This window comes from Aquarana catesbeiana, linkage group LG12, assembly GCF_042186555.1.
Source record: "Aquarana catesbeiana isolate 2022-GZ linkage group LG12, ASM4218655v1, whole genome shotgun sequence".
Classification (NCBI taxonomy): Eukaryota; Metazoa; Chordata; class Amphibia; order Anura; family Ranidae; genus Aquarana; species Aquarana catesbeiana.
This window is the reverse complement of record NC_133335.1, coordinates 66,456,303-66,528,391: the sequence shown is the minus strand read 5'-3', so window position 1 is coordinate 66,528,391 and position 72,089 is coordinate 66,456,303. Positions and strand designations below refer to the sequence as shown.

At 45.5% G+C, this 72,089-nt stretch overlaps 2 protein-coding genes across 2 annotated transcripts; one reads left to right on the top strand and one right to left on the bottom strand.

Moving 5' to 3' along the window:
* The first annotated feature begins 14,368 nt into the window (after positions 1–14,368).
* LOC141113791 (uncharacterized) lies at positions 14,369–53,487 on the top strand. Its single transcript, XM_073607078.1, has 2 exons — positions 14,369–14,517; positions 51,974–53,487. The coding sequence occupies exon 2, from the start codon at positions 52,223–52,225 to the stop codon at positions 52,790–52,792; it is 570 nt and encodes a 189-aa protein (XP_073463179.1). The 5' UTR covers positions 14,369–14,517; positions 51,974–52,222; the 3' UTR covers positions 52,793–53,487.
* On the bottom strand, positions 25,587–27,005 carry LOC141114351 (uncharacterized). The gene has a single exon (XM_073607978.1). It carries the CDS (start codon positions 26,833–26,835, stop codon positions 26,320–26,322), a length of 516 nt encoding a protein of 171 aa, XP_073464079.1. The 5' UTR covers positions 26,836–27,005; the 3' UTR covers positions 25,587–26,319.
* Positions 53,488–72,089: the final 18,602 nt, after the last annotated feature.

Here is a 72,089-nt window from a genome sequence, read left to right as displayed (position 1 = left end):
CGAGAAGATCCCAGGGGAGGACCCGTCATGGAAGGATCATTCAGAGTGCTGGTCTGGAGAGGGGCCTGGTCACTCAGTTGGAGGACGTATCCTAAAGTAGTTCTACAGCATAGTACTGCCGGGTTGGCTTAGAGGTCCAAGTACTGTGTCTGACATTCACTGCAAAAATTAATACATCCTGTGGCAGAGGATCGTACGGGTTTATTTCAAGCAAGTCTGTGGCAGAGACTTTTGTTCGTGCTACGTAGTGACTGCTAGGCTAGTGAGAGAGGTCTATCCAGGCGAACAAAGATTGTGTCCCACAAGGGGATTGCATCCGATTACAATATTCAACTTTAGAGGATGTTCTCAAGAATGCTAAAGAAAGGTATTTGAGCTTCCCTGCAGCTTCCCTCCTGCCTCTTTCCTGCTACTTCCTTCATTACTTGGTTCAATAAAGCATTGAAAACGTACTCAAGTGTTGGTGCTTATATCGTCCAGAGGTAAACTCAACAGAACCCTAGACCCGGGGCCGGTGAAACAGGGGTGTCGAGAGTGAAGGTAACAAGCCCGCTTAAACCAGCAGCTTCACTGAGAGTTATTGCTACATGTGGGGGCGTCGTCCGGGATTTGTTGACCATCGGTTCTCGCAGCCCAGAGAGGTGTTTCACCGGGAGTTTACGGTGAGAGCTGGACTTTGTCAAATTTTTCAGGAAGAGAAGAGGTTAAAAGTTGCAGGACTTTATTTCTGAATGCGTAGGCGGCGGGCGCCAGTGCAAGCCCGGGAGCTACGTGATCAGAACAAGTGGGAGGAGCCTACCCTACTTGATACCGCGTGGGACGCGCGTGTGTGTTTGGCGCCAGAGAAGAAGAGAGGCCTCGTGATCGTGCTGAGAAGATCAGAGTATGGCCATGTCTTTTTCGGCGATGCAGCCAATTTTGGGACCAAGAATGTTCCCTGCAAACACCGTGTTGAATACTGTGCTGACCAGAGCCCTGCTTACGGATACTGGTGTTCGTCTGAAGCCACAGGGGAGGTTTGTTCTGTATACCTCAGGAGATATTGAGGGACTGGGCATGATTTGCCATAAATGTGAAGGACTGGCCGTACATCTCCGTCCATTTGGTCGATGTCCGCAGTGTGGAGAGTATTTGTTTGTGGTGGAGCAACCTACCATGTCGCCCCGTGCTTATTGGATGGATTGGGCCACAGTAGAAGCTACTATTACTACGGAGAGAGCGGCAGGCCGTCACTTTGCCTGTTGTTGCCGAAAATGTTTTCCGGAGAGAGACACTGCTGTTGCCGTCTCATCAGCGGACATTGCTTTGAATTCTGAATCCACCACGCCTGTCTCTGTTGTACCTGTACAGAGGAAGGTGGGATATGTGAAGGCTTCCTGCAGCTTCCCGAGGCTACCCCAACCGGTTCCAGTAAAGTCCACGACAGGAACGAGTAAGCAGCTGGTGGGGAATGTATCTGGGACTGTAAATAAGTATCTGCCAGCGGAAGAGTTGGGAGATTCGGAAATAGAATCCATGTTGGATCTTTCCGGTAATGATGACTTGTTTGAGACTATGTCACAAGAGCTGTTATGGTCACAAGGCGAAGACTTAGCCTCTGCTATGACTTTCCCTGAATGGACAGCCCTGAGTTCTGGGAAGACGTCACCCTGTCTGGACCCACACAGCACTGTAAATGAGACTTTGTCAAAAGTTGTTAGTTCACTACAGACACCGGCTGGGTCTATAGTGAGCAAATCCTTGGACTCCTGTGTGCCTCCTGGCATGGGAAAAGAACAGATCCTTGCCCAAACTTGCACGTTTGCAGATAATGTTAACCAAGCGTGCAGCTACGGAGTATGGCTTGGAGTTTCCCTATGTCCCTCAGGACGTAATGCAAGTGATTGAAGTTAACCGGGCACTTTGGTACAGTGAAGCTGTTTGGGACTACTTGTCTGTGCCTAAGCCTTTCCGAAAGACTGGATGTTCTGTTAAAATGGATAAACGTTTTAGTGTATGTTTTATGCACTGGAACTTCGGTTGGCACATCTATGCTGACAAAGTGGTCATCTGCAGGCCCGGAAAAGATGACGCTGTATATTTCATTACCACAGTGGATAAACTGGGAAAGACACCGACCTTGCCAGATCCCCAGTTTTATTGGTAACTATGGACAAAAGAGCTTTGAAGTTAGTAAGTTAGTTAGTGTCAGTATAAAGAGATCTTCGTGGTCAAGGTCTGGATATTCATCTCAGTGTTTTGAATCCAAGGACTTCTTTTTGCTAGCTGGATTTCTTTCATATGAAAAAAAAATTTTATACAGGGATGGACTCCTAAAGATTATTTTTGATAATAGATTATGGGAAGAGAGTCTCATTTTTAAATGAGGCTTTGCTCCTGAAATTGTACAGGATATGTGTGTGTTTAACATGTTTTCCTTTTCAGGAACCATTTGATCTCCTATCAAGCTGTGAGGCTTTTCAGCTAGATAGATAGTGAGGTTGTGTACAGTCATAGGATGTTTTTGTTTACGGACGTGAACATATTGTTTTATAGATGTGAATCTCATAATGTCTTTCCACTGTCTTTCCTTCTTCTCTATCTAATCCAAGTTTTAAGCTCAAATACCTACTCCCAGGCTTGGGAGTTATTATTATTATTTTTTGGACAGACGTTGGGGACAACGTCTATTGTAGTGGGGGGAGTATGTAGCGCTGGTAGATTTATGATCTACCATCTGATAGGTAAATTTAGTGAATTGCTCGTTAGGGGAGTTAGATTTGCCTCTGTTCCAGCTTGGCTGGGGTTGCGTGTGGTTCCACACTGAGCCAGTGGGTGTCGCTGTTACCATTGGCTGGTGTTGGAAGGGCAACGTCTCGGAGTGTATGGATGCTCCTCTGTCCCGGAGACAACTCGGTGGAGGTGGTCCTCCGAGTTGCATTCTGAGAGAGGGTATTTATGGGACAGACGCCATGTTTTGGGGTTCGTTTTACAGCCACCTGCTGGCCCTCCTGGTGTTAGAGTGCTACCTCGTGGTCCTCTGTTCCGGAGGCCCGCGTCGCTGGGGCACGTGGGTGGGCCCAGAAGCATGTCTGGGGCCTACCACAGCAGCCGAGGAATGGTCCTGAGCTGCCTATCCAGAGTGAAGAAGCTGGACAACCGAGAAGATCCCAGGGGAGGACCCGTCATGGAAGGATCATGCAGAGTGCTGGTCTGGAGAGGGGCCTGGTGACTCGGTTGGAGGACGTATCCTAAAGTAGTTCTACAGCATAGTACTGCCAGGTTGGCTTAGAGGTCCAAGTACTGTGTCTGACATTCACTGCAAAAATTAATATATCCTGTGGCAGAGGATCGGACGGGTTTATTTCAAGCAAGTCTGTGGCAGAGACTTTTGTTTGTGCTACGTACTGGTTGCTAGGCTAGTGAGAGAAGCCTAGCCAGGCGAGCAAAGATTGTGTCCCACAAGGGGATTGCATCCGGTTACAATATTCAACTTTAGAGGACGTTCTCAAGAATCCTAAAGAAAGGTATTTGAGCTTCCCTGCAGCTTCCCTCCTGCCTCTTTCCTGCTACTTCCTTCCTTACTTGGTTCAATAAAGCATTGAAAACGTACTCAAGTGTTGGTGCTTATATCGTCCAGAGGTAAACTCAACGGAACCCTAGACCCGGTGCCGGTGAAACAGGGGTGTCGAGAGTGAAGGTAATGTGAAGGAATGTGATGTAGATAATAATAATAGTAATCTGAAAATGTCTATTTTCTTATGTGCATACATATTTTTCTCCTTACTCATTATATAAGTATACAGGTTTGCTCTGTTCCTATATTTTCTCAAGATGGCGTGTACCCCCTGCATCCCACACATCAGAAGAACGCGGAACTGGAGATAAAACCAAAGAGAGCCAAACCTCGTTATGAAAATTCTCCATCTTCTTTATCTTCTTAACCAATGAGATGTACCTATTAGACTAACATAGCAATGACGTATTTGTGTGTATAAAACATTAGCACCACCTTGAATAAATCAGAAAGTGTAATGAGTAGCAATGCTGAGCGTGTCTCAGAGTGTTTACTTTTATATGCATGCATATCCACACTTTTCAAATTAGAGACAGCAGCAGATAACCTTGGGCTCGATTGGAGCTCTTAATCATTTCCATAACAGATGGTGCCGAAACCCGGGACCTCAGGCTACAGTCGAAGTTATACCGCGACAAGCATTCGGGCGTTAACTGATTAATGAGAGTGGGGTTTGCGCAGCCCTAACAGTACCGGTGAGTTGATTTATATTCTTACCACTGTACGACTCTCTTATCTTTCGGTTGACGGCTGGATTCTGTCGGTATGCTGAGACTGTCTTAGAGGCAGGTATTTCCTCGCCTGAGGTTGTTTTAACGAACCTGCCAATGGGTTTCTGCTGACTGTATTTGTTCACTGTCTGCCATTCTTTGGGCTGCGAAACTCAGCAGTCTAAGGGTGCTACATGCGTGAATGTGTGGTCTCATCTCCAGATGAGCTGTCGGCCTCTGGAATGAGATTGTTTCCCGTGTGGCAAACGTTATGGACGGGTGTACTCTGGGTTCGATGAACCTTTGAGGGTTGTCTCAGCTGCTGGCTTTGCAGTCTGAGAGTGTTACAGAAGTCTCACCCCAAGACAAGTTGTCGGCCTCTTGGTGTAGAGCGGGTAACAGTAAAAAAAAAAAAACGTCTATAAACGGGTTTATTTTTGCAGGGTGGTCTGCCCTTGTGGTTATTTTAGCCTGCTGAAATTTTGCAGTTCGAAGAGTGGCAGGTGTAATGTCCTGTCGTGATTGTATTTGTGGTTTATTGTTTGCTATATACACGAGAGGGGGTGGGGACTGGTTAAGGTCGGAGGGGGGCTGCCCGGGGGATCTGTTGGGTCGCGGGCCGTTGCTCCTCACTACCCCTGATGTGTTTGTTCTTGTTCTGAGATTAACCGTACATTAGTCTTATGAGCTCCCACCGAAGGAATTTGCTGATAAGAACGCTGAGAAAAATATTAACCCCTTGGTCGTACGAGAGAAAGTGATATTGTAATGAAAGTGATATTGCAAAGAAGATGTTGAAATAGTTAACAAAGTTGAAAGAAGTGGCGAAAGTTATGTTGCTGAAGAAAACAGGGAGAAAAATCCTGTGTGATAAAGAAAATTGGATAAAGGAAGTTAAGAAAGATGGCGATTGTATTATGTATGTGTATCACAGAGCTGATGATATGTTGGAACTTGAAACAAAGGAGGGGAGGGACAGCACTGCCCTCCGTCTAACAACCACTCCTTTCTCACCACCCAAGCACAACCCACTGTGACAACTCAGCCCGGCGGCCATCTTAGTGCACCCATGCCTTCACTTTCTACCCAGTCCAGTGCACTTCCTGCCGGCGGCCATCTTGGTACACCCAGTAAGCTTAAACAGCCTGTACCAAGCCCTCCCTGTTTTAAACCAAGATGGTTCATACCACACACCTGTCTTCCCCAATACGGGAGCATCACATTCCCAAGCCGGATATGTTAATGATGAAGAAGCATCTGAGTGGGAAGCCCGACAGCAGGCAGCAAGGCCACCCACTGATTTAACCCCCAATCCGGCTCCAGACTCTCAGTTCCGAGAGGATCTCAAACACATGCTGGCAACCGTAAAGAACAGTGCCCCTTGCCAGCCCCTGCCCCAACAACAGTCTCGGTTACCAGAAGGGGCACCAGTGATGTATGTCGCTTTTACTCTATCACAAACAGCGGCCTTAGTGACAAGTCTGCCTGACCCAGAGAAGCAGCCAATTCCCTTCTACCACAGGATAGTGCAGATACAAGAAACTTACTCAGCTGCCTGGAGAGACTTGATCAGCCTATGCCAAATCAAAGCAGGATATGTCTTTTGGCCAGTCATGCAGATGGCCTTCAATGATGCCTGCCTGACAAGTGCCACTTCCTACACCTCAGGCGTGGAGTTCTGTGCACAACTCCACGACTGGGCAAAGGAGAAGTTGACGGATCAGAAGACCACAATCCAAGATATTACCCAAGATAAAGGGGAGTCTGTGAAGAAGTATCATGCTAGACTCATAAAGGCACACACACACATGTTATCAACTGCTTTTGTTTCAGGGCTCAGAGAGGATAACAGAAAAGGCCTGATGGTGGCCCGCCCTGAATACCATTCAATGAAAATGTCTGATTTGTTGTTGGTGACCAGAGGTATAGAAAATCAAAAAGGTAAAAAACCAACGCCCCTCATGGTAACCCATGATGAAGATCCCGCCTACACTAGTCCACCACCACTGCTCAATACCAGGGAAAGGATCACCTGTTACAACTGTGGGAAACGGGGTCACTTCAAAAAAGAATGCAGAGCCCCAAGATGTCCCAGACGAAAAACCTACCACTTTCCTCATTGACAGGGGTGCAGCCAAAAGTGTGTTGAGGGCGGTGAACCTGCCTAATAATTCTTTCCTTTCCACTTCCTGATTTGCTTGCCAGATTTATGGTGTCCTCTACATGTCCCTTGAATCTACTAGGAGCTGATGTGTTGTCCAGACTACAGGCCTCAATCAGGACACGCCTGAAGGGGGGATGAAGTTACATACTCCCCTATCTTTAGAAGACTCATCTGCTTTGTGTTCTCTGCCTCTCCTGATGACACTTAATGAAGCAAAAACTTCAAGTTCAATACTGCAGGAAGTACTTGACAGAATCCCTGCGTGCCTATGGTCCACAGGACCGGAAGACAACGGTAACTTAAAGGTGCCACCAGTTTCAGTCAAGCTAAAAGAGGGCGCTTCATTGCCCCGGAAACCACAATAACCCCAAGAAGAGAATCCTAAAAAGAGAACCAGGTACCTACTGTGGATGCCTTTGACTGCAAAATACCTCACAGAGGTGGACCTTACAAAAGTTTTCTTCAGTGTCCACCCTCACCCCTCCTGCTGGTACCTTTTTGCATTCATCCACGGAAAGAAACGGCAACATACCTAAACAGTTGTGCCACAAGGGGCACAGAACTTTCCAAGCCAGTTTGCAAAAGCTATGGCTATCATCCTTGACACATGACAAGAGGAACACCCGGAAGTGATTCTCTTCCAACATGTTGATGACCTTATCCTTTGTGCAGCTGACTTACCCCCTGTTGAAGTCACCTCAGAAAGCCTGTTGTGCTATCTTGCCAACCAGGGCTGCAGAACCACAAAGCCCAAAATGCAGTGGTGCTCAACACCTGTCATTTTCCTTGGACTAATTTCCTAGTGCAGAGCATGGATTCCAGAAGCCTTCCTACTGATGCTCTGCAATCAGACCCCTTCCAGATGTCTCCTGAAGAAATATCTAAGTTTGAGGCCCTCAAGTGTGCCATCTCAGGCGCTAGGGCTCCCAGACTACGACAAAACGCTCAAGCTCTTTGTATCCGAACGTCTGGGACATGCTGCAGGTGTACTCACCCAATCACACGGCATCAGCCTACGCCCCATAGGATATTATTCCTGTCGGCTGGATGCGGTAGCAAGAGGAGGCCTATTGTGTCTGCGAGCTGGATTTGCTACACAAGCCTTGCTTGACAAAACTTTGAACTTGGTCCTCGGACACTGCCTCGTTCTGCTTGTTCCCCATGACGTTGTTGCCATATTCAACCAAGATCCAGCCGAAACACTTGTCCACTACCAGACACTTGAGACTCCTGTGTTCCCTCCTACTGGACAGCATTACTCTATTAAGTTGTCAAACACTGAACCCTACCACCCTTCTTCCACTTCTCGAGGGGGGAAAGGAGGAGGAGGAGTAGAGTCTTGACTTGTCACCCCATGACCACACAGGACACGCGGTCACCACTGAAAACACTGTTCTACAAGCTGAAGCCTTAACACCAGTGATTTCTACACAGGAGGCAGAGCTATAAGCACTTACTACAGCACGTAAATGGGCAGAGGGAAAAAGAGCCAACATTCATGGACTCAAGATATGCTTTCAGCATTGCCCATGATTATGGTGTTATCTAGGACAGAGGATTCCTGATGGCTGCAGGAACACCTGTGAAAACTTGATTGATGCCTTGCTTCTCCCAACCCAAGTGACTATTCTGAGTAAAAGCACACGACAAAATGAACTCAAAGGAAGCTTAAGGCAATCATCGAGCCAATACAGCTGCCAAACAGACAGCTGGTGGTCCGCGGGAAGTGGACAGCAGGGTGGTAGAAGAAGACCACCCCGTGCTTACCTTACAGACTTTCCCAGTGGACAGAGTTTATCTAAAAGAACTACAGGAAACAACAAGTCCGGATAAGAAGGAAAACTGGAAACGGAGAGGAGCAACTCTCAGAAATGGACTATTCGAGTGCAACAAGAAGCCTTGTCTACCCAGGAGTATGTACCCAGCTGTGGTGCAATGGGCACATGGAGCTGCCCACTTGACAAAGACTTTTATGAACTCTCTTATCAACAAGTGTTGCACCAAGAGTTACTCCACTGACCGACAGCTTCTGCAGATCATGCATTATCTGCACCAAATGTAACCCAGGATGCACAGAAGAAGCACCTGGCAAAAGCCCTATACCCCATTCCAGAGGATGCAAATTGATCATTCTCAAGTGCCAAGAAGTGGCAGATTCGAATACGCCCTAGTGGAAGTGGTCATGACTGCCAGGACCACAGCTAAGAAACTACTGAGTGAGATAGTATGTAAATTTGGGGTCCCAGAGGTGATATTGAGAGATCAGGGACCAGCCCTAACAACAACCCTTACTAAAGAGATTTGGGCAGCACTGGGGGTTCAGTTGGCACTACACATCCCATACCACCCTCAAAGTAGCGGGAAGGTAGAAAGGATGAATGGGACACTAAAAACAGGATGTTAAAGATGGCCCAAGAGACTAACATGAGTTGGCCAGACAGTTAGCCCATTGCCCTGTTCAGTGTCAGACACACCCCCAGGGGAAACATGCCCTATACCCTTATGAAATTTTGTTTGGTTCAGCTCCCAGACTTGGTTGTTACTTTCCACAACAGTTACAGTTACAGTCTGATGTGTTGACTAATTATGTAACCACATTATCACGAGAATTAACCTGTCCAGGTGTTTTCTTCCATTCCAGATCCTGAATTAGATACAGGAACACACCAACTACTGTCTGGAGATCCTTGAGCCAAGTTATGATGGTCCATTCCAAGTTTTGGTGACCACAGCCACCTCAGTCAAGTTGGCCAGGAAGAACACCTGAATGCACGCTTATCACTGCAGGAGAGCGTGTTTTCGGGTGCTGCATATCCTTTTTCTGTTTGATCTAGGGGGAGGGGCCCAGGAGGTGGCCATCACAAAAATGATAACATAATTACATTTTGGTGTAACTCTTCAGGTACACATGTGACCACCTTTACATTAGATTACTGTGACATAGTACCTTGTCCGTTTGACCCTTCATGGTGATGCCATTGGTACAGTGATATCCCTTACGGTAAGGACATATATGTATGCCACACAGACAGTTACTGGGGACAGAGTTGTGGTTTCTGTGGGGGCCAGTGGGTTGGAACCCAGGGCCAGACTGGGCAACCACAGAGTGCATTAGACAAAAAAGATGAAAATAGAAAGCCCCATATCCTAACCAAAGATACCCCTGATACATACACTGACCCAGCACACAGTCAGAGGAGGAAGCGAACAGCTCTCTCCGGAAGCTTTGATCCTCATGTATACATACATGTCATAGGGGTTACAAGGGGGGTCCCTGATGAGTTTAAAGCCAGGGATCAGGTAAAAGCTGTTTTTGAGTCTTTGATCCCCATAACAACTGTCAGCAAGAATGTAGATTGGATTAACTACATGTCATGGTTATGCAATAGAGTTTTTCGATCAGCATACCTGTCTCCATGTGTTCATCTCTAGAGACCAGCTGACCCTCACCAGACTGCTTTTGTAACCTCCCCTATAAGCATGGCCCCACCCCAGGCCCTATCAGGGAACCCTATATTAACCTGTGCACTGCAAGCCAGCAGTGCTGATCAACCACTGTGTGTTAGCCTCTGTGTGTACTTGCTATGTTTCCTACATCTGATTTCTGTTACCGACTTTAGCCTGTTCCCGGCCATCCCTGTTTGCCTGTGACCCTGATGTTCCAGACAGCTCCCTCCTTCCTCTTCTCCTGTAGTCTACCGTGAGCGTGAGCTGTGAGACCCTGGGGGCCGCGACCTGGAGCCAGACTGCAGCGCAGTCCATCCTCACCACTAGAGGCTCTGGTGAACACCTGCTGGCTCTTAGACTCCGCGCCCTGGGGAATCTATGCTCTAGCTCCCAGTGGGATCTGTGTCAGTGATCCAGTAGACCTGATTCCTGAACCTCCCAGGGTACAATCCGCAGCAGTCAGCCATAGGGACCACTACCTTGCGGTGCATTCCTGATCCCAACGGTGTGCATCTGTCACCCAGCCTCTAGGTGACCTGACACTACACATATTATAACCAACAGAGATTTGTAAATTACACTAAAGATGCCCTCCAGGGAATTGCTGACCAGTTAGCCCGTACCCTTCCTACATGACATTCCAGGACCTGATAGCCTTAGACATGGTGCTATCTGGGAAAGGAGGTGTTTTGTAAAATCATAGGAAAAAACGGGAACCTGTTGTACATACATTCCTGATAATACTGGCCCAAATGGTAAGGTTACTCTAGCTATAAAGAAATTAGAAGATCTGTCACTGGAGTTGAAGAACTCAGGTATCACAGACCCATGGGATCAATACTTTAGCTGGATGAGTGGGTGGCAGAAGGTGCTCGCCCAGATACGGGTAACGGTATTAATAATCCTGGTTCTTTTAGCCCTGATTGTATGCTGTATTCTACCTTTTGTAAAAAGTTAATGAGCAGGGCTGTAGACAATAGCACACCTACATTTCTCCACCAAGAAGAAGAGGACCTCCTTATGATGGAAGATGACAAACCCTTCACTCCCCTACAGTCACTCCCTGTCCATAACCTCACAATCCTATAGGGTTTTAGGGATAGATAGCGCCTGACTGCACCTCTCCAGCTGTATCGAGGAGGGAAGTGAACAGTTACTGCCCAATTCTATATACAGCCTAAAAGAGTTGCTGAGGAGAAGGGCCAGGCCAAAGTGGGACCTTTAGTATTAGGGACAGAAAAGAGAAAATAGTCATTTTAGGGGGGATTGTGAAGTAATGTGATGTAGATAATAATAATAGTAATCTGAAAATGTCTATTTTCTTATGTGCATACATATTTTTCTCCTTACTCATTATATAAGTATACAGGTTTGCTCTGTTCCTATATTTTCTCAAGATGGCGTGTACCCCCTGCATCCCACACATCAGAAGAACGCGGAACTGGAGATAAAACCAAAGAGAGCCAAACCTCGTTATGAAAATTCTCCATCTTCTTTATCTTCTTAACCAATGAGATGTACCTATTAGACTAACATAGCAATGACGTATTTGTGTGTATAAAACATTAGCACCGCCTTGAATAAATCAGAAAGTGTAATGAGTAGCAATGCTGAGCGTGTCTCAGAGTGTTTACTTTTATATGCATGCATATCCACACTTTTCAAATTAGAGACAGCAGCAGATAACCTTGGGCTCGATTGGAGCTCTTAATCATTTCCATAACAGTAACAAGCCCGCTTAAACCAGCAGCTCCACTGAGAGTTATTGCTACATATATGTATATATATATATATATATATATATATATATATATATATATATATATATATATATATGTAGCAGGGCTTTTTTTCTTAAAGAATAGGTGCAGGAACGCACCCTCCTTAGCCAACTCTCTGCCCCACCATGCCCTCATTCCCACCCTATCCCACTCTTTGTCAGGGAAAAAAAAGTAAAGCAATGCAAAATGGGTGGGGTCAAGGTTCAGAACTGTATTTTGCACGCGACACAAGGTTTAGGAATGTGTAACACACAAAGTACAGGACTCAGGAGTGCATAGCACACAGGAGTGCATATTGTGCAGTGCTGAGGAGTGTGTCACACAGAAAAAAATCAGCACATGGGACAGTACTTACATTGATTGCGAAGCATCCCTTGTGCTGTTGGCTGCTGTTTTCTTTGAAAACGTCCCCCTGTGACAGGTCCCTTGGCTCTATTAGCCCTCAAAGCACTGGAAGATCACAGCTATGGGGGTTGGGGGGGAATATGTAGCATAAAACCCATTGTACAAAGTGCAGTATTCAGGAGTACTGTCCAGGGGCCATTAATTTGCAACCGTAAAAGGTCTGTAATATTTAGCGCAGCATCCAGAGTATAGAAGTTCAAGATGGAACACAAAATCCTGACCATTGCACCCTGTACACCATACTTTACTAAACTCTATGCTTTGCTGCCACCTAACAAATTTTCCTTGTGCTCCCCAAGCAAAATTCCCCTTCCCCCAAGTAATTCCCCCAAAGTAACCATGTATTGCTCACCTCTGCACACCTCTTGGCTTTTATTTGTGCCCCCCTGTCCACAGCTCACCTTCTCCTCCAGAGCTCACCATCTCTCCCCCCATCTACAACTCACCTCTTCTCCCCCATCCACAGCTCACCTTCTCCTCCCCTCCATCCACAGATCACCTTCTCCCCCCCCCCACACAGCTCACCTTCTTCTTCCTCCATCCACAGTTCAACTTCTCCTCCCCTCCATCCACAATTCAACTTCTCCTCCCTTCCATCCAAAGCTAACCTTCTCCTCCCCTCCATCCACGGCTAACCTTCTCCCCCCTCCTTCATCTACAGCTCACCTTCTCCTCTCCTCCATCCAAAGCTTACCTTCTCCTCCCCTCCATCCATAGCTCACCTTCTCCTCCCCTTCATCCATAGCTCACCTTCTCCTCCCTCCATGCATAGTTCAAATTCTTCTCCCCTCCATCCACAGTTCAACTTCTCCTCCCCTCCATCCACAGTTCAACTTCTCCTCCCTTCCATCCACAGCTAACCTTCTCCTCCCCTCCATCCACTGCTAACCTTCTCCCCCCTCCTTCATCTACAGTTCACCTTCTCCTCTCCTCCATCCTCCCCTCCATCCACAGCTCACCTTCTCCTCCCCTCCATCCACAGCTCACCTTCTCCTCCCCTTCATCCATAGCTAACCTTTTCCTCCCTCCATCCACAGTTCAACTTCTCCTCCCCTCCATCCACAGCTCACCTTCTCCTCCCCTCCATCCACGGCTCACCTTCTCCTCCCTTTCATCCACAGTTCAACTTCTCCTCCCTTTCAACCACAGCTAACCTTCTCCCCCCCCCTTCATCTACAGCTCACCTTCTCCTCCCCTCCATCCAAAGATTACCTTCTCCTCCTCTCCATCCAAAGCTTACCTTCTCCTCCCCTCCATCCACAGCTCACCTTCTCCTCCCCTTCATCCATAGCTCACTTTCTCCTCCCTCCACCCACAGTTCAACCTCTCCTCCCCTCCATTCACACCTAACCTTCTCCTCCTCTTTTATCCACAGCTAACCTTCTCCTCCCCTTCATCCATAGCTCACCTTCTCCTCCCCTCTATTGCTTACCTTCTCCTCCCCTCCATCCACAGCTCGCCTTCTCCTGCCCTCCATCCACAGTTCAACTTCTCCTGCCCTCCATCCACGGCTCAAATTCCCCTCCCCTCCATCTGCAGTTCACTTTAGTGTGCTCCCTATTCAAAACTCACCTTTTTATCTCCTGCCAACATGTTACCTCTGCACCCACATTCACAGTTTATCTCTGCCCCCTTTAAATTTCACTTCTGCACCCCCATGTACAGCACACCCCTATCCACAGCTCTCAACCTCTGCAACCCCCCAGCTTTCACCTCTGCACCCCCAGGTGCCTCCACAGCTCTCTTAACATTATATAATTTCCCCCCAGCTCTCACCTCTACACGATCTCCCAAACCTTTCCACAGCTGTCTCTCTGCACAACTGACCCCTCTTCCCTTCCACATTTCCACAGTTATCACCATATGCATCCGCCGCTCTGCTTTTTTTTTTCAGCCCACTGCCGTCTTATCTGTGCAGCCCAGCCTATCAGAGCTGTAAGAGGGAATTCTCACAATAAAAGGATGCCCAGGATTGCAATTTTGGCAGGCCACCAATCAACAGATGTGGGGCACCTGCCATGGGTGCCGGCGCTAGTACACAGATGCCAGTGGAGGAAGTAGTGTAGAAAACATCCTCTACTGCATGGGCGTTGCATAAGGGGTTGCAGGGGTCACAATCGCAACCTCACCCCTAGCTCCAGGGGGCCCCTGTAGCCTCCCTGTCATATCATATCCTCCACAAAATCCAGCTCCAATCTGCTCTAGGGCCCCACAGCCACGCTCCAGTACTGGGCTTCTACTTTGCCTTACACAGTCCACACCCCACTGTTCCCATTGGCTGGGGAGAAGCTGTGAGCCATTTCCCGAATGGAGAGGAGCACGAGGTGAGAACAGCCCAGGATGGGGAAGTGTCTGTGCTGTGTGCTGGCAACATGGAATGGTAACCGAGCTCAGCAAGGCAAGAGGAGGAGAGTGCCGTCCCGTAGCCATGATGGGACCGATGTCACTGGTGAGGTATGACACTGCTCAGTGTGTCCTAGTCACCAGCTGGGATTCTCTGTACCCCCCCACCTGGGGATGTCTACTTACCCCACTTCCCTGACAACTGGGGAAAAGACACACACCTCCGGAAGGTGTCCTTCCCAACACTGACAGAGAAACCTTCAGAAATTGCTTAAAAAAATCCCTTAACACCTCCTTGGGGGGCCCCTAAAGGGCTGCAGGCTCCAGATTTTGTGTCACATGGCTTTGCCCACTGAGATCTAAGTTGCCCCCCCTCCAAAGCCCCCTGACCACCCCCTCCACCCTGCATGCTATGCCCAGCTGCTGAGCTCTTTTCCCATTAAAGCACTCTATACTGTTCCTCATCCACAGGGCTGAAATCACATTCCTTTACAACACAGCTAGTTAGCCATGATCTGCTCAGGGTGTATCTGCCTACTGCAACTACACTGCCATTCCGACCAGAGATTACAGGTCAGAAGGGCAACATAAAAGCCAAATACACCCTGTGAAGACTGACAGACTGTGTGTAAAGGAATGTGATTTTAGCCCCGTGTAATGTGTGTGTGTGTGTGTGTGTGTGTGTGTTTGTGTGGGGGGGGGGTAGCTATATACAGTGCTGGGATGGGAAAGGAGTTCTGCCAAGTGACTTGCCAGGGATCCCTGTCCTCTGATTCTCCAGCAGTGATCCCTGTCCTCTGATTCTCCAGCGGTGATCCCTGTCCCCTGTCCTCTGCTTCTCCAGCGGTAATCCCTGTCCTCTGATGTAAAGAGAAACTCTGGGAACTCAAAACTCTTAAGCCACTTTGAGTATCTTGGCGTGCGGTGGATTTAGAAGTAGTGGGGGGGGCAGGTCAATTTTTGTATCAGGGCCCATAAGCTTCAAGCTATGCCTCTGCTCTACTGGGTTCTGGGTCAAGTGACATGTCAGAGAGGAGAGGGCTCAGGGCTGCCAGATGAAAAAAAGCCCTGTATATACAGTATGCATATTGGTGTTTACTGTATGTATATGCTATGGTAAGTTGCAAAGTTTCCTGTGTATGGATTGTGTCCAGGGCCACCATTAGGAGGGGCAGCACATACACATGTAGGGGTCCTGGGCCCCGACAAACAAGTTGTTGCTGCTGACTAGGGCCAGGACTAAGGTATACAGAAGTGGCACATGCCCTGGGAGGAACATTATTATAGGGGGGCGGTGCACTTGAGCTCACCGCACAGGCTTAGCAGCTTCCCTGCCTTTCCTCTGGATCCACCAGCCACCGGGATTGGCTGTCATGTTTACAATAAGGGCAGGGAGAGTGGAAGTGGCCAGTTGAGTGAGCAACGCTGCAGCAGAACAGTGCAGGATTTCTTCCTCCTGCTCTGGTACTGAGAGTCTCCCTCTCTCTCCTCTGCGTTGTGACTAGCTCCAGTGTCTGTACAGTGTACAGCTCCAGATATGTCTGATCATGGCACACTATCTGTCACTATCTCTATCCAAGGGGAAAGGCAGCTGGGTGCAGTCCTTCTAGCTGCGGGTCTCCCTTTACTGGAGAAGGATGGGCAGGAGGGTCTGTGTTGGGGTCCCCTGTGATCATTCCCCTGCAGTCCTGCTAACTGGGGGCCTCCTTCTCCTGGAGTGGGAGGACGGCAGGAGGGGGGGTCTATTTTGGGTCTCCACTGATCCCCCTCCTGCAGTCCTAGCTGGGGGTCTCATTTTACTGGTGAAGGGTGTTGAGGTCATGTCTGATCACCCCCCTGCATTCCTCCTAGCTGGGTGTCTCCTGGAGGGGGGGTGGTTGGGCAGGGGGGCTTTGTTTTGGGGTCCCCACTGATCGCTCCCTGCAGTCCTAGCTTGGGGTCTCCTTTTACTGGAGAAGAGTTGGTGGGGGGGAGGGGTCTGTGTCCCTCTGATGACCCCCTGTAGTCCTCTTAGATGGGGGTCTTCTTCTCCTGGAGGGAGGTGTGCAGAGGGGTTCTGCCTTGGGGTCCCCTCTGATCACACCCTGCAGTCCATTTAGCTGGAGTCTTCTTTAACTGCAGGGGGAGGGGGTTCCTGTATTCCTGGATGGGGTCTCCTTATCTTTGTCTGTATTCCTGGATGGATGGGAGGGGGTCTTTTTTAATTGCCCCCATGCACTCCTCTTATTTAGGGGTCTTCTTCGCCTGAGGTGGTCGGTATTCCTGGATGGGAGGGAGGGGCCCCTCTGATCACCTTCCTGCATTCCTCAGTGATGGGGAATCTGTAAATATATAGGGGGATCAGGGGGGTCTTATATAGTAGGTAGGTGTGGGGGGGGGTCTTATATAGAGATAGGTTGGTTTCAGGGGGTCTTAAATAGAGGTAGGTAGGTGTCAGGGGGTCTTATATAGAGGTAGGTAGGTGTCCAGGGGTCTTGTATAGAGTTTAGTGTGTGTCAGGGGGTCTTATATAGCGGTAGGTATCAGGGGTCTTATATAGAGGTAGGTAGGTGTCAGGGGGTCTTATATAGAGGTAGGAGGTAGGTAGGTGTCAGGGGGTCTTTTAAAGAGTTTGGTAAGTTTCAAGGGATCTTGTGTAGACGTTGGTAGGTATTTGGAGATCTTATATAAAGGTCAGTATGTGTCGGGAGTCATATATATAGGGTGGTAGGTGTCGGGGTCTTATATAGAGGTCACTGTGTCTGGGGGTCTTATATAGAGGTTGGTAGGTATTGGGGATCTTATAGAGTGGTTGGTAGGTGTCATGGGGTCTTATATAGAGGCGTAGGTCTCGGGGGGTCTTATATAGAGGTTGGTAGGTGTCCAGGGGTCTTATATAGAGGTCAGTAGGTGTCAGGGGACTTATATAGAGGTCATTGTGTCAGAGGGTCTTATATAGAGGTCAGTGTCTCGGGGGGTCTCATATAGAGGTTGGTTAGTGTCAGGGGGTTTTATATAAAGATGGGTAGGTGTCGTTGGCATTGAAAAGTTAGTGCAATTAGTGTTAGTGTAGGGTCCTGCTCAAAACAGTCTGCCATGTCATGGGGGCAGGTTTCATATTTTTTGGCCAAAATATAATTCCTTACTGTTACTGTAAATCTTGAAAGCACTGATGACTTGGAATACTCCAAAGACATGCTGGTAGGGTAATTGGCTTCTGTCTAAATTGGCGCTAGTATATGAATACGAGTTGGGGACCTTAGATTGTAAGCTCCTTGAGGGTAGGGACCGATGTGAATGTACATGTAAAGCGCTGCGTAAATTGACGGCGATATACAAGTACCTTAAATTATAAATAATAATAATACACTTTTCATTTTCATAGTCTGGCCTCCCCAGGAAAAAGAGTTAGCAGCTACAACAAATACTGCAGTTGCTCACTTTTATTATATGGACATTTAACTGTCCAGGGAGCCCGCGATGTCGGGACCCCAGCCGATCTTCGGATCAGCTGTGGGGGGCAGCCACCACCATACCTATTAAGGGAACCTGGCAGTGAAGACTTTTGGCTTCACAGATTGTTCCCTACTCTGCATGTGCAAAGCACGCTGCTCTTTCTAATTGGTCTGGCGGCAGAGGCAGGAGGAGGGGCTCGAACTTCTAAGACGGGGCCGCGGCCCCGTCTCCCGGAAGTGGGCTCTAATCATGTGCTTCAAAAAAAAAAACAAGGTACCATTCGCCCCCCTAATCCATGGGCCCGACCCCTAACCTCCATGCACGGCGCCGGCCGCATGGATTTCAGTGGGGTGTTTTTTGTTTTTCTTTGAAGCACATGGAATTTCTGACAACAAGCTCCCATAGAATATTTTTCGTCGGAAAATCCTATCTCGTGTACGGGGCATAAGGGAGACCCTGATGTAAGGGGGGGGTCTGATGGGGACTCTGATGGGGGCAAAAAACACCCCATTGAAATCCATGCGGCCGGCGCCCTGCATGGAGGTTAGGGGTCGGACCCATGGATTAGGGGAGCGAATGGTACCTTGTTTTTTTATGACAAATAGGCTTTAATTTGGTGGTAAATGGTAATAGATATCTCCTGATTTTTTTATCAAAGGAAAGCTGCCCCCAAATACTGTAGAACAAAAATATATATATTTTTTAATTTAGCTGTATATTTCTTGCTACTACCATAACCTTCCACGAAAGTACAACCCCAAATTAAATTCTTCTGATCCTGATGATCGCAGCAATACTACATATGTGTATGTTAGCTGTTGAATGTACCCGTAGTACAGCCCAAAAATAATAGTGTGCATTTTGTTTTATTTTTATCCTACCTAAAACACACTGATACTAATTTAAAAAATACTGACCCTGATCATGACCATGACCTTGACCCAAACACTAACCCTGGCACTGACCTAAATCAAATCTTAATCTAGGTATTTTTTATTATTAACCCCTTCCCGACCAGCCGCTGCAGTTGTACTGCGGCAGATTGGCTCCCCTGGGCGAATCAACGTAACTGAACGTCGGCTCGCCTTCTGACCACTAGGGGGCACGTGTGCGCCGCCAGAGCCGATGCGCGTGCCCGGCAGTCGCGATAACTGCCGGGCACCCGCGAACGCTCCACACAGAGACAGAATGGAGATCTTAACATAAACAGACAGATCTCCATGCTGTCAGGGGTGAGGAGAGCGATCTGTTGTTCATACTAAGTATGAAACCTCACCCAGTCAGTCCCCTCCCCCCACAGTTAGAATCACTCCCTAGGGAACACAGTTAACCTCTTGATCGCCCCCTAGTGTTAAGCCCTTCCCTGCCAGTGACATTTACACAGTAATCAGTGCATTTTTATCCCAAAAATGTGTCAAAAGTGTCTGATGTGTCCGCCATAATGTCGCAGTCCCAATAAAAATCGCTGATCGCCATTACTAGTAAAAAAAAATAATAATAATAAAAATGCCATAAATCTTTCCCCTATTTTGTAGATGCTATAACTTTTGCGCAAACCAATCAATATACGCTTATTGTGATTTTTATTACCAAAAATATGTAGAAGAATACATATCGGCCTAAACTGAGGAAAAAAATTTGCTTTTTAAAAAAAAAAAAATTGGGGATATTTATAGCAAAAAGTACAAAAAACTGTGTTTTTTTTCAAAATTGTCGTTGTTTTTTTGTTTCTAGCGCAAAAAATAAAAACCGCAGAGGTGATCAACTACCACCAAAAGAAAGCTCTATTTGTGGGAAAAAAAGGACATCAATTTTGTTTGGGTACAACGTTGCATGACCGTGCAATTGTCAGTTAAAGCGATGCAGTGCCGAAAAATGACCTGGTCATTGAGCAGCCAAATCTTCCGTGGCTGAAGTGGTTAATATTATTATTTAATAACACGAGGGACTTCCTCCAAGTCCCCCTTACATGAGAGTTCCCCTTCCACTAGAGTGCCTATCAGAATCCCCTTTACATCGAGGTCTCCATAAGAATCATCCTTACACCAGAGTCCCCATTAGACCCCCCCCCCTTACATCAGGGTCTCCCTTACGCCCCGCACACGCGATAGCATTTTCCAACAGAAAATATTCTATGGGAGCTTGTTGTCGGAAATTCTGACCGTGTATAGGGCTCTATCGAACATTTTCCATCGGAATTTCCGTCACACAAAATTTGAGAGCTTGTTCTCAAATTGATCGTGTGTGCACAATTCCGACGCACAAAATTCCACGCATGCTCGGAATCAAGCAGAAGAGCCGCACTGGCTATTGAACTTCATTTTTCTCGGCTCATCGTACGTGTTGTACGTCACCGTGTTCTTGACGTTCGGAATTTACGACAAGATTTGTGTGACCGTGTGTATGCAAGACAAGTTTGAGCCAACATCCGTCGGACAAAAACATGGATTTTGTTGTCGGAAAATCCTATCGTGTGTACAGGGCATTAGAGTTCCCCTTACACCAGAGTCCCCCTTACACCAGGATCTCCATGAGAGTTCGCATCAGAGTCTTCCATTAGATGTGGGGGTTGAAGCGGAGACCATAGGTAGCTTCTGTTGACTTTAATGCTTAATCTATGCACATTAAGGACACCCACTTACCAGTAGTGGCTGGTGCTCAATTTTTTGGGAGGGGGGGTATACAAACCTGGCCCCCTCACTCCCCATCACCCGCTGCTTCCCTTGTCCGTCACCCGCCAGGCCGCCCGTCAGCCCCTCGCTTACCCCATCGTGGCTTCGGTGGCTTCCCCCCTGCATCTCCTCCCGAGTTCCGGCGGTCGCTTCTCCTCCCGGCCAATCGGGTCTTAGGACTCTAGGCCATTTGGGTCTCAGGACCCACTTCCTGACTGGCCGGGAGGAGAAGCAGGAAGATAGTAGCAAATAATAATTTGCTAATGTCACACAAGTGGGTGGGCTTGGGCGCAGTGCTCTCCGCCCCGAGCCCACCCTTTTTTAAGCCAATTAGATCTTCAGGCTCTAATCATGTGCTTCAAAAAAAACCAAAACACCCCATTGAAATCCATGAGGCCGGCGCCCTGCATGGAGGTTAGGGGTCGGGCCCATGGATTAGGGGGGCGGCGCCCCTGTGCCCCTTACGAGTGGCCGCCACTGCCACTTACCCCAGCTGCGGTCCGGATAAAATACTATAGCGGACTGCATGTGGTGATGCTGCCATAAAGGTGGTTGTTCAGGCGCTTTGTGTTCTAAGGATACAGCGCTCTGACCTGTCTTCTAATTATGCTGAGTTGTCATCCTGTCACTCTTTTCATAGAGAGTACAAATGGCATTTTCACCATACATTAAGCAGGCATGGTCCACTGTTGTCATCAACAGGAAACCCGTGCTGAGAAATTGAATTTACTGGAATAAACAGGAAGTGGCTACAAAGAGGATGCAAGAGACCAGCAGCACTGAGATTAAAAAAAATGGTCAAAAAGTATTTTATATAAAACAAGACAATGGTTAATGGTACATAGTGCATTCAGTTAGGGTTTAAACCTTTTTAACTGGTTTGATTCTTTCACTAGGGAGACAGTAATTTGTGCCTAGTAACATAATACAGAAACCTCCAGTCTGCTCTGTCACTTTGCTCTGTGCTGGAGGATTGTTCAATGACCTCAATAGCACAGGAAGTGACCTCATAAAAGAGACAATAATTTCCAGTTCAGGTATAATAACACTTGCTGGAGAAAATCTTCCAACACAGCCCGAAGTGACAGAACAGGCAGGAAATTCCTTTATGACAGATATCAAGGATAATATAAAAGGTGCTACAGAAAAGGAGTGTCTATAAATGGCACCCAGCACACCTACTGTATTTTATAAACATATATTTGATAATAATAAAATAGTATTACAAGTGATTCAAAAATAAAATTGAAATAAAAAAAGCCTGAAAACCGATCAAGCGATGGCGGCAGCTGGGCACAGAGATGAGTGAAGGAAAGATGGCCTCCATTCATTTCTATGCACTAGGAGGACCGGAGTGACGTCATGACGTCACATCCGGTTCCGGACACATGTAAACAAGGCCATATTTTTTTTATTTTTCAAGCAAAAGTTTAAACTTTTTTTTTTCATCTTTTGCTTTTAAGGGTAGAGGGGAGATTTGCATAAAGAGGACCTAAAATTAGTGATAAAGTTACTACAGCGCTAAAGTGGAAAAATAAATTATGTAAGAATATATTAAAAGATGCCCAAATAATATAGCTGCAATCAATTAGTGAACTATACAAATTGCATAAAAAATAAGTTAAGTGATGTGCTAATATTAACCAATTAATATTACACTGTGTGTTATACGTGCAAAATAATTTACAAATATGTGGATAAATTATGTATATAAATCTCTACATAAACCTTAAAAAATAAATAGTGTATTCCAAGCCCACATACAAGGTTCCCTTAATTATGGAGAAACAAGACCTCTTTACAATAATTAATATCACAAACCAGTGCTCATATAAAAAATATGTTATTAAAATATAAAATATAAATGTGATTAGTCCACTAATTAGAGACACAGGAATACCTCCTCTTCACTTCAAAATAGGGCTTTGTAAGTCATGCTTGGATGGATTAGCGGTGGATTTAAATTATTCCGTTCACCCGCCAGCATTGATCGGTTAATCCCTTAGCTTTTCGCGGTCCTCCCCAGTATGAAACACAAGATTGGGAAACAATACCATTGCGCAGAAATAAGCCAAGGTACATATACAAACGAACCAGCTAATCTCACTCACATGATCCCTTTTATACCGATCGCATTAGAACAAATGGTCAGCTACATTCAGCTCCGTGCTGCTGCCTGTTCATTCACCTCCAGAGTACACACTACTGAGAGTGTCACAGTCTCCTCCTCCCCACGCGTATCGTCACTAGACATGTGACTTTTTCAAGGGTCTTTTGAAAAAGTCACGTGTCTAAAGGGACAGTGTAAAAAAAAAAAAAACAAAAAAAATGTAATAAAATAATATTAATAATATTTTTTTAAATTCATTAATGTGTATTTTTCCCCAAGAAATTGCATTTGAAAAGCCGCTGCGCAACAACCGTGTGACAAAAAATTGCAATGGCCGCCATTTTAGTCTCTATGGTCTCTGCTAATATACTGTATGTACATATTTTTTGGGGGCTCTAAGTAATTTTCTAGCAAAAAATACAGATTTTTACTTGTACACAACAAGTGTCGGAAAAGGGCCTAGTCAGCAAGTGGATATATATATATACACTGTATATATAAAATGAATATATATATATACACACACACACGCACAGTGGATATATATATAAATATTATAACTACCTGTAAATGCATAATAGATATTTATATTTAAGGGGAACGCTAGCCAATTTGTCTTGAAGTTTTAAACAGAGAGGGAAGGGTTAGATCCTTTGTCAGGTGTTTGTTATCACTTCATGTCCTAGTGGCTTTTCCTTCCACCAGTGCTAGGCACCAGGGAATATCTTCTGCCAGAGCTTAAAGTGTACCTAGACCAAAGACATCATTCGATTCTGCATTTTTTTTATCAGGCTTTTTCACCTTGTAATTCTGGAGATAACACACTTCCTATACTAGAGTGGCAACGTTCACTCATCGTACTGTATTGATGGAGGAACAGTGTTGTCACCCAAGGACAGGAAGTACTTTAGAACTTCAGAACACCTCCCTATCTCCTCATATCCATCGCACCATAGGCGGGTGTTCTGAAGTCCAGAAGGTGAACTTGGCAGGGTTGCTACAATTTGCTACAGTAAGATATGTGCTCAGTAGATTTTTGTTACAATCAAGAGGTATTTTTTTGCAGTTATGGAACAGATATAACAAAAAATTTCAGTTGCATATTTACAAACCAAAATGCAGCAAATAAGAGAAGATCATTGTTGGGGTTTACAGACATTTCTACTGAGGTTGGTATACGATAGTAGAATTTCTCTTTACATCCTTCATTGTAAGGATGTTGTAAGAACATTTGTTAGTTTTTCTAATCATTAGTGGGGTCAAATCAACATTAGTTTTCGACTGCAGTGATGAGAAAATTCGAAGGAGTAGGATGGAAATTCTTTCTCGAATGTACAAATTTCTACCAGTGTATGTGGTTTTCTTTCAGTAAAGTCCATTCATTCCAAAATGTTTAAAGCAAAAAAATCCTAGAACTACTTTCAAAAGGGCATCCAAAAGTTTTGAGAACTTTTGTACAACTTTTTCTAAGAATTTTCATGATTTTTTGTTTGAAATTCTACTATTATATACCCAATTTAAGATACACTATATTACCAAAAGTATTGGGACGCCTGCCGTTACACGCACATGAACTTTAATGGCATCCCAGTCTTAGCCTGTAGGGTTCAGTATTGAGTTGGCCCGCCCTTTGCAGCTATAACAGCTTCATCTCTTCTGGTAAGGCTGTCCACAAGGTTTAGGAATGTTTGACCATTCTTTCAGAAGCGTATTTGTGAGGTCAGGCACTGATGTGGACGAGAAGGCCTGGCTCGCAGTCTCCGCTCTAATTCATCTCAAAGGTGTTCTGTCAGGTTGAGGTCAGGACTCCGTGCAGGCCAGTCAAGTTCCTCCACCCCAGACTCGCTCATCCATGTCTTTATAGACCTTGCTTTGTACACTAGTGCGCAGTCATGTTGGAACAGGAAGGGACCATCCCCAAACTGTTCCCAAAAGAAAAATTGAACGTTTACAACCATTTAACCACTTAAGGACCAGCCTCGTTTTGAGATTTTGGTGTTTACATGTTTAAAACAGTTTTTTTTGCTAGAAAATTACTTGGAACACCAAACATTATATATTGTTTTTTTTTCTAACACCCTAGAGAATAAAATGGTGGTCATTGCAATACTTTTTTCACACCGTATTTGAAAAAATGTGCCTTTAAGACGTATGGGCGGAAATGACGTTTTGACGTCGCTTCCACCCTGCAGTGTCATGGAGATGGGTGGGGGCCATCTTACCCTCACTTGTCTCCATGCACAGCAAGTGAGAGGACACGATCGCCTCCACCGCTGCCGATGGCTCCGGTAAGCGGCGGAGGGCAGTCGCAGCGGGAAGGGGTGGCCCTCTCCCGCCACCGATAAAAGTGATCTCGCGGTGAATCCGCCGCAGAGACCACTTTTATCTTGTAGCTGACCGCTGGCCGAACACGAGGATACCAGGGTTATGGCAGCTAGCTGCTGCCATAACAACGATATCCGTCCCCAAAGTAGGGACGTACATCGGCGTGCGCTGGTCGGCAAGTGGTTTGAACAAGCTGAAGTTAGAAGCTGATTGGCTACAATGCACAGGTTCTAAGTGCACCAGTTTTAGTAAACCTCCCCTTGAGTCTGTCTGCACAGCCCTGGTGCTGTGCCAGTCACATGACAAAAAAAAAAAAAATGTTTCAAAAGAGCAATTCAAATTACATTATAAATATAAAAAAACTGTTATATAGCTCCCTATAATATGGTGTAAGCGGATTCAAAGATGATTGACACTAGCATAGCTCCCAACTGTCCCTGATTTCGAGGGACTGTCCTTGATTTGGAGCAATGCATAGGATGCATTAAGGTGAAAAAACACGTACCTTTACAACCCCTTTAAGAGCTTAGGCGGGAAATTAACTTGAGCATGCTCAATAGAGGACACCAGATGGTCTACACAATCTCAGGCTGCAATGGGGACACATTACAAATGTGGAGGGACAGCTGAAGGTAGGATCGGTCATGTATATTTTACTCTATACAAAACAAATGCATTAGTAGCTTTGCGAGTATGCACACTACAATCTATTTTAACCTTTGCAACCAGTCCTTTAAACATTTTACTTGACATATTTAATGCAGTTACAAAACCTTTTTTGGTGGAGACAACCACCTTGCACAGTTCCTTTACTTTTTTGACACATATAGACGATCGGAATTTCCAACAACAAATGTTCAATGTGAGCTTGTTGTCGAAATTCCGACTGTGTATATGCTCCATTAGACATTTGCTGTCGGAATTTGCGAAAACTAATGTTTGAGAGCTGGTTCCCAAATTTTCTGACAACAAAACTTGTTGACGGAAATTCCGAGCGTGTGTACACAATTCTGACGCACAAAATTTCACCCATGCTCAGAATCAAGCAGAAGAGCCGCACTGGCTATTAAACTTCATTTTTCTCGGCTCGTCGTACATGTTGTACGTCACCGCGTTCTTGGCGATTGGATTTTCCGACAACATTTGTGCGACCGTGTGTATGCAAGACAAGTTTGAGCAAACATCCGTCGGAAATAAATCCACGGTTTGGTTGTCGGAAATTTCGATCGTCTGTACATGGCATTTGGCTTGTGAAGAGCAAGCCGATATTATACAGTATTTGTGCTGTATACGTTTCCAGCTCCTTAGATGGAAAAAGAAGAAATAATATGGATAGACATGCATTTAGTCCTCTCAGAATGTCCTTTTCTTCTAAAACGGCTTAATTAAATTGGCGAGGACCTCCAGCCCCTCCACCAGTCCTTCCCCGTTGGTGGCACAGCACCCCTGAATGTGCCACTGGTGTCCCTTTATCTTGGTCAGTTCCAGTTCCTCCTCCAGCTCCATGGGTTTCCTGGCACATGGGTGATCTTGCTTGTTGGCCATCACCAAGAACGGCACGCCTCTCATTTCATCATTCTCCAGGATTGCATTTAGCTCTTTCCTGGCTTCCAGAAACCTCTCTGGGTTAGCACTGTCCACCACAAAGACCAAGCCATTTGTGTTGGGAGAGAAGATTTTCCACAGGGCTCGGATATTGTCCTGACCACCCACATCCCATACATTAAATGTCACGTTATGGATGGGCTCCACAGTCTCAACGTTGTATCCGATGGTAGGGATTGTACAGACCGTCTCATTCAGCTTCAGCTTGTAGAGGACTGTGGTCTTTCCAGACCCATCCAGACCCACCATCAGGATCCGAGCCTTGGTGCTAGAGAAGCCCATAAGAGTTTAGTAAAGGCTGCTGAGGAGAGCACCAATTCTTGCAGATGTGGATCTTCCTAGTCTGTTTGGAATCTGTTTTCTCTGATGTCTGTAGCTTTGCATACTTTTAGTAAGCTCCATTAAATTATACTGTATATATGCAAGGTTCCTTCACTGGCCAAACCCAGATTGCCTAGTAGGGATGAGCTTCGTGTTCGAGTCGAACCCATGTTCGACTCGAACATCGGCTGTTCGCCCGTTCGCCGAATTGCGAACGATATGGGCCGTTCGCGCTAAATTCGTGTGGCGCGTCACGGCCCATAATTCACTGCGGCATCGCAGTGCATTGCTGGCTGATGATTGGCCAAGCATGCACTATGACTCGCATGCTTGGCCAATCACAGCGCCGTCAGTAGAGAGAGCTGTAATTGGCCAAAGCCAGGGTGGCTTTGGCCAATTATGGCTCAGGGGATTTAGTACACACCCCACACTATATAAGGCCGCCTGCACGGCGGCCCTGTGTAGTGTGTGTTCCGGTGTGCTGAGAGATAGAGAGAGAGAGAGACAGTGTCATTTGATTTGAGTTAGATAGATTAGGCAGAACAGTCAGTCAGTTAGCTGCACTTACAGTGTATTGTGTATATATATGCATCCCAGGTGTTGCATATATATATATACACTGTATTCAGTTTAGCTAGATCCGTTCCTGTTATCTTCTATCTAGACTATTTACATTTAATGCAGTGCGTCCTGCTCACAGTGTTCAGCTAGATCCGTTCCTGCTATTTACATTTAGTGCAGTGCGTCCTGCTCACAGTGTTCAGCTAGATCCGTTCCTGTTATCTTCTAGACTATTTACATTTAGTGCAGTGCGTCCTGCTCACAGTGTTCAGCTAGATCCATTCCTGCAATTTACATTTAGTGCAGTGCGTCCTGCTCACAGTGTTCAGCTAGATCCGTTCCTGCTATTTACATTTAGTGCAGTGCGTCCTGCTCACAGTGTTCAGCTAGATCCGTTCCTGCTATTTACATTTAGTGCAGTGCGTCCTGCTCACAGTGTTCAGCTAGATCCGTTCCTGTTATTTACATTTAGTGCAGTGCGTCCTGCTCACAGTGTTCAGCTAGATCCGTTCCTGCTATTTACATTTAGTGCAGTGCGTCCTGCTCACAGTGTTCAGCTAGATCCGTTCCTGCTATTTACATTTAGTGCAGTGCGTCCTGCTCACAGTGTTCAGCTAGATCCGTTCCTGCTATTTACATTTAGTGCAGTGCGTCCTGCTCACAGTGTTCAGCTAGAGCCGTTCCTGCTATTTACATTTAGTGCAGTGCGTCCTGCTCACAGTGTTCAGCTAGATCCGTTCCTGTTATCTTCTAGACTATTTACATTTAGTGCAGTGCGTCCTGCTCACAGTGTTCAGCTAGATCCGTTCCTGCTATTTACATTTAGTGCAGTGCGTCCTGCTCACAGTGTTCAGCTAGATCCGTTCCTGTTATCTTCTAGACTATTTACATTTAGTGCAGTGCGTCCTGCTCACAGTGTTCAGCTAGATCCGTTCCTGTTATCTTCTAGACTATTTACATTTAGTGCAGTGCGTCCTGCTCACAGTGTTCAGCTAGATCCGTTCCTGTTATCTTCTAGACTATTTACATTTAGTGCAGTGCGTCCTGCTCACAGTGTTCAGCTAGATCCGTTCCTGTTATCTTCTAGACTATTTACATTTAGTGCAGTGCGTCCTGCTCACAGTGTTCAGCTAGATCCGTTCCTGTTATCTTCCTACTGACAGGCAGGCTTGTCTGGTTACAGTATATAAAGCTACCTGAAGAAAATTACAGGTGTTCTATTTGATCCTATTAGTACCACGGTCAGGCAGCTAGACTATTTACATTTAGTACAGTGCGTCCTGCTCACAGTGTACAGCTAGATCCGTTCCTGTTATCTTCCTACTGACAGGCAGGCTTGTCTGGTTACAGTATATAAAGCTACCTGAAGAAAATTACAGGTGTTCTATTTGATCCTATTAGTACCACGGTCAGGCAGCTAGACTATTTACATTTAGTACAGTGCGTCCTGCTCACAGTGTTCAGCTAGATCCGTTCCTGTTATCTTCCTACTGACAGGCAGGCTTGTCTGGTTACAGTATATAAAGCTACCTGAAGAAAATTACAGGTGTTCTATCCCAGCTTAGTGCAGCTACAGGCCATTAGTATGTCTGGAAGGCCAAGAAGGAGAGGCAGACAGTCACAAGCCAATAAGAGAGGGCAAGCAGGCTCTGTGTCTAGTGCTGGTCGTGGAGACGGTGCATCCTCATCAGCACGTGGCCATGGGACACGCTTGGCCTTTTTTTCGGCAGCTGGCCGTGTTGAGCCGCAACATGCGGAAGACTTGGTCGAGTGGATGACCAAGCCGTCCTCATCCTCCTCATCCTCTCTCACCCATGCCCAGGGTGCTTTGTCTGGCAAAGCAGCGGCCTCTTCCCTCAGCTCAATGTCATCAGTGACTCCTTCCCTAGCTCCACCATGTGCTCATGAGGATTCCCTTGAACTGTTTGACCACAGTGTTGGGTACATGCTCCAGGAGGATGCCCAGCGTTTGGAAGGCTCTGATGACGATACTGAGCTCGATGAAGGCAGTAACATGAGCACGGACAGAGGGGGTGCCCAAGAAGGACAGCAATCTGGCAGTCATGCTCCCCCTGCTGCAGCATACTGCCAGGTTTGCTCCAGTGATGAGGAGGGAGGGGATGATGAGGTCACTGACTCAACGTGGGTGCCTGATAGGAGAGAGGAGGAGGAGGAGGAGGAGGCGGCGGCACATCACCAACGAGGCAGGATGCCCTCCAGGGGCCAGCCTAAGGGCAGCACATTGACTGCATCACACCCCAAAGCTCCACATGTGCAGGGCGCTGCAGTCTCTGCGCGTTATTCAAAAAGTTCTTTGGTGTGGGCCTTTTTTGAGACGAGTGCATCAGATCGCACCGCTGCTATTTGCAACATATGTCTCAAGCGTATCTCGCGTGGCCAAAACATCTCCCGCTTGGGTACCACATGCTTGACCAGACATATGTTGACCTGCCATGCAGTTCGTTGGCAAGCGTATCTAAAAGACCCACACCAAAGAACAAAGAGGATCTCTCCTTGCTCCTCATCAGCTGAGATTTCCAACCCCACTAGACCTTCAGTCCTCTCTGAGACCTGCAGTGAGAGGAATGAAGGTGTAGAATTAGGTGTGTCACAGCCAAGTACTTGTGGGCAATCTGCTTTTGGTACACCGACGTCAGATTGTACCAGGCAAATTTCCCTGCCCCAGCTGCTGCACCGCCGAAAGAAGTTTGCTCCCAGCCATCCACATGCCCAACGGTTGAATGCTAGCTTGGCAAAATTGCTAGCACTTCAACTGCTGCCTTTTCAGTTGGTAGACTCTGCCCCCTTCCGTGAGTTTGTGGAATGTGCGGTTCCTCAGTGGCAGGTACCCAAACGCCGCTTTTTCTCACGGAAGGCGATTCCGGCTCTCTACCGGCATGTGGAAGGCAATGTCCATGCCTCGCTGGACAGGGCGGTCAGCGGTAAGGTGCATATTACCGCTGACTCATGGTCCAGCAGGCATGGACAGGGACGTTACCTAAGTTTCACGGCGCATTGGGTGACTCTGCTGGCAGCTGGGAAGGATGCAGGACAAGGTGCAGTAGTGTTGGAGGTTGTTCCGCCACCACGCCTCCAAAATGCTGATTGTGACACACCTCTCTCCTCCACCCCCTCCTCTTCTTCTTCCTCCATGGCCTCTTCCTCGGAACCAGCGGTGCTCCGTAGGCGTTCAAGGGGCTACGCAAGTACGCAGGCCAAAAGATGCCATGCGGTGCTTGAGCTGGTGTGCTTGGGGGACAGGAGCCACACTGGGGCAGAGGTTCTGTCAGCTCTGCAGGGGCAGGTTCAGAGGTGGTTGACGCCACGCCAACTTAAGGCAGGAATGGTGGTTTGCGACAATGGCACCAACCTCCTCTCTGCCCTCCGACAGGGACAAATGACCCATGTGCCCTGTTTGGCTCACGTCCTTAACTTGGTGGTGCAGCGGTTCTTGGGCAGGTACCCGGGCTTACAGGATGTCCTGAGGCAGGCCAGGAAAGTCTGTGTGCATTTCCGCCGGTCATATAATGCCAGTGCTCGGCTGACGGACCTCCAAAAGGAGTTTAACCTGCCCAAGAACCGCCTAATCTGTGACATGCCCACCAGGTGGAACTCAACGTTGGCCATGCTGCAGCGGCTGCACACGTAGCAGAGGGCCATCAATGAGTACCTGTGCGACTATGGCACCAGGACAGGGTCAGGGGAGCTTGGTTTTTTTTCCCCACGCCAGTGGGCCATGATCAGGGATGCATGCACTGTCCTGTCACCATTCGAGGAGGCCACGAGGATGGTGAGCAGTGACAGTGCATGCATCAGTGACACTGTCCCCCTTGTCCACCTGTTGGAGCACACGCTGCGTGGAATAATGGACAGGGCACTTGAGGCAGAACAGAGGCAGGAAGAGGAGGACTTCCTTAGCTCTCAAGGCCCCCTTTATCCAGACAGTGTTCCTGCGTGCCCGCCGATCACACAGGAAGAGGACGAGGAGGAAGAGGAGGAGGAGGAGGAGGAAGATTGTGTCAGTATGGAGGTGGAGCCTGGCACTCAGCATCAGCAGCAGTCTTTAAGGGATCAGTCCCAAGAAACACATGGACTTGTACGTGGCTGGGAGGAGGTGGCTGCGGACCATGTCGTTCTTAGTGACCCAGAGGACTCCGGACCGAATGCCTCAGCAAACCTACGCTGCATGGCCTCCCTGATCCTGCAAAGCCTGCGTAAGGATCCTCGTATTCGTGGTATCAAGGAGAAGGACCAATACTGGCTGGCAACCCTCCTTGATCCACGTTACAAGGGTAAGGTTGCGGACCTTATCTTGCCATCGCAGAGGGAGCAGAGGATGAAACATCTTCGGGAGGCCTTGCAGAAAGGTCTGTGCAACGCGTTCCCAGAGACTGGGAGGTTACAAACTCCTGTTTCTGGACAACGTGTTGCTGAGGCTTCGGTCAGTCAAAGAAGGAGCGGTGGAGAAGGTGGCCGTCTGACCGATGCGTTCAGACAATTTTTTGGTCCGCAGCCCCAAGGTATGATCGGTTCCAGCAACCATCGCCAGCGTCTTTTTTACATGGTGCAGGAATACCTAGGGGCAAGATCAGACTTGGACACCTTTCCCACCGAAAATCCTCTGGGTTACTGGGTCTTGAGGATGGATCACTGGCCAGAGCTTGCACAGTATGCAATTGAGCTACTGGCCTGTCCTGCATCCAGCGTTCTTTCGGAACGCACATTCAGTGCTGCTGGAGGCGTGGTAACCGATCACAGGGTGCGTCTGTCCACCGACTCGGTCGATCGGCTGACCTTCATAAAAATGAATAAGTCTTGGATCACCACCAGCTACCAAGCACCTGATGCTGATGTAACCGAATAATTTTTTTTGAAATCTCAGATCCCTTCAAAGACTGCCTATGCTGATGCTGAGTGACTATCCCTGAGTAATTATCCTCTTCCTCCTCAATCATCACGCTGATAGCTTGTAAGAACATTTTTGGTTCTGGGCGCCACCACCAGTGCCTAAGGCACAATTTTTCAGCCCCTGTTTAACAGGGGCGTGTAATTACAATTTTTGATGTAATACTTTGCAGCAGGGCTCGTTCCTGCATTCCAACTAGAGTGTCTGTGAGGGGTTGCAGTGTTGTGGCACCAGCACCAGTGCCTAAGGCCCAATTTTTCTGCCCCTGTCTAACAGGGGCGTGTAATTACAATTTTTGATGCAATACTTTGCAGCAGGGCTCGTTCCTGCATTCCAACTAGAGTGTCTGTGAGGGGTTGCAGTGTTGTGGCACCAGCACCAGTGCCTAAGGCCCAATTTTTCTGCCCCTGTCTAACAGGGGCGTGTAATTACAATTTTTGAAGCAATACTTTGCAGCAGGGCTCGTTCCTGCGTTCCAACTAGAGTGTCTGTGAGGGGTTGCAGTGTTGTGGCACCAGCACCAGTGCCTAAGGCCTAATTTTTCAGCTCCTGTTCAACAGGGGCATGTAATTACAATTCTTGATCTAATATTTCACAGCAGGGCCCTGTGAGGGCTTACAGTGTTGTGGCCACAGCAACACCTAAGGCCCAAATTTCTGCTGAGTATATAGGGCAGGACCCTACTTTCAAACATCTAACTTACAAACGACTCCTACTTGCAAACGGAAGGAGACAACAGGAAGTGAGATGAAATCTACCCCTAGGAAGGGAAATTCTCTCCTGTAAGAGTTAATATGGGAAAACAATTTCTCCTTTCCACTGATGCTTTCCAATCCTTGTTCCACAAAAAAACCCAAATTTTCAAAAAACATTTTTCATTGGGACAAAAAAGTGAGGTGAAATCTTCTGAAGAGGAGGAAAGACAGCAAAACAAATGTCACAGGGGTGATAACCCTTCCCTATGTTTTCCAAAAAGCTTAGAAAAGATTTTTTGGCTGGAGCTAAACACGTTAAAAATGTTCAAAATTACAAACAGATTCTACTTAACAACAAACCTACAGTCCCTGTCTTGTTTGCACCGCCTGTATACTGCTGTTCAGAGTATATAGGGCCTGGTGGCCCCACACCTTTCCTTATTTTAATTTGGGTGCGGGGTTCCCCTTAATATCCATACAAGACCCAAAGGGCCTGGTAATGGACTGGGGGGTACCCATGCCGTTTGTCTCACTGATTTTCATCCATATTGCCATGACCCGACATGACATTAAACCCGCAAGCAGTTTTAAATGAGATTTTTTCCTTTAAAAATGACATTTGGTGCAGGGACTGTTCTAAACATGGGAAACACACGTCACTTTACAGGCATACTATAGGCACCCCCCAGGTACGATATTTAAAGGAATATTTCACTTTTTTTTTTTTTACTTTAAGCATCATTAAAATCACTGCTCACGAAAAAACGGCCGTTTTTAAAAGTTTTTTTTGCATTGATACATGTCCCCTGGGGTAGGACCCGGGTCCCCAAACCCTTTTTAGGACAATACCATGCAAATTAGCCTTTAAAATGAGCACTTTTGATTTCGAACGTTCGAGTCCCATAGACGTCAATGGGGTTCTAACGTTCGTGCGAACTTTCGGTCCGTTCGCGGGTTCTGGTGCGAACCGAACCGGGGGGTGTTCGGCTCATCCCTATTGCCTAGCAATCCGAGATGCAAGACAGGAATTTCCTGGTTGCTCTGTAGTTTTGTGCTGTGTTGGAGGATTTTTCGATAACCTGTTGTGACAATGAGGAAGTGACTGCAACAAAGGAAGTGACCTTGTCGGTACAGCATTCAGAACAGAAACAACTTTATTGCAACTGATCACTTCAAGTAAAAACAGAAACATACCTCATTAGAATGACATAAAACAACATTTTAATGTGATATTTGATTGCAAAGACCAATGTGCTTGCAGTTACAATTAAAAGACACACATTATACAATTGTTTAGGTAAAACGGAGTTTAATAGTGTGATGAATAAAATAATTTTAGGAGCTTTTCAGAACTTAAAATGGTTGTAAAGCCACTTTTTTTTTTATTTCTATAATCCGCAGTTTTAGATTTTATACCTTCAATTTTTTCCCTCAATGTATGTTATTTATAAAATCAAATGCTGCTGTATACCTTATTTCAAAACGCTGCTCGGCGCTCACGTGACCGCCCTCCGTTGTCTTCCTTGATCCGACAGCTACAGAAGGAGGGGCTGAAAATCCCCTGCTGACGTCAGCCAGGAGGAGGAGAGCGGCGGGCAGTCACATCAGCGGCACTCTGAAATTAGCTATACACTGGCATTATTTTTTATAAAGAACATACATTGATGCACATAATGTAATCTAATACTGTGGATTATAGTAAGAAAACATTAAATTTAGCAGTAGGGGGGAGAGAGGAGGGACAGCGGGGTGACGGAGGCACATAAACTGACCATGGTGTCAGGGTTCAGCAGCCATGATAAACATGGTCAGTTTATAGAGGGGAGGGCAGCACCAGGCAGGATCAGCCAGGTATTTTAGGTGATAGAAAATTACACAGCTGTCAGAGAACTCACACAGCTAGCACCCATCTCCGTGCAGCAGCTGCCAATCCTCATTCCGCTAATGCCAATGTGCATGCACAGAACCATAGCCAGAGACAAATGAGATCCAGGGTGGGCATGAACAATGGCACCTCTATGCGAATGCATGTGCCAATATGCGAAGGTGCTAATGTGCTAATGCGTATGCGCGCACGCACGTACGCTGGCGCGAATCTTGGCACACAGCACCCTATATAAACAGAGAGTCTGCCTAGCATCAGTGCTGGATTGTCTTCAGCTTGTTCCTGTGTTCCTGTTGTTACTCTGCTTGATTAACCTTGTTCCTGAAAACCCGGCTATCTTCTGACCATTCTCTTGGATCTCCCCTGCCGGCTGAACCTGCCTCTACCTGCAATACTGACCTTGGCTTGGACTTATGATTACGGCTCTGCCTCCTGATTCTGTACCCCGCTGCCCATCTGTTGCCAACCTCTGCCTGTTTCTGACTACGGTTTTGCCTTCTGATTTGGTACCCCGCTGCCAGCCTGTTGCCGACTCCTGCCTGTTCCTGATTCTGCAGTTGATCCTGATCTGGCTCCCTCTGAACAAGTCTGGTGATCCGTTTCCACATCTCCTCAGCAGAGGTTCCTGTATCTCCAAGTTCCAGCCTCCTGCCTGCAGGCACCTGCACCCTTTCGTTGCCCTTGCACTCCCTGTACCCACCACCAGGGGTGCTTGGACCGGAACCGTGAAAGAGGCCACCCTCATCATTTCGGGCTCCGCTGTAAGGTACATGACAACAGCACAAAAACTGTGCTATATAACATGCTTGAAAGGAACAGAATCAAGTGTAACTCCAACCAAAACATATTTTTTTAAATTACTTGTACATTTGTTGAAATCTTTTTACACTGAAACTGTCCTAATTGAAACAGCAGCTTACCCTTCTACTTGTAAAGTCCCCATCAGAGTCCTCCTTACATCAGGGTACCCATCATATCCTCTCCTAAATTACAACCCCTATCAGAACCCCCCTTACATCAGGATCTCCCACAGAGTCTCTCTTACATCAGAGCCCCTATCAGAGCTCCCATTACATAGAGGTATCCATCAGAGTACCCCTTACATCAGAGTCCTGCTTACATCAGGTTCCTAATTAGACTCCTCCTTAAATTAGAGCCCCCCCTCCTTAAATCAGGGTCCCCATCAAAGCCCCCCTTACATCAAAGTCCCTATCAGAGCCCCCAGTACACCAAGGTCTCCATAAAAGCCCCCCTTACATCAGGGCCCCCTCAGAATCCCCCTTAAATTATAGACCCCTCCTTACATAAGGGTCCCCATCAGAGCCCCCCTTACATCAGAGACCCTATCAGAGCCACCCTTACATCAGGGCCTCCCTCTGAGTCCCCCTTACATCAGAGTCTCCCCTAATTTGGGGTCTCCATGAGAGTCCCCATCGGACCCTCCCTTAACATCAGGGTCCCAGAGTCCTCCTTACATAGAGGTCCCCATCAGAGTCCCCCTTACACCAGAATTCCCATCAGAGTCTCTCTTACATCAGAATTCCTATCAGAACCCCCATTACATCAAGGTCACCATCAGAGTACCCCGTAAATTATAGCCCGCCCTTTACATCAAGGTCCCCATCAGAGTCTCCCCTACATCAGGGTCTTCCTCCAAGTCCCCCTTACATGAGAGTTCCCCTTGCACTAGAGTCCCTATCAGAATCCCCCTTACATCGGGGACTCCATGAGTGTCCCCCTTACACCAGAGTCTCCATCATAGCCCCCCCCCCTTACATCAGGGTCTTCCTCAAAGCTCCCCTTACAGCAGAGTCCCCATCAGGGTCCCCCTTCACCAGGATCTCCATGAGAGTTCTCATCGAGGTCTTCTATTACATGTGGGGGTTGAAGTGGAGACCATAGGCAGCCTCTGCTGACCTTAGTGCTCAATGTGTGCACATTAAGGACTCCCACTTATCCTAGCTTCGGGCCAGACGAAATCCTATAGTGGACTGCATGTGGTGATGCTGCCATAAAGGTGCTTGTTCAGACGCTTCGTGTTATAAGGTTACAGCGCTCTGACCTGTCTTCTATATATGTTGAGTTATCATCCTGTCACTCTGACTTTTGATAGAAAATACAAATGGCATTTCCACCATACATTAAGCAGGCATTGTCCACTGTTGTCATCAACATGAAACCCGGGCTGAGAAATGTAATTTACTGGATTAGACATGAAGTGGCTACAAAGAGGATACAGGAGACCAGCAGCACTGAGATAAAACAAATGATAAAAAAGTATTTTATATAAAACATGACAATTGTTAGTGCATTCAGGTGGGGTTTAAATCTTTTTAACTGTTTTGATTCTTTCACTAGGGAGACAGTAATTTGTGCCCAGTAACATAATACAGGAACCTCCAGTCTGCTGAGTCACTTTGCTCCGTGCTGGAGGATTGTTCAATGACCTCAATAGCACAGGAAGTGACCTCATAAAAGAGACAATAACTTCCAGTTCAGGTATAATAACAAAATCTTCCAACACAGCCCGAAGTGACAGAACAGGCAGGAAATTCCTTTATGACAGATATAAAGGGTATTACAGAAAAGGAGTGTCTATAGATGACACCCAGCACACCTACTGTATTTTATAAACATATATTTGATAATAACATAGCTCCCAACTGTCCCTGATTTCGAGGGACTGTCCCTCTTTCCTCCTCATTTGTCCCTCATTTTGGTCTGATCTATATAGTTGTATATAAAATACACTTTTTATCTTTTAAAATGTGTTTCCCAGTGCTAATCCTTTCATCCAAATTATAAATTGCTGCATTGTAAATTTTAAAAGCCAATATAAAGGAATAGTAGTTTCAAAAAAGTCTCCTTTGGATTTAATTAACCTTTTTTTTCGTTAATTCTCCTTTAAGGGGGTGTGGCAAGGGGCGTGTCATATGCCTACATACATTTGCTAGAAGGTGTCCCTCATTTCCATCTCAAAATGTTGGGAGGTATGTAATAATAAAATAATATTAAAGTGATTCAAACATAAAAGGAGAATAGAAAGCCTGAAAACTTTTTTTTTTTTTGCTTTTAAGGGTAGAGGAGAGATTTTGGGTCTTTTAGACCCCAGATCTCTCCATAAAGAGGACCTGCCAATGCCATACTGTATTGTTATTGCAAGGGATGTTTATTTATTTATTTTTTTAACTACTTCTGGACAGCCTTCCGCACATTTAGAGCCCTTTCACACTACCAGCGTGGGGGCGTCGGCAGTAAAGCCCTGCTAGTTTTAGCGGCGCTTTACAGCCGTTTTTGCAGCGCTTTTCGGGTGCTGCAACAGCAACAACTTTATCCATGCCCACCAATGCAGTCTGCCTGTGCCCACCAATGCAAGCTGCCCATGCCCACCAATGCAGCCCGTGCCCACCAATGCAGCCTGTGCCCACCATGCTGTACTGGTGGGCACAGGCTGGGTTACTGTCCTTTCTGGTCATATCAGTCAGGGGCTTGACCAGAGATGAGAAGTTATGAATAAACTTCCGATAATAATTGGCAAAGCCAAGAAAACGCTGCAGAGGACGTAAACCCATGGGTCGGGGCCACTGTAGGACTGCTGAAAGTCTCTCTGGGTCCATCGAAAAACCAGCAGTGGAAATGACATAACCCAGGAGTTTAACCTGTTCAGGATGGAATTCGCACTTCTCCAATTTACAATCGAGATTGTTCTCTCTTAGTTTCTGAAGCACACGACAGACATCTGTGTGGTGGCTCTCCAGGGACTTGAAAAATATGAGGATATCGTTGAGATAAACCACCACACATAACTGCGACAGATCTCGGAGGACATCGTTAATAAATTCCTGGAAAACTGCTGGGGCATTATAAAGGCCAAAAGGCATTACAAGGTACTCATAATGGCCTGTTCAGGTATTAAACACAATTTTCCACTCATCGCCCTCCTTAATCCTCACGAGATTGTATGCCCCTCTCAAACCAAGCTTTGTGAAAACCGTTGCTCCCTTGAGGCGGTCAAGTAACTCCGTAATCAATGGAATCAGATAGGCATTCTTAATCGTGAAACGATTGAGACCCCTATAATCAATACAGGGTCTCAGTTCACCACTCTTCTTCTTCACAAAGAAGAAATCAGCACCAGCAGGAGACGAGGATTTGCTGATGAAACCTCGAGAAAGTGCGTCTGCAACATACTCCTCCGTGGCCTTATCCTCCAAGACCGACAAATGGTAAACCCGGCCACGATTGGGTATGGCACCAGGTTGAAGATCGATTGCACAATCATATGACTCGTGTGGAGGCAAACTACCGGCTTGACCTTTGTCAAAGACATCTCTAAAATTGCGATACTTCTTCGGCAGGGAGGAGAGAGAAAAAGTGCACAGGACCTTGGCTACATTCTGGAAGCATGTCTTACTGCATTGTGGCGACCAGGAGAGAACCTCAGCACGGAGCCAATCAAAAGAGGGGTTGTGCCTCTGTAACCAAGGATAAACAATAACCAGCGGAAACATAGGTAAGGAAATAACTTGGAATTGGATTATCTCATGGGGAAGAACCCCTACGGCCATGGACAACGGAACAGTCTCATGAGTCACATGGGCAGGCTGTAGGGGTCTCCCGTCAAGGGCCTCAATGGCAAGTGGAGTGTCACGCAGCTGCAGCGGAATTGAGTGCTTCGATACAAAGGCAGCTTCAATGAACAGCCCTGAAGCCCCAGAATCGATTAGAGCCTGTATCTCCACGGACGACTCAGCCCAAGAAAGGGTGACCGAAACCAGGGGCTTATCCTTCTGGATAACTGGGGATGAAACAACCTTAGGTCTGTGTGCGTGACAGGACCGCAAGGTTCAGGCGTTCCCTGGACAGGTAGGACAAGACTTCAAAAAGTGACCTGCCTGGCCACAATCTCTCCCTCCTCCTAAGGGTTCTTTCATCACCCGTGAAGCCCAAGTGCATGGGAGGTGAGGGAGGCAAGGGTGGGACTGCAAAGCTCGGAGACAAATATACAGGAGGCTTCCGCAAGCGCTCTATAAAAGAGAGTCTGTCTCTGAGTCTGAAGTCAATGAGGATGGCAAACATGATCAACTTCTTCAGCTCAGTGGGTATATCTCGGGCTGCTATCTCATTCTTGATGGTATCCGAGAGACTATGAGAAAAAGCAGCCACGAGGACCTCCATTGTTCCAAGCAACCTCTGCTGCCAGAGTACGGAATTCAATGGCATAATCGGCAACAGTTCTCGTACTCTGTTTGATGGACATGAGGCACTTGGCAGAAAAAGCGGAGCATGAGGGAACATCAAATACCTTTTTAAAAGAGGTCACAAACTCAGGGTAACTCAAGACAACAGGTTTTTGCATCTCATATAGAGGCTTTTCCCAGGCCAAGGCTCTTTCAGAAAACAAAGATATCACGAAACCTACTTTGCTTCTGTCCGTGGGAAACACCTGGGGCAGCATCTCAAAGTATATCTCAACCTAGTTGAGAAACCCTCTGCATTGGACTGGTTTGCCCCCAAATCGCTGGGGAAGCGGAGCGGAACCAGATATACCTCTTATAGAGGTAACACTCGAGGCCGGTGCCTGCACAGAGACTGCCTGCAACACAGGTTGTACCGGAGCAGCCACAGTGGGAGATTCCAGGTGAACCATGTGACTCAGGAGCGTTTGTAACACTATGGCAAACTGATCCATGCGGTGATCCTGCTCATCCAATCTGGAAAAAATATTACCAACAAGTGGATTGACTGCATCTTTGTAATTCATGGCCTTCGCCTACTGTCAGAAACCATGAATCAGACTGAGACAGAAGTACAGTTAAATCTCACTTGTTTAATAATAATAAAAAAGGTAAACAGAGTAAACATAGTCAAAACATGGCCAGAGTTCAGGAACCGGAGCGGATAGTCAGACAAGCCAAAACGTCAGGGAGCCAGAGATGAGCTTAGTAGAACAGCAAGCAGAATCTGGAGCCAGAAGGAATGTTAGCCAAGCAAGTCTTTAACAGGAACGCAGGAGAGCATCTCTAGAGATGTGACCAAGGCGAAGGCAGAGATCATCTGGGCTGGACGGCTTAAGTAGGCAGGACTGACGAGCAGGATATCATCAACAGGTGAGTCGCTGTGGAGAGCTAGGAGCTGGCAGACTTAGCCGACAGATGAGCAGCCAGCTCACAGAAGGAAGGGCTGAGTCCAGCCCTGACACCCAGTGACTTAGAATTGTTGACACGCAGTGAATCTTTACCTAAACTGGTCTCTAGCCTATATAAAGACCTCTTTCAGGAAACGGCCCCACTGCTGGAGCCCTGCAGGCGGGCCTGGGTAGTTGTAGCCCCAGGGTTGGACAGAGATGACTGGGATGACTGGGATGACATGTGGGGGACTGCATTTCAGTATTTAGTTTCTACCAGAGACAGATTTATTCATTACAAATTCTTACATAGAATTTATCTCACCCGGCTAGACTAGCAAAGATGTTTGGAAATCAACAATCTTTATGCTGGAGGTGCTCTGCGCCCCTACCAAACTTCATGCACATGTTTTGGGATTGTCCACAGATTAAACCCTATTGGCAAGCCATTGCACACTGTATCAGGTCGGTCACTTCTATCTCGATTCCCATGTCTGTTGAAGTATGTCTATTGCATCTGGTGGAACCCCTGGCCACTACCAGACTATACGGATTCTTCTTACCCTATTGCTATTGTATGATAAAAAGCGGATTATCCTGTCGTGGAAGAGCTCTGCGACCCCAACTTTGGAGTCTTGGAAGGCATTGGTTAACAAGGCAGTACCCTTCTATAAAGCTACCTATCTGAGCAGGGGGGCACTGACTAAGTTAGACAAGGTTTGGGGGGGTTGGATTGCTTCTGTGGACACGGCATCGGATTCATTTCAGGAAGGTAATAACTACTGATCCTTGGTATGAAATATAAAGCCGAGTTATGACTGTACCAGGGGTATTGGAGGATTAATGATTGTACAACGAGTAATGTACTGAACATTTTGGGGGGGGGGGGAATTGTTTCCTCTTCATCGGATCTCAATTTCTTCTGGTGGGGGGGTTGGGGAGACGAGGGAACCGCATTACTGGCATTATCCGGTAGGACTGCAAAGGTTGTCACAGGGCTATATCTGCGTCACTATGAGACTACCTTCGGCTGGCAGTTTATGCTATGCACGCATCTGTCTAGGCAAAAGTTTTGTTGTTCTGGGGAGGGTATATATCTATTCTTTTTATGTTAAGACTGTTGATGTATACCAGTACTTTTTACTGTGTCCAGTTGTTTGCCACAATATGTGGACTGCTGTTGTCTGTATTGTATTAAACTAAATAAAAAGTAATTTACAAAAAAAAAAAATTCTCTATTAAATTAGAGCTCACGCCTTCCATCAGAGTCCCCATCAGAGTCTTCCTTACATCAGAGCAGGGCCTTTTTTCAACAGGAACGTGGGGGAACGCAGTTCCGGCACCCCCAGCACTGAATGTATGTAATAGCAAGGGGTGTGGGGTGTGCTGGAGGGTCTATTGATGCTGGCTGCTGGGCGGTATATTGTCATTGGTGGGTATCTGTTTTTGTGTAAAGATCTATTGTTGCTGGTGGGTCTTATGTTGCTGGTAGGCATCTACTGTTGAGGAAGAGGTCTATTGTTGATGGCAGCTGGAGGGTCTATTGATGCTGGCTGCTGGGAGATCTGTTGTTGCTGCTGGGGGGGGGGGGGCTAATGTTGCTTTTGTGGATGTTTTGTTGCTGGTTGCGGTTCTTTGTTGTGGTCCATTGTTGCTGTGTGGAGGGTCTATTGTTGCTGGGGGGTCTATTGTTGCTGGCTGCAGATCTATTGGACTGCTCTTCTTGTAATCATTAACATGTTCCATACAAATTATTTAGCACCACAAAATGATATTTGGTTCTATATTTTCTAAAAGGGTCAGTACTGGGAGTTGGGTAGGGGGTGGAGACAAGGGACGATGCTCAGAGGTAGGTAGGGGGCGGAGACAAGGGGTGACTCAGAAGGGGGGAGTTCCTGCACCTATTCTCTGAGAAAAAAAGCCCTGCTTCAGATTCCGTATCTGAGCCCTTCTTACATTAAAGTAAGAGTCCCCCTTACATCAGAGTTCCCCTGACACTCGAGTCCCTATCAGAGTCCCCCATTGCATAGAGGGGACGAAGAGACCATAGGCAGCCTCTGCTGACTTAATTCTCAGTCTGTTCACATTAGGGACACCCACTTACTCTAGCCGTGAGCACGATAAAATCCTATAGCAGGCTGCAAGTGGTGATCCTGTGATAAACTTACTTGTTCAGACATTTCCTGTGATAGCTTACAGCGCTCTGAACCTGTCTCCTAATTATGCTTTATTGTCACCCTGTAACTTTGATTTTTGATAGCGAGTACAAAAGTAAAGCCCGAAAATGCAGCATGCAATGCATTAAGTGCAGGGCGTGCATGACGGTGGTAGCAGTGTGGGGAAGGGATGGTTAAAATGGAGCCGAGGGGGAGGGACAGGAAGGGAGGGGTTATATAAAAAGGTTAACTTGTGGGGAGGGGTTAACAGAAAACTGGAGGAAAGTTCTGTGCAGCATGGCCGAAGTGGAGCGTCTCATGGCCCAACTGCGTGCGGAGGCGGCGGTGAGAGGCACGGCTTGGCTACAACAGTACAACAGCCGGTTATGGGAGAGAGGAGCGGCGTCAGAGCGCGGAGGTCCAGGCCGCCTGAGCGCTTCTCCCCGGAACGCTCTATGGCGGCGCAGAGACTGTTGGGAAGGAACGGAGAAGAGGTGCAGGGATGTCCACCGGCCAAGAGGAAGGCAGGCAGAGCAAGCGGAGGAGACGTCACGGCCCCGGCGGCACTAAGCAGGGAGAGAGTGGGCATGCATGGCAGGCTTAGTAGAGGAGGACGCGCGGGGAGCGCGAGCCCCGCCCCCAGGATGACGGCGGAGGGCTCCAACATTACTGCGGCCAGAGAAACTGCAACTGTCCCCGGGCTTGCTAATTCTGCGGCAGGGGACAATCAGAGGGAGGACAGAGGCAGACGCGGGCGGCCAGAAGGAGGAGCGGAGGCCTACAGGGCTGCGGTATCCAACACCGGCCCTGCAAAGGCTGTCCAAAAGTCAGCGGGAGGTTACGCGGCAAGGAGGCGGGAAAGGATGGAGAAGACGGCGGCAGCCAAGGTCACCAGGCCAGGCGGGCTTTTGGCTATAGAAAAAGGAGAGAGGGTCCCAAGGGAGCTAGAGGAGACGTCCGGATCGGAAGAGGAGGCAGCCCCCCTTTCCAGGAGCACAGACGAGGATGAGAACAGAAGGTCGGCTGATGGGGCAACACCTGTGCAGCCCAGTAAGTCCCAGCAATTGGGGTTAGAAGGGGGAAGCAGGGTAAGACATGACATAAGTAGGCCTGAGGACAGTGCAGGGGGGGTTGTCCCAGCGGTGGGGGGCTCAGGTTTATTGGGAGGCATTAAGGAGTTAGTGCAGAGGTTTGAGGCAGGAGAGCGTACTGCGGGGGGCCCGGCAGCTGCGTGGGTCCCGCCAGCGGGGGGCAGCGGTAATGTAGCGGGGGCGGGGGCACCTACAGCAACGGCTGCGGTGGCGGTACCCGCCCTGGAGTCCACGGTTAGTGACGTTACGCAGGGGAAGGAAAAAGCTGCGGAGACAGCAGAGAGGCAGGATATAACCAGGCTGGCGGATGCAGCGCGTTGCGAGGTGTATGTGTGCTACGAGCGGCCTTTGGGAGCGCACTTGAAACAGGAGGTGCGGGAGAAGTTGTGGAAAGGTGAGTATGTGGAAATATTTTCATTACTACCTTTGGAGAAATTTAACTTGGATAGAGTTAAACCAGACAGCTCCAAGAAGGAGGATGAAGAGAAGAGGAGGTATCGGCTGATCCCTAGGACATTTGCCAACTGGTTGCAGGCGTTTGCAATTATGGCTAGTGTGATAGGGGAGAGGCACCCGGAGCACTGTTCGGCATTGTTCTGCTATCAGGATGCGATAGGGGAAGCTTATAGAGTGTATGGCGGCACGGGTTGGCTGAGATACGACGAGCAGTTCAGACAGCGGAGAGCGATACGTCCAGAGCTGCGTTGGGACCACAAGGACATTAGCTTGTGGATGCGTTTGATGACGACGACGAGGGCTCCGAACCAGTTTTTTCAGGGGGGAGCCGGTGGACCTTCGGCCCTGGGACATTCGGCTGGAAACAAAAAGGGGGTTTGTTGGCAGTACAACACCGGAGCCTGTAAGTTTGGTGCGTCATGTAAGTATAAGCACGAGTGCTCAGGCTGCGGGGGGACGCATCCAGCATCTAGATGCTATAAGCAGGGAAAAGGCAGAACCGGTGACGTTGGGAACAAAAGGGAGGACTCCGGTGAAAGTGGAAAGGATGCGGCCGTTTCTCGGTAAGTATCCCGACAGCCAAGCAGCGAGGTTACTGGATGAGGGTTTCTCGGTGGGCTTTAGGATCCCATGCGAGATGAAGGCTGTTCCCCAGGTGCCCCAAAACTTACGATCCGCATTGCAACATCCGGAAGTGGTTTCCGAGAAGCTGGCAAAGGAGGTTGCAATGGGGAGAATGGAGGGTCCTTTCACCATGCACCATTAGCAGATTTGGTGGTATCACTGCTAGGTGTTGTGCCCAAGAAGGAGCACAACAAATTCAGGCTCATTCACCACTGGGATGGCAGGAAGTTAAGTTGGAGCGTGCAGGTTTAACGTTGGTTATAAAGAGGTCAAAGACAGATCAAGCAGGGAGAGGCAGGGTAGTGAAGGTTTACCCGATTCAGGGATCTTGCCTGTGCCCGGTGGGCACGGTCAAGGAATTCTTGCAAGTTCGTCCATATTTACAAGGCCCTTTTTTAGTACACTTGGACGGGAGTTTTTTTATCTAGGTTTCAGTTCGTAATAGTTTTTAGAAGATGCCTGCGGGGTGTGGGATTACAGGACAAGGATTTTTCATCCCACTCTTTTCGGATAGGAGCGGCTACTGAAGCAGCCAAAAATGGGCTAGATGTGGAGGCGGTGAAAAGAATTGGACGGTGGGAATCGAACAGGTTCCAGTCTTACGTAAGGCCTCATTTGGTGGTAGAGTTAGAAGGACTCTAGGGGAGTAGTACTGTGATTATGGTTAGTCATGAAAGGTTTTTCTTTTAGGATAGTATTTGAGTAGAGTTTTTTCTTGTCTTCTTCTAATTACAGGGTCGGCGCCTGGAATGGTCTGGATTATGGGCCATTCTTATGTGTGTTGGAGGGCAAGAAGGGGGGATGCTCGTTGGGAGGGCAGACAGTTAGGTTTTGATAAAAGGGAGGTTTATATTAAGTGGTTGGGGATACCGGGAATGCTGTGGGGTAGATTGTTTCCTGAGGTACAGAAGTATGCCCTGAGGGAAGGACCACCTGACGTGTTCGTTTTACACGTTGGCGGCAATGACCTAGGTATCAGATCCATGGTAGGCATCACGCGAGATATCAAGGGTGACTTGTGGCGCTTGATGGAATTATTCCCCAAGACTATTTTTATATGGTCGGATATGGTGGCTCGGACATCTTGGAGAATGGCCAGGTCGGTGGACGGTGTAAATCGGGCCAGAAAAAAGATTAATAGGGAGGTGAGCAAATTTATGGTACGCAATGGTTGTTTAGCAATTAGACATCCTGAACTGGAATTCGAAACGTAGAGGTATTTGAGACCTGATGGGGTCCACCTTAATGATGTGGGGATAGATTTGTGGACTTTAGGATTACAGGATGGAATACAGCGAGCTATTCGGGTGTGGAGGGGCATCCAAGAGTAAGGTATTACTCGTGGGATGCGGTGGCGGGCGTTGGTCTGTGCAAGGGAAGGAAAATGGAAAAAGTAAGTGGGGGATCTAACGTTGTTATGGATCCGGATGTTTTTTGGTTCCCGGTTAACGGAGGTTAGCCGGGAAGTGATAATGGGGCACTGCGGGAATTGTTAGTCTCTGAGCCAGCTTGTCGGCTTGAGGCCTAGTTGAGATATTTTGATAAGTACCGCAGTGCTACATGGGTGATGACCATCAGAATGAGTTTAAGTGATAGCGCAGACCAACGCTCTTTAGTTTAAAGTTTTTTCATGGAATAACAGATGTTTTCTTGTTTATTGTTTTGATGACAGAGTTTATAAGAAAGTGATAAATATATATTGTGTTAAATAAAGTAGGCTGCTACGGCCTTTTTTACTCCAAAGTTTGGTGTGGTCTGGTTTATTGGGAGTAGAAAGTTAAGAGGGGTGTTGATAAGGGTGTACAACATCTGTTATCCAACAGTCATGACATTTTCAACGTACATTACACAGACATGGTCCACTGTTGCCATCATCTGGAAACCCGTGCTGAGAAATGCCATTCGCTGAAATAGACAGGAAGTGTCTACAAAGAGGTTGAAGGAGACCAGCAGCACTGAGATTATAAAAAGAGTAAAAACAAGTGTTGTTTTTTTTTTTTTTAATGTGGTGATTACTAATGATGCACAGTGAATGCAAACTCTTCTTAACTGGTTTGATTCTTTCACTAGGGAAACAGTAATTTGTGTCTAGTAAGATAACACAGGAACTTCCAGTCTCTCTGTCACTTTGCTATGTGCTGGAGGATTGCGTGACCTTTGCTGTCAATAGCGCAGGAAGTGACCTCACAAAGGAGACAATAACTTCAGGGTCAGGCTTAATAATACGCACTGGAGGAAATCTTCCATTGTAACCTGATGTGACAGAACAGACAGGAAATTCCTTTCTTTAATCCAAGAATGACAGATCACATATAAAGGGTGTTATAGAAAAGGAGCGTCTATAGCAGCCAGTACACCTGTTTTATAAAATGACATTTGATGATAATAAAATAAAAATTAAATGAATAAATATATATATATATATATATATATATATATATATATATATATGTATATATATATATATATATATAATATACTAAATTATATTATATATTATATAATTACCTACAGAAAAATATGCAAATGTATAATAGATATTTCAATCTAAGGGAAACTGGGAACAGCCAATTTGTTCTGAGGTTTGTAACAGAGTAGGCAGGGTTAGAACCTTTGTCAGGCATTTGTTATCACTTCCTGTGTCTTTGGCTTTTTCCTTCTACCAGTGCTTAGCACCAGGGAATATCTGTTAGAGCTAAAGTGTACCAAAGCCAAGTCCTTAGATGTGGTGGCTGCGTTTTTCTTTTAGCAGTCTTTTTCCCCCTACATTTTCACCTAGTTATAATGGAAAAAAAACACACTTCCTGTACTAGGGTGACAACGTTCACTCATCGTTCACTCATCGTACCGTATTTATGGAGGAGCAGCTTTTATGGATATCCATAATAAATTTGCCTAACAGCCGACCGCTAGTGAGAGGAGGTTTGTGTACAGATCTTCCCCTTGGATCTAGTGCAAAGTGGATTTTCCTTTTCGTAAATAACCCCCAGAGGATTTTACCCTATTGGAGTCCCCCCTCTTTTGATTACCTTATATGTGGAGTCCATCAACCGTAGGGAGTGATCCCTCCCCATAGACGGAACGGAACGCCATCACCGACCGGACCAGAAAGATCACATCTCCAAAGGATTCATATAGGCACATTTATTGTGTCATTAAGGTGAGAGTTCTGGGAGCCCCTAGTGGGGATCTAACACCACGAAAGTCACCAGATCTTCTATCAACGCATGCTCACTAATATCAGTCACATTTTATGTATTTTATTGTTTTTATTGATTTATTAGCACTTCAGTCACGTTTTAATAACACGTATGGACAATCAATTATGTACTTATTAGTAGTGTGTTATGCACATATTATTTTGAGGAATTTTATCACATTATATTTCATAAGAGTGTTTATTTGTGCATCTATATTTATTGTCTATTTATTGGAATCACTTATTTAGAGGTAGTGCGCGGGATCACACACACAATTGATTTTTATTGTGCAATCTTGAAGCTTTTTGGTAGTGAGTAGTGTTCACTATTTTTGATTTTGCAGCATCACCCATATTTATTTATTTTTACACGGTTAAACTTAGTAGCGCAGAAGTCCATCCTAGGATCTTTTTACTGCCCATCAGTTGCTTGATTACATTTTGGAACAGTAATCAAACAACTAATCAGCAGATACTGTGGATGTGTTCTTTCACTCGGCCTCATTGTCCATCATCACATACACTTTTTCTCAATGCATGTGAATGGGTGGCTACAAAAGGAAATATTGCAAGATTAGAATGAACTGTAGATACAGGTGTAGCACCCTCTACATAGGTAGGTGCTAGATTAGGATTTTTGGTAAGTGTAGGAAAATTGAGGCAGGCCTGGCTGGCAGCCAGGTCTGTTTGTTTTGGTTTGTGTGGGCTGGGAGTGGCTCAGAGTTAGCAGCTGGTGACTCACAGGCAGTGTCACTGAGAACTCCCTCTTTCTTCTAGAGGATTCTAGAAAGAGCGGAGGAGAGCAGAGGTGGAGCAGCCTGGGGTGTTCTAAGGAGCCCTGACCAATCCCCAACCTGGATTGGCAGGGGGCAGGCCTCCTTAAATACCTAGAGTCAGCCCAGCTGGGGAGGAGTTGTCGGGTGGAAGAACTGGAGATGGAGTAGTAGGCTGTCGGGGCCTTTGATGGAGCTCCCAAGTCTGGGGGGTGACCTTGGGTCTGGGCTCTAGTACAGGACGGAGACCTTCAGGAAAGCATGAAGGTTCTAGACAGGAGGCACAGGAGGAGCAAGAGATGACAACAGGAGCGAGTTATGCCAAACAAGTCTCCAGGAGGGAACCACTGGGTGCAGCCAGGAGGGCTGGTGAGTGACATGTGCAGTCAGGAGGACTGGGGTGGCATGCCTGAGAGGACTGGAAGCATGCAGTTAGAGATGGGTGCAGAGCCAGTAGTGAGAACTGCAATGTCATGGGCAGTGGAGTCGGGCAGCTGCAGCCAGGAGGGCTGGCAGGGCCTGAAGAAGGCTGACTGGTAGCAGTAGTCCAATAGTAAGACAGCTATCACTAAAGACTTTTCATTTCTTGCTACACCATAGGGGCCAGCGGTCCCTGCCTGCAAAAGTCAATTGCTAAGGCCTGGCTGAGCCAGTGTCAGGCCTAAACATGTGCTAGCTGCTCCTGGGAGATTCAGAGTTGTGGAGGAGGAAGGAAGAGGAATAGTCTGCAACCAAGGAAAGTGCTGGAGGAGAGTGAAGTAGTAACTTGTACAGAGAAGTGTACATAGTTGTCCCAATTGACCCAATCCACCAATTGATTGATATACAATCCACCGGGCATCCTATATTTCCCTCACCCCATCCAAGTTAAATTCCTGCAATAAAACAAACAATAACAAGCACATGGACTGTTCATTGTCTCAAAGTCACTGGGAAGTGCATGCCGGGCTGGGCAGTTTGACAGGTGGGCCACATCACTTAGCAGCCCCTACAGGGGTACCGCTACACAGGCATAACAGAAACAAAATCAGATAGGGTTTTTTTGGAATAATTCTAAGATCATTGTAATGGACAAAATGTACACAGAATTTTAAAGAAACAGGATAAAACTATTGAGAATTGAAACTTGAAGCATATATGTCATTTCTGTTTCTTTACTTTAGTTATGCTTTGATCTTTTTCAATTCCGATAAAGTATCTTTGTGTTATCACATTCATAATATACCTAACACAAGTAAAATTTAGATACAGCCGGGTTAAACACCACCCAACAGAAAGTATAATAAAAAATCAATATATGGCGCCGCGCTCCAAATAAAATAAAATAAAGTGCTTTAGTAGTTTGTATACAGTGCTACGTGTACAAAATCATAAACACTAAAAGTAACTCAGAAATACTAATTAAATTCATACACTAAAAACAATGCATAACAAATCTACAGTAATGAATAATTAATAAGTGATGGATATTACATGTGCAATAAGTAAAAATATTCCAATATGGTATGGTATCCAAAGACAATATAGATCTAAACGGAATAAAGTGCAATTGCCATAAAAGTTCACAGTGAATATACAGTATATCTTCAAAAAAGGTGTTGGTGATTATAGTGTTAAGTGCTAGTGTTAAAATTCTTTTACAGCGAAAATAAGGTACTCACATAAAGCAGTTTAAAACAGGGTAAAACATGAACAAGCAGCAAGCTCGCTGCCTGACGTCACTTCTGGTGTCCGTCTATTCCGGTGCCCATCTATAGGAATAGACGGGCACTGGAAGTAACGTCAGGCCGCGAGCTTGCTGCTCGTTCATGTTTTACCCTGTTTTAAACTGCTTTATGTGAGTACCTTATTTTCGCTGTAAAAGAATAAATACTAGTTTTATATACTTCAATATTGGGGTCCCCCGTTCTCCTTTTTTCTCCATCTGCTGATGCGTTCACCTGAGAGGATCTCCACTGCTAATAATCCATATAAAGGAAACATACATATATAAGAAGCATTCACCAGGCTCCCTACAGATCGCCATCCATAAAGAAATACTCAGGGAGTGCAATTGCAGGACCCTAAAATCTGGATTACTCCTGGCTATCTTTATGCTGTTACCTTACAGCAGCAAGGTAAGGAGCCACTGCACCTTTAAAAGTAATCGCACTGAAGAAAAGGATCACTCAAGTCACATCGTCACATATGCTAGCTGAAGTCCAGCATCTAACACTATAATCACCAGCACCTTTTTTGAAGATATATATTCACTGTGAACTTTTTTGGCACTTGCACTTTAATAAGTTTAGATCTATATTGTCTTTGGATAGATACTGTACCATAATGGAATGTTTTTTACTTATTGCACATGTAATATCCATTACTTATTAATTATTCATAACTGTAGATTTGTTATGCATTGTTTTTAGTGTATGAATTTAATTAGTATTTCTGAATTACTTTTAGTGTTTATGATTTTGTACACTTTTGCACTTTTGCAGATGAACTACTAAAGCACTTTATTTTATTTTATTTGGAGTGCAGCACCATATATTGATTTTTTTATTACAAGTAAAATATAGTTGTGTAAGTAATTGCAAGATTATGTTCATTACAATAAAGTTATTTTTGTTTTGATCCATAGGTCATTTCCTGTGCTGCTCTCATTCCTGGCATTGTCAAAACAGGTTGCAGAATAATCTTCCAACACAGCACTGTGTGACAATGCAACCAGGAAATTCTTTCTGAGTTTCTCTGGTTGTTGAGTTACAGGAGGTTTGGCATATGAAGTACATTGAATATATATAGCAGTCTGGTTTTTCAGAAAGCATGTACAGCCACAGAGAAAAGAGAAAGCAAATCGTTACTGACTTTGGAAAGAAAAACTGCATCAATGGGTATCCTCCTAAGCAGGCTTCACCAAGCAATAATGAACTTCTCTGGCACGAATGCTCGGATCATAATGCTGGGTCTGGACGCTGCTGGAAAGACCACAATTCTTTATAAGCTGAAGTTGAATGAGGCCGTCTGTACAATCCCCACTATTGGGTTCAATGTTGAGACTGTTGAACCCATTCAGAACGTGACCTTCACTGTTTGGGATGTGGGAGGCCAGGACAAGATTCGAGTCCTGTGGAAGCACTATTTTCAAAACACAGATGGCCTTGTTTTTGTGGTGGATAGCGCTGACCCTGAGCGATTCAAAGAGGCCCGATCAGAACTAGAATCCATCTTGGAAGCTGATGAAATGAAAGCAGTACCCTTCTTAGTGCTGGCTAATAAGCAGGATGTTTTTGGTGCCAGGAGACCAGGTGAACTGGTGGAGGAGTTGGGGCTGAGGAGCCTAAGAGGACACCAATGGCATGTCCAGGGATGCTGTGCCACCACTGGTGACGGGATTGTGGAGGGTCTGGAAATCCTCACCAACTTTGTGAAAGAGTTCAAGAAAAGAAAGCCCTACTGAAATGAAAAAGACATCTTCATCTATGGTCTCCAAACAACTCTGGAATACCTTCAACAACTCTGCAATTATGACTCCATATTACATTGCACAAAAACCCTATAAGTGACTTTTTGCTTCTTCAGTCACTGTTACCATTCCAGGTCTTCCGTCTCAAACATTAATGGGACAAAAATCAGTTTTAATAGTGTCAGTTTGCACACATATAATGATTAAGGATAATGGCACGAATGAGGTCCCAGGCAGTGTTTCTTCTTCACTTGTCTAAGACAGATGACTTAACAGAACTACCCATATTCCTGTAGGATCCAAAACTGACATCCTTAGACAAGCAATAAAGACCTTCTAATGACAAAAGGAAGAAACTAACCTTTGGCTCTGCTTTTAATTAATTCAATGTGTCCCAGGCACTTGGGTAAGTTTGCCACAGCCAACAACCCCTGTTTCTGTACCACAGATGAAGAGCTAAGTTTGCAACTGCATGGCATTCATGTGACATAAAACACTTGATGTTATAGACCTCAGCTTTTCATAGCCATTTACTTTATTAAAATCATCTTTAAATTTGGGGAAAGCTAACACTATGTACTGTATACCGTGTATATTTAAATGTTGTTTACTTTATGCACCTTTTTAATTTTGAGAATGCATACAATTCATATTCCTCTGTTAATAAAATGTGCTGATTATCAGTTCCATGTTGCAATTTTTTTCAAGAAATTCTTTATAGGATAAGTAAATCTAATAATAGTATAAAAAGTGAAAAACCAAGATACTTTGTAAAATCATTTCTAATATTAATTTGATCTAAACATATAAACGTTTGTACCACTAAATGAAAAAAGAAAGGTAACAATGAATTAAATTTTGTTGTGCAGACTACTAATCTATATTATTAGATGTTTATTGCCTTGGTGCCCATCCTGTGGCCACATGCAGTCTTTTGATACATGTGGACCCTTGGTCCTCAACAGTCTATATTGGGACTGACAGCATTGATTTGTAAAGGGATAATAGTAGTGATCTTTTCTAGTCTCACAAATCTTTCCCCGATCTATTATGGACTTCTATACCATGTCTGCAGTCTGTGACCATCATTCCCTCTACTGTAGTGGTCTCCAAACTTTTAAGCCCAGGAGGCAGATGTGGCCCTTTGCTTGTCTTTATTTGGTCCTTGGGGCAGTGTTCCTCCCACTGACACAACAATGGGGCACAATTCCACCCACTGATACCAATGATGGGGCACTATTTCTCCCACTGACACCAATGATGGAGCACTATTCCCCCCACTGAGACAATGATGGGGCACTATTCCGCTCCACTAATGCCAATGATAAGATATTTTTTACTTCCATTGATGCCAGGGCATTTTCTACTCACAAAGGCCCTAGTCTGGCCCCCCTTAAATCTGAAGGACACAAAACTGGCCCTTTATTTAGAAAGTTTGGAGATCTCTGCTTTAGTGGGTGTGCGTTACAGACAGTCCTCTCTAGCATTTCATTAAAACAAAAATGTGTGTTCCTTTTGGGTCCATTCAGGGCACTTGACTGCATACCCCATGCAGGTCCCTGTTGTCCCAGCATGGGAATGCACAGGTGTTGCGTGCGTCCCTTACCAGCAGTCATTGAAGTCTATTCAGACATGCGGCTCCACGGACACAGTGTCCCAATATGACATGTGGGTGTGTGTGCCCCTGCACATATCCACATGTCATATTGGGACACAGTGGCTGTGTCCAATAGACTTATATGGATTGCCAGCACAGGGATGCAGGTAACCTTTAACAATTGGAGGGGGCACAGCTAAGGACCCATTTACTTGTAAGTTGCCAACCACTTTTTTAATGGCTATTAATACTATTTGTTTATAAAATTCCACATTATTCACCAAAGTCTAATTAATGCTCAGTGATCTTTTGAATACTCTACACCAGTGGCTATCAACTTGTAAGCTAGAGTGGGCCTCAAATGCAGCCCCTGATATCACCAAAGGGCCATACAAAATGTTCAATATATGGAATACTTGAGGACTGTCAGAAACTATAGATCTAATAAAGAAAATGAGGGTCAGAGTGTGTGGAAATGCTACATTTTTGGCTGGGGATATGCTGCTGAAGACAGTATGAAACTGGGAACATGTTACATGAGGCAAGTGAGATCAATGCTATTACCCTAATCATGTTCCCACTAAAGACTTGCTGAAGTCCGAGGGGCTGCATATCATATGCCAAAATGTGGCAGGTTGGACACCAGCATACATCCCAACCTGCAAAAACTCATTCCAGGGAGGTGCCCCCCCCCCCCCCCCCCCCATGGTAAAAAAAAGCTAGCTACACAGACACACAGCCAATCACACAAACTCACAGTCAGTCACACATCCACACAGCCAGCTACCTGCACCCAGCTCCTTCCCTAAACAGCAACCAAAGGCAGGAAGCACTGTAAGGGGGCAGAGCCAATGTAAATGGAACGGACTGGTTGGTGGGCAGCCGCTTCCTCCTGCTCTGCTCTCAATGCTGCTGCCCCTGTCCTGGAAGCTATGGCTGGCTCTGCATGGACAAGCCAAGACTTTGGAGAGGTGCTGAGGCGGACCGAGAGGTGCCGAGGCAGCAAGACCAAGCCCTGTCAGCCAGAGCCTCCCTCAGCCCAAGCCAAGCCCACAGCTTGGGCCGGCGCGTCTAGAGGTCAGGAGGTGTAATACCAGGCATCAGCAAGCAAAAATGACAGTGAATTAGTGGCAAGTGTGGCGCGGCCGGCCGCTGGCGCCACTAATTAAACAGTGCAGTAAAGCACACTGCCATAGCTCCCAACTGTCCCTGATTTGGGGCCATGTCCCTTTTTCCCCTCATTTGTCCCTCATTTTGGTCTGATCCATATAGTTGTATATAAAATGCACTTTTTATCTTTCAAAAAGTGTATCCCAGTGCTAAACCTTTCATCTAATTTCTAAATGATTGCATTTGTAAATTTTAAAAGCCAATATAAAGGAATAGTAGTGGTAAAAAAAAGTCCCTTGTGGATTTAATTTACCTTTTTTTTGGTTAATTCCACTTTAAGGGGGTGTGGCAGGGGGCATGTTTTACGCCTACATACATTTGCTAGTAGGTGTCCCTCATTCCCATCTCAAAATGTTGGGAGGTATGCACTGCGCACCCGCCCAGGATCGGCCCTGCAGCCTGAAAATCGCATGGCACTTGCGGGTGTCAGGGAGCCACAGCGGAGATGCAGGAGATTTGGGATGTCTGCACCAGGGCCCTACACTAATATTTTCTATGAGTTCTACCACAGAGATTTAAGCTACACCTGCATTCAGCCCCATTCACACCCAAACATTTTATACCTTGAAGCTTGAGGCTCCAAAACGCTCAGTAAATGCCATGTTTTCCAATTGTCCATGTTCACATTTGACCTGAAGCTGAATGCCTGAAGCTTGAAAAGGTATATGAGCTACCTTTGAATCAGAATGGGGCCTCTTTGGCCCCTCTAACTTCCATGGGAGTGTGTAAAAAAACGTGTTATGAGTGTTTTCTGGCCATTCCATAATAAGTCTTTGGGGCAAAAAATACACGATCCTGCCCCAAAGAAACTACTCTATGGCATGTCACACGCAAAAAAAAAAAAAAAAAACCACACGCAGGAATGCACATCATTTGTTTAGGCAATAAAAAAGGCAACGAGTCTATTGCTTCAAACGAAGGAACAAATTAAAAAAATCATACAGAATGGCAATGAATTACTAAATATTTATAGAAGTAATTCAAACAGCATCCAGTAAGTGGCAGAAAACCATTATACTCATTTTAGTTTAGTGCATTACACCTGGTTAGTATCTCTGTTTTGGTTATTTAGTGGTATACAGGTGTCTTTAATGCAAACTTGCCAGAATTCTAGGAGATAATGACACACTCACTTGCTTTCAGCAGTTTTGGGGAGTAATCAAAAGCCATGTGGTCTTAGGACGTGTGATATTAAAATTACATATCTATTTAGGTTTCCACTGATACCAAGTATTTTTACTCGTTCTCGTAAATATGCTACGATAACCAAAACCGATACCTTTGCAGTGCGATTTAAGCCCATGGTGCGATTCCCAGAGGAATCGCATGCGGTTTTCCACATCCACATCGCTCCTGTGTGAACCCAGGCTTGTCATGGTGATTTCAGCCTGGGTTCACACAGGAGTGGTGCGGGAAATGTCATGTGATTCGGACTAGAATTGCACCCCATGCCTGTTCAAAACGCATTCAATTCTTTGAAGTGCAATTTGAGCCCATTTATTTTGTATGGGCTCAAATTGCACTTCAAAGGTATCAGTACTCGGTATTGGCTAGTAGTAGACTGAATGTATCGGTACTTGTACTCGCCGGCAAAAAAACGGTATAGGTGCAACCTAGCTATACACCACATTTAAAATTAAGTGCATTACTTCACGGGTAAATTGTGATTACTTGCAAAAAATAATTTATACAATGTATCATCTAATCTCATATGTTTTTTGTTTACTCTTTACTCCAGAATTCACTGGTTTCTTTTCTATCTATTCATCTCTTCAGTCCACACAGGTTGATCTGCGCAGTCAGCTCTGCATAACAAAAAGTAAGTCAAAACTATTTGATCTATTGCCATGGCACCACTGAATATACTTTCCCTGAATGTTCAGGGAATAAATATCCCTCAAAAAAGGACCAAAGCCTTCCGTACTTTCCATAACAAGAAGGCTCACATAGTATGCCTCCAAGAAACACACTTCACCAAAGATTCTACTCCAAAATATATTTCTCCTTTTTATCAACAAATTTACACGGCTTCTGCCTGTACCAAGCAAAGGGGAACTCTAATTGCGTTTCACCGATCCACACCATTCACCTTATCATCAGAAATTAAAGACCCAGAAGGTAGATACCTGATACTCATGGGTTATATAATGGATACAGCAATCACGGTAATTTCCTACTACGCTCCTAACAAACAACCTACACCATTCCTCTCACATATATTACAAGTGATTAATACACACAAAATAGGAACAGTGATAATGTGTGGGGATTCGAACCAGGTCCTCCTCCCATTTCTAGATAAATCACCTTTTACACCATCCAAAATAACCTCTAGATTACCTTTTTCTCAACTTCTTTCCAAATACAATCTGGTAGATTCGTGGAGAGAAAGTAACCCAATGAAAAAGAAATTCACTTATTTCTCGCACCCTCATCAAACCTTCACCAGAATAGATCATATTTTTCTAACAATAGGAATGATACCAGAAATTATTGCATCAGATATAATTCCGATTCCGTGGTCTGACCATAATGCAGTATACACTACTATAGCCTCAGCCATACCAAAAGCGCATGACCCAACGTGGTACTTACCGGACATAATGCTCAAACACCCACTACATCAGATGGCCATTGAACAAACTTTAAAGGAATACATATCAATTAATAATACAACAGACATCTCCCCAATAACACTGTGGGAAGCTCATAAGCCTGTCTTGCGTGGTACAATACAAAGACAAATGGCACTATTTAAACGGGAACGCAAAAATCTAGCAAAAAAACTAGAACTCAATTTTAATGCAGCCTACATATCATTTCAAGATAATCCATCTCAGAGTACAAAATCTCATCTGGAAAAATCTAGATTGGAATACGATCTATTTCTCACTGAGTCAGTTGATAAATCCCTCAAACGCTCCAAACACAATTTCTACATGAAAACAAACAAACCAGGTACATATTTGGCTTGGGCATTAAATTCAACTAACAAATCTTTCAAACCAATACGTTTGAAATTATCAAAAAATGTTTACACTTGTAATCCAGTTAAAATAGTCCATAAATTTCACTCACATCTCGCAACTTTATACAAGACAAACAATGAATTTAATCCTACAGAAGCTGAATCCTTCTTCTCAAAAATAACCTTACCTGAGTTATCTCAGAATCAAAAAAGCAGTTTGGATGAGCCTATAACTATAGATGAAGTTGCTAACGCCATAAAAGACCTAAAACTTAACAAAAGACCAGGCCCAGACGGCTACTCGGCTTTATACTATAAAACATTCTCAGAAATACCGGTACTCTCTCCCATTCTCACTGAAACTTTTAACAAACTTCTAGATGGACATTCTTTTCGGCAAGAAACACTAATGGCAATTGTTTGTATGATCCCAAAACCCCTTTCTGATGATACTTCCTGTGTGAATTATCGGCCTATCTCTCTGTTAAACCTCAATATTAAATTATTAGCAAAAATAATAGCAAAACGCCTCAATAGCATTATAGGAAAATTAATACATAGAGATCAAGTAGGCTTCATGCCAAATAGACAGGCAGGCGATAATATACGCAGGGCAGTGTTATTGGCACATATTGCTAAAAAAACGGAAAATCCCTTTATGTTTTCTATCTCTCGATATTAAGAGGGCATTTGACACAGTATCCTGGCAATATATGCAATATTCATTACAAAAATGGGGTTTTGGACCCCACTTTTTAACATGGATCAAAGCATTATATAATAAACCCAAAGCCTATATAAAATATGCTGGATACAAATCTGAAGCCTTTAATATCGAAAGAGGTACCCGACAGGGTTGCCCATTATCTCCCTTATTATTTGCCCTTATACTCGAACCCATGGCCCAATACATCAGAACAAACCAAACTATAAATGGCATTGAAGTAGGAGGTATTACACACAAATTATGTATATTTGCAGACGATATATTACTTTTTCTATCATCACCACAGGTCTCTGGTCCTAACTTAATACCAGCTCTTGATGGATTTGCAGCCCTATCCGGCCTTATGATTAATCCTAAGAAATGCCTAGTGCTTAATATTTCACTCACAAACATGGAATTGATCCCGGCTAGGGCTGCACTCCCATTCACATGGGCAGAAAAATCAATCCCATATCTTGGAATTCATTTAACAGCATCTCATTCTGACTTATTCTCAACCAATTATCCTCCTGTATTAAGACAGTTCACAAATCTAATAAAACAATGGTCGCAACTTCCTTTATCCTGGATAGGGAAGATTAATTCAATCAAAATGACTATTCTACCCAAATTGCTTTATTTATTCAGAGTCCTCCCTATTCCAATTCCTTCCTATTTTTTGAGAATAGTACAAAAAAGAGCAACTTCGTTTATATGGGGCTCTTCTAAACCACGTATACCTATACACACACTACATCTTCCCAAAAATAAAGGAGGCCTGGGATACTCTAATTTTACTAACTACTACAGAGCAGCACATTTGGCCAGTCTGTCCAAATACCATGCAAAACAGGAAATCCCATTATGGGTATTTATAGAGGCTTCAGAAAATGACCCTCTATTAATATCAAATTTACTATGGCTTGATCCTAAAGACCGCTTTAAAATTCATAATCCCATAACTAAACACTTCTTATCTCTCTGGGATAAACTAAAAACCAAATATCAGTTACAATCTCCACACAATCCTCTCCTTTCTTTTATCAGAAATCCTTTTATCCGGCATGGATCTACCCAAATTCTTTTAAAGCTTGGACAACATCAGGCATTCAGACACTAAATGACTTCATAGCATCTAAATCATTCCTTTCATTCCCATCGCTTAGAGAAAAATATGATCTACCAAACTCTGAGATATTTAGATATCTCCAAATCAAAAATTTCTATACACCATTCCTAAAGGGGGATACACCATTATCCCAATTATCCATTTTTGAATCAATCTGTACAAAAGATCCATTTGCTAAAGGTACAATTTCATCACTTTATAATCAATTATATGGAGTAGCAAATCTTAATAGACCCTCTTACGTTCAGAGGTGGGAGGAGGACCTGGGACGAACTTTAGAAGACACGGACTGGTCTAACATATGGCTCACATCTAAGTCATCTTCACCCAACATCTTAGCACTGGAGACAAATTATAAAGTCCTAACTCGCTGGTACCTTGTACCCGCTAGAGTGGCAAAATATTCACCTAATACCTCAGCTCTTTGTTTTCGAGGATGCCCAGAAATAGGCACATATTTACACATATGGTGGACGTGCCCAGTAATCCAAACCTTCTGGAAGGAAATCTTCGTGATTGCATCTAAAATATTTAAAAAAATAATACAACCAGATCCATATTTAACTTTACTTAATCTAAAACCGGAATGGTTAACACTCTCTCAATTCAAACTTATGATCCAACTAATAACGGCTGCAAAAAAACAGTGGCCAAGGCATGGAAATCTCCTACATTGGTACTAGCAGAAACAATTCACAGAATGAATAATACAATGTCCCATGCTAAGATGGTAGCCATCGATCAAAATCAAATTCCAAAATTTGAAAAACTTTGGCATCCTTGGATAAAACAACAGTTCCTGTCAAACTTCAATGACTCTGTCCTGTTGCCATGGTAACAGATTAAATGACTTACAGAGACACCCATTCTAAGGCTTCAAAGAGAACTAAAAAGAATAATAAACTGACGAGCGGGACAACCTTGTGGACCATACCTCTACCTTTCAACCCTTTTTCTTCTTTCTCTTTCCTTTTCTCCACCTTACGATTAAAGCTCATTATCAGAATTTATTTGACCTATATACACTCTACTTGTAAACAATATGCATAGTAGGTATAAATCATTTAAATACCTACAAAAGTAACTAAGGAAATGATATATATCTTTAATTTAGGTTTACGTGAACCCAATGTTTAATATTTGAAATTTCATGATATTTACCTATATAAACCCTACTGTAAAACAATGAGCTTACTTTATAGATCCTTGTAAACTTACTTTATGTATCTTTATAACATTGTATACTCAATAAACTTCTTTTGACAAGGAAAATTAAGTGCATTACATGCAGTACAACATACTGTAACGTTAAAGAAGAATTCCAGGTACAGCATTTTTACATACTTATATTGGTCCAGCTTGGACCAATGTAACTATGCATATACCATACCTGTGGATTCCTTCTAGAAGCTGGAAATGACCTCCTCTAGCCTCCAGGTTCCGTGCCGAGAGGCTGCCCTGCTGCATTGTGAACACAGGAAGTCGTCCACTTGACCATAGGCTCCATTCAGAGAATGCTTTGCAAGGCATTCTCTGACTGGGAAAGGTGGGGCAGTGATGTTTCCACCTCGTTCAATCAGAGATTGCATTGCATTCATTGAGAAAATGCAAACCATTCTCTGAATGGTAATAGACAAAACAGTGCAGCGCAAAAGATAAATAAAATATTCTATTAATAAAAACATAAAGTCCATATAAAACGATCATCCATTCACATGTGCCACTGTGAGATTAGCTGCTCAGGCGATATGCGAGTGTCACGGTGCATCCCCTTCACCCCCAATACCACTAACCACTCACCTGAGACCAAAAAGGTCAAATCCGCACATTCCCACAAATCAGGGGTATAATTCCTCCAATAACCGATCCATGGCCCAGATGGTGATTCCTCTGAGTATATAAATAAATAAAAAAGAACATCTAGGGCTCTCTGTATATTCATGAAATTTATTTTTAAGGTAGATAAAAGTGAGCGTTCGATACAGTAATCCAACCTGAAAGATGGCCACGGGTGACTCTGTTCCTGCTGATGAAGTCCTGCATAAGGACGTAACGCGTACAAGGGGAGGAGATGCGTATGACTATTTGTTCTATGACCATATGTGTTTGTCTATTACGTTATATTGAGGTATTGTGTTTTGACCTTTTAGTGTTCAGCTTTTGCAATTGAGTGTATATTATTTTTTATGTTTGCGCTGAATATTTATTACATACTATTGTGTCTATTATTCTCTGAATTGTACCTGTGTTGAGTGGCCAACCTCCTGTGTTCACAGTACAGCAGTACTGATAATTCAGTAATCAACAAGTTAGACAAATGTTCTCAGAACACAGTTTGAAAGGCCAGAGCAGGCCTACAGGACTTAATTAGCTCCTAACTTACAATATGTTTCAATAAGTTTCTAACAGGCTTGTGTTCACATAAGGGTTGACATCTTGTTGGCTGCAGAAGGAACAGGCAGGGGCCGAGGATATAAAAAAATGAGGGCACCAGTCTGTTGCAACACCCTTTTTCTTAAGATTAGAAGATTTATGTTACATTTCTAAGTCCAAAATAATAGTTGCAGGGATCTGATCATATGTATTATAGGCTATATATATGCAGCGGCAGCAGGACTCCATCCCCTTAGCACCAGCTCTGTGGTCTTCCCCTCCCTCCCACTGGTTGCTGTGGGTGTGTATGCATAGACTTCTACCCTCCCCACCAAGCTGTTGGCAGATGGAGAGAGTGGGCTACTGCTGCTGGAGCCGGTGTTCTGACATATACTGTCCTCCTATCGGATAGTGTCCGCTCCGTACTGCGCATGCGCATCGCTTGCACAGTACGGAGCAGAAGGAGATGCCGAAAGTGTCCGAAGTTGATCAGCTGACCATCAGCTGTACACGGCGCTTCGGCACTTGTTAGCGATGGCAGTGTAAGAGGGCCCCTCGCGGGCTCGCTTCGCTCGCCACGCTTCGGGCACGGCCTCGCTGTGCTCGGCAACTATTTATTCTCACTCTATGTCCACTTGGATAGTAGGGAATGAACCTGGACATAGGGTGAGAATAACAGCGCAGGCGCCGTGTACAGCTGATGATCAGCTGTTAAACTTCGGAGACTTTCGGCGTCTCGTTTGTCGTCCGTACTGCGCCTGCGCAGTACAGGGCGGACACTATATGATAGGGGACTGTATTTGACAAGACACCGGCTCTCCTCTCTATAGACTGAGAAACTGTGTGTGTCTGCAGGGTTGCTGTGAATACAGAGCAGGATCTGTGTAAACCTGCTCATTTTCTGCTCATCCCCCTCCCTTCCAGCAGTGCAGAGTGGGTTCAATCAGAGAAAGAGCTGATGGAAGCCTAAAGCCTCGTACACACTATCAGATTCTTGGCCATCAGAGCATCAGACTTTTGTTCGAAGAGCGTGTGCCAGGAACTAACTGCACACAATTGTCAGACAACAAATACGAACGTAGTGACATACTACGTGGAATTTCAGCTCTGGCGAAAAGTTTGGACAACAATTGTCTAATGGAGCGTACTAACGGTCAGATTTTAGGCAGTCTGTCATCACACAATTCCCTGCCGAAAAATCTGATCGTGTGTATGAGGCTTAAGAGAGAACTTGCAGGGCAGAAGCAGTGGATTCTGGGGAGTGTAGTTCAAAAGGGGCATGGAACCACATGTTATGGAGGCTAGTTAGTACTGGACTTCATTTCCCACAAATCCCTGCTGCTAGAGGAGGAAAATTGATCACTTTTCTAGAGTAAACTGAAAGAGATCGGGTCAGTTCTGGTGAGAGAGCAACAGGGACAGATCTTCAGCCAGGGTCTGTGCCCCACAGTCAGTGAACCGCAACTATTAAAAAGGAGCGAAGAGGACCTGTTTCTGTGACTCTTCCCCCACGTTGGGGAGAGAAGATGGACTGAGTTCCTTCAGACTGTTTATCAGCGCAGCCCCCCTCGGATGCCCACCCAGGACCACCAGGATACCGCCAGGACCACCAGGGATGGCCACCACACTGGACCACCAGGTATGCCACCCTAAACCACCAGGGAAATGCAAATCAGTGCCCAGGCAGCTGTCAATCAGTGCCAATGAAAAATGCCTGTCAGTGCCAGTGCCATCAGTGATGCCTATTACTGAATTCTATCAGTGCCAGCCATCAGTGCCCATCAATGCCCATCAGTGCTGCCTTTCAGTGCCCATCAGTGCCACCTATCAGTGCCCAGCAGTGCTGTCTATCAGTGCCACCAATAAGTACCCATCAGTGCAGCCTTTCAGTGCCTATCAGTGTCGCCTATCAGTGACCCTCAGTGGCCACCAGTGCCACCTATGAGTGCCCATCAGTGCCGCCTATCAATGCCAGTGCTACCTATCAGTGCTGCCTATCAGTGCCCATCAGTGCTGCATATCAGTGCCCTTTAGTGCCATCTCATTGGTGCCACCTCATCAGTGCCGCCTTATCAGTGCCCATCGGTGCAGCTTATCAGTGAAGGAGAAAACTTAACAAAAACAAAGAAAACCTTTGTTTTTTCAAAATGTTCAGTCTTTTTTTATTCGTTTAGCAAAAGATAAAAACCGCAAAGGTGATCAAATACCACCAAATAAAAGCTCTATTTGTGGGAACAAAATGATAAAAATTTAGTTTGGGTACACTGTAGTATGACCACGCAATTTTCATTTAAAAAGTGACAGCACTGAAAATTGGCCTGGTTAGGAAGGTGCGAAAGTGCCCTGTATTGAAGTGGTTAAAGGCTAACCCATTCAGAAACACTTGCAGATCTGGTGTATTTTAACACAGTGCACTCAGTGCAACTGTTCGTTAGCATGGAACACAATTTTTTTTTTACAAGTGGTTCAGCGGAAGACAAGCTTGAGAACATGGACGCAAGCAAATAAAAGCTTTAAAGCTATCAGAAGTGGGATTCAAACCCATGCCTCCAGTGGAGATCGCGACCTGAACACAGCTCGGCCATCCTAACCTGTCAAGTGCGTGCCTAGGGTAAGTCTGATGATGGTAACAGGTTGACCTAATATGCCCATAACTCTGCTGAGGTCAACATTTTTAGTTCATGTGGCTGTTCTGCCAGGAACTCAATGAAAAAAAAAATTTGCCGAAGGTTACATTATTGAGAAAGTGCGAAAGAAGCACCTTTACCCTTGTCACCATTCCTTGCTACCTTCATCATTTCCAAAGCATTAGAAGGAAAAAACAAAGCCAGATGCTAAAAGTGCAAAGTAGAGTTTTAATACAAAGACATGCAGAAAGCAAGCATCTTACTGATAACAAGAGATGGCCATTCGCTTTAAGTGCACTGTTCTTTCAACGCAGAATTAGAGAGTGAGTGTGTCTAGTAGATTTTGCCTAATTCAAGATCTCTGGAAAGTCAAGTCATCCTACCGTTTTAATTGCATAATCTAGAGCCCTTCAACCCCTGCGCTAGAGGTGCTGGAGAATGTGAACGCAAGCAAAGAAAAGCTTAAAAAGCAGTGAGATTTGAACTTAACCCTCCAGCGGAGACTGTGACCTGAACGCAGTGCCTTAGACCACTCATTCTGACCAGCAAAGCTTGGTGCTGGGTGAGACCGATGACGCTCACAGGTTAAACTAATGTGCCCGTAACTCTGCTGAGGCCTACATGACAACATTGTTGGTTCATGCCGCTGTTCTGCCAGGAAATTAATGAAAAAATAAATCCGCTGAAGGTTACTTGATGGAGAAATTGCGATAGAAGCAGCTTTACCCTTCTCACCATCCCACAATGAGAAAGTGGGTGTTTCCAGTAGATATTGTCTAATTCAAGATCTCTGGAAAGTCAAGTCGTCCTAACGTTCTGATTTCATAATCTAGAGGCCTTCAAACGTTTCCACCCTAATGTTTCCTTGGGACTTTGGGGAAAAATTCTTATTACACTAGATACAATCACCAAGACTTGCAGAAAAGCCCCAGTGAGATTTGAACTCAAGACCAGTGCTCTAACCCCCAAGCTATGAAGCCCTTTTTATCAGCATGGAACACAAGTTATTTTTTAAACAAGATAAAGAAAAAGAATTGCGCTAGAAGTGCATGAGCTATATATACAGACATGAAGGGAGTCCTGCTGCTGAACACTATAATCCCGATATGAGGGCACAGAAGATAGATATAGAATGGAAAGTGCAGCGCTGGACATAAAATTTATGTGAACAGTGATAAATTAATAAATCAAATGACAAGCAACAGTGAATAGCATCCAATCACTAATAACAGATCTAAAAATATATTTCAATTGAGTGCTCATAAATATTAACAAGTGTAGCAATAACTCTCGGTGGAGCTGCTGGTTTAAAGTGGGCTGTTACCTTCACTCTCGCCACCTCTGTTTCACCGCCACTGGGTCTAGGGTCCCGTGGAGTTTACCTCTGGACGATGTAGACACAAAACACTTGAGTATGTTTTCCAATGTTTTAATGAACAAGTAATAAAGGAAGTAGCAGGAAAGAGGCAGAAGGAAAGCTGCAATACCTTTTCGTAGTATTCTTTGGTACGTTCTTAGGAATTTAACACTTGTAGTTGAATGCACTCCCCTTGTGGGATTCAATCTTTACCCACCTGGATAGGCCTCTCTCACTTGATTAGCAGCCAGTACGTAGCACAAACAGAAGTCTCTGCCACAGACTTGTTTGGAACAAAACCCGTACGATCCTCTGCCACAGGATGTAATGGTATATGATGAGTATCAGACACAGCACTTGAACCTTTAAGCCAACCCGGCAGTACTATGCAGTAAGATTACTTCAGGATACGTCCTCCAACTGAGTCACCAGGCCCCTCTCCAGACCAGCACTCTGCATGATCCTCCCCTGGGATCTCCTCAGTTGTCCAGCTTCTTCACTCAGGATAGACAGCTCAGGACCATTCCTCTCCCGCTGTGGTAGGCCCCAGACAGGCCTCTGGGCCCACCCACACGCCACAGCGATGTGGGCCTCCGGAACGGAGGACCATGGGGTGGTATTCCTAATGCATACCTGTCGGCCAGGAGGGCCAGCAGGTGGCTGAAAACGAACCCCTGAACATGGCGTCTGTCCCATAAATACCCTTTCCCAGAATGCAACTCGGAGGACCACCTCCACCGAGTTGTCTCTGGGACAGAGGAGCACTCATACGCTTCAACATGTTGCCTTTCCAACACCGGCCCATGGGGACAACGACACCCACCGGTGCAGTGTGGAATCACACGCAACTCAGCCAAGCTGGAACAGAGGCAAATCTAACTTCACCTAACAAGTAACCCACTAGATTTACTTATCAATAGTAGATTAAAAATCTACCAGCGCTACAGAAGGAAATAAATAATTATTAAAAAATGTATTAATTCATTTGATCAAAGAGAACGTGAAATAAAGTCCAAAAAAATATGATATGTTTGGTATTCAATGCGAGACGCAGGGTCAATATTCCACCGCTAGTGCTGCCCACCACCTGGTGATGAAGTAATGGAGGCTTACCAGAAAGCCTGCGACCGCCCTTATTCAGGGGGTCAAAACAGGCTTAGTAGAGAGATGTTGACCACAGAGGTTGTGCTCCGGGAGACACTGCTGAGAAAAACACCAACCTCCTTCATGGACAACTAGTTAGAACAACTTGAAGTACTTCACAAGGTGTAGTCCCAGGATTGCTTCACTTAGGGCAGTTAATAATTGCTCCTTGTTGCAGTGCTTTGTCTACCCTGATTCCTTTCACATTTGTGGTTAGGCTATGCTCTTCAAGTTATTTTTTGTGCTAGAGGTTCAGTGGTAAACGAGCTGAAGAATGTAAACGCAAGCAAAGAAAAGCTTAAAAGCTGTCAGAAGAGGGATTCAAACCTACACCTCTAAGGGGAAACTGCGACCTGAACACATCTCCTTAGACCACTCGGCCATCCTGACCAGTGATGCTTGGTATTGGGTGAGACTGATGACGCTCTCAGGTTGATCTAATGTGCCCGTAAAATAAATCCGCTGAAGGTTACTTGATGGAGAAATTGTGATAGAAGCAGCTTTACCCTTATCACCATTCCTTGCTACCTACATCATTTCCAATGCATTGGAAGGAAAGAACAAAGCCGGATGTTAAAAGTGCAAAGTAATGATTTAATAGAAGGACAGTCAGAAAGCAAGCTTGCTGTTAACAAGAGATGGCCGTTTGCTTCAAGTGCACTTTTCCTTGGATGCAGAATTAGAAAGTGGGTGTTTCTAGTAGATATTGTCTAATTCAAGATCTCTGGAAAGTCAAGTCATCCAAATGTTTTGATTTCATAATGTAGAGGCCTTCAAATGTTTCCACCCTAATGTTTTCTTGGGACAGAATTCTTATTACATGAGATACAGTAGCTAAGACATGCAGGGAGACCCAAACGAGCTTTGAACTCGCGACCCCTGGTTTGACAATACCAGTGCTCTAACCCCTGAGCTATGGAGCCCTTTTTGAACCTGGCGCCTTAGACCACTCTGCCATCTCGACTTGTGATGCTTGGCATTGGGTGAGATCGTCAACGCTCACAGGTTGACCTAATGTGACCGTAAAATAAATCCACTGAAGATTACCAGGGCACTGTTAGCCGTAAATCGGTATAAAATGACCAAAATTGCACCCCCGACCTTTTTAGCCGGAAATCGGTCCAAAATGACCAAAATTGCACCCCGGCCCTTTTAACCGGAAATCGATATAAAATGACCAAAATCGCACCCCCCCGCCCTTTTAGCTGGAATTTGGTCCAAAATGACCAAAATCGCACCCCCGGCCCTTTTAGCATGAAATCGGTCCAAAATGACCAAAATCGCACCCCCTGCCCTTTTAACCAGAAATCGGTCCAAAATTACCAAAATCGCACCCTTAGCCATTTTAGCCGGAAATCGGTCAAAATTGACCAAAATCGCACCCCTGGCCCTTTTAGCCAGAAATCGGTCAAAATTGACCAAAATCGCACCCCGGCCCTTTTAGCCAGAAATCGGTTCAAAATGACCAAAATCGCAAACTATGCCCTTTTAGCCGGAAATCGGTGCAAAATGACCTAAATCGCACCCCCGGCCCTTTTAGCCGGAAATAGGTCCAAAATGACCAAAATCGCACCCCCGGCCCTTTTAGCCGGAAATCGGTCCAAAATGACCAAAATCGCACCCCCGGCCCTTTTAACCGGAAATCGCTCTAAAATGACCAAAATCGCACCCCCCGCCCTTTTAGCCGGAAATCGGTCCAAAATTACCAAAATCGCACCCTTAGCCCTTTTAAACGGAAATTGGTCCAAAATTACCAAAATCGCACCCTTAGCCCTTTTAGCCGGAAATCGGTCAAAATTGACCAAAATTGCACCCCCGGCCCTTTTAGCCAGAAATTGGTTCAAAATGACCAAAATTGCAGCCCCTGCCCTTTTAGCCGTAAATCGGTCCAAAATGACCAAAATCGCACTCCCGGCCCTTTTAACCGGAAATAGGTGCAAAATGACCAAAATCGCACCCCCGGCCCTTTTAGCCAGAGATCGGTCCAAAATGACCAAAATCGCACCCCCGGGCCTTTTAGAAAGAAATCGGCATAAAATTACCAAAATCGCACCCCCTGCCCTTTTAGCCGGAATTCGGTCCAAAATGACCAAAATCGCACCCCCGGCCCTTTTAGCATGAAATCAGGCCAAAATGACCAAAATCGCACCCCCGGCCCTTTTAGCCGGAAATCGGTCCAAAATGACCAAAATCGCACCCCGGACCTTTTAGCCTAAAATGGGTCCAAAATAACCAAAATCGCACCCCCGGACCTTTTAGTCGAAAATTGTTTAAAAATGACCAAAATCGCACCCCCGGCCCTTTTACCCTAAAATGGGTCAAAAATGACCAAAATCGCACCCCCAGCCCTTTTAGCCCAAAATGGTTCCAAAATGACCAAAATCGCACCCCCGGCCCTTTTAGCCCAAAATTGGTCAAAAATGACCAAAATCGCACCCCCCGACCCTTTTAGCCCAAAATGGTTCCAAAATGACCAAAATCGCACCCCCGGCCCTTTTAGCCCAAAATGGGTCAAAAATTACTAAATTTGCACCCCCGGACCTTTTAGCCTAAAATGGGTCCCAAATGACCAAAATCGCACCCCCGGCCCTTTTAGCTTGAAATTGGTCCAAAATTACCAAAATCGCACCCCCGGCCCTTTTAGCCGGAAATCGGTCCAAAATGACCAAAATCGCACCACGGACCTTTTAGCCTAAAATGGGTCAAAAATGACCAAAATCGCACCCCCGTGCCTTTTAGTCGAAAATTGGTCAAAAATGACCAAAATCGCACCCCTGGCTCTTTTAGCCCAAAATGGGTCAAAAATGACCAAAATCGCACCCCCCGGCCCTTTTACCCTAAAATGGGTCAAAAATGACCAAAATCGCACCCCCCGGCCATTTTACCCCAAAATGGGTCAAAAATGACCAAAATCGCACCCCTGGCCCTTTTATCCCAAAATGGGTCCAAAATGACCAAAACCGCACCCCCGGCCCATTTAGCCCAAAATGGGTCAAAAATTACCAAAATTGCACCCCCGAACCTTTTAGCCCTAGATGGGTCAAAAATGACCAAAATTGCACCCCCGGCCCTTTTAGCCAGAAATCGGTTCAAAATGACCAAAATCGCAACCCCTGCCCTTTTAGCCGGAAATCGGTCCAAAATTACCAACATCGCACCCCCGGCCCTTTAAGCAGGAAATAGGTGCAAAATTACCAAAATCGCCACCCCCCCGGGCCTTTTAGCCAGAAATCGGCATAAATTTACCAAAATTGCACCCCTGGCCCTTTTAGCCGGAAATCGGTCCAAAATGACTAAAATCGCACCCCCGGCCCTGTTAACCGGAAATCGATATAAAATGCCCAAAATCGCACCCCCGCCCTTTTAGCCGGAATTTGGTTCAAAATGACCAAAATCGCACCCCCGGCCCTTTTAGCATGAAATCAGGCCAAAATGACCAAAATCGCACCCCCGGCCCTTTTAGCATGAAATCGGTCCAAAATGACCAAAATCGCACCCCCTGCCCTTTTAACCAGAAATCGGTCCAAAATTACCAAAATCGCACCCTTAGTCCTTTTAGCCGGAAATCGGTCAAAATTGACCAAAATCGCACACCCGGCCATTTTAGCCAGAAATCGGTCAAAATTGACCAAAATTGCACCCCCGGCCCTTTTAGCCAGAAATCGGTTCAAAATGACCAAAATCGCAACCACTGCCCTTTTAGCCGGAAATCGGTCCAAAATGACCTAAATCGCACCCCCGGCCCTTTTAGCCGTAAATAGGTCCAAAATGACCAAAATCGCACCCCCTGCCCTTTTAGCCGGAATTCGGTCCAAAATGACCAAAATCGCACCCCCGGCCCTTTTAGCATGAAATCAGGCCAAAATGACCAAAATCGCACCCCCGGCCCTTTTAGCTTGAAATTGGTCCAAAATTACCAAAATCGCACCCCCGGCCCTTTTAGCCGGAAATCGGTCCAAAATGACCAAAATCGCACCCCGGACCTTTTAGCCTAAAATGGGTCCAAAATAACCAAAATCGCACCCCCGGACCTTTTAGTCGAAAATTGTTTAAAAATGACCAAAATCGCACCCCCGCCCTTTTAGCCCAAAATGGGTCAAAAATAACCAAAATCGCACCCCCGGCCCTTTTACCCTAAAATGGGTCAAAAATGACCAAAATCGCACCCCCAGCCCTTTTAGCCCAAAATGGTTCCAAAATGACCAAAATCGCACCCCCGGC

Bases quoted from the DNA above. Each gene is read 5' to 3' on its own strand.
- LOC141113791 (XM_073607078.1), top strand. From the start codon at position 52,223: ATGGGTATCCTCCTAAGCAGGCTTCACCAAGCAATAATGAACTTCTCT.
- LOC141114351 (XM_073607978.1), bottom strand. From the start codon at position 26,835: ATGGGCTTCTCTAGCACCAAGGCTCGGATCCTGATGGTGGGTCTGGAT.